At 44.0% G+C, this 70,036-nt stretch overlaps 5 protein-coding genes across 8 annotated transcripts in view; 2 read left to right on the top strand and 3 right to left on the bottom strand.

Moving 5' to 3' along the window:
- The window catches only part of LOC146380938 (microfibril-associated glycoprotein 4-like), an 11,240-nt gene extending 6,558 nt beyond the window's left edge, over positions 1 to 4,682 (bottom strand). Inside the window, exons 1-2 of one of the 2 annotated variants that reach the window (XM_084938573.1) lie at positions 4,662 to 4,682; positions 707 to 862 (exon numbers count right to left, since the gene is read on the bottom strand). In XM_084938573.1, the coding sequence (XP_084794699.1) occupies positions 707 to 862; positions 4,662 to 4,682 (177 nt within the window). Of the gene's footprint in view, positions 1 to 706; positions 863 to 3,651; positions 3,688 to 4,661 lie in introns of those variants that run through there. The other variant, XM_084938572.1, reaches the window with a different exon arrangement.
- Positions 4,683 to 11,957: 7,275 nt separating this feature from the next.
- Positions 11,958 to 20,041, bottom strand: LOC146380937 (neoverrucotoxin subunit alpha-like). Its single transcript, XM_084938565.1, has 3 exons — positions 19,840 to 20,041; positions 12,198 to 12,743; positions 11,958 to 11,980 (listed from the first exon to the last, which is right to left on the bottom strand). Exons 1-3 carry the CDS (start codon positions 20,039 to 20,041, stop codon positions 11,958 to 11,960), a joined length of 771 nt encoding a protein of 256 aa, XP_084794691.1.
- On the top strand, positions 19,877 to 42,353 carry LOC146380936 (poly [ADP-ribose] polymerase tankyrase-2-like). Of its 3 annotated transcripts, XM_084936866.1 has the most exons (31): positions 19,877 to 20,091; positions 20,301 to 20,410; positions 20,840 to 21,247; positions 22,345 to 22,460; positions 22,562 to 22,670; positions 23,814 to 23,909; positions 24,762 to 24,798; positions 25,110 to 25,185; positions 25,662 to 25,756; positions 25,918 to 25,984; positions 26,084 to 26,161; positions 27,042 to 27,150; positions 27,239 to 27,360; positions 27,478 to 27,569; positions 27,670 to 27,748; positions 27,860 to 28,031; positions 28,862 to 28,941; positions 29,213 to 29,358; positions 29,470 to 29,635; positions 29,760 to 29,979; positions 30,500 to 30,609; positions 32,825 to 33,013; positions 33,109 to 33,469; positions 34,113 to 34,189; positions 35,387 to 35,507; positions 35,941 to 36,038; positions 36,304 to 36,378; positions 36,729 to 36,834; positions 37,737 to 37,923; positions 38,016 to 38,172; positions 39,138 to 42,353. In XM_084936866.1, exons 3-31 carry the CDS (start codon positions 20,908 to 20,910, stop codon positions 39,198 to 39,200), a joined length of 3,744 nt encoding a protein of 1,247 aa, XP_084792992.1. In that variant the 5' UTR covers positions 19,877 to 20,091; positions 20,301 to 20,410; positions 20,840 to 20,907; the 3' UTR covers positions 39,201 to 42,353. The 3 variants fall into 3 exon arrangements, with proteins under 3 accessions (XP_084792992.1, XP_084792991.1, XP_084792988.1); XM_084936865.1 differs by lacking the exon at positions 20,301 to 20,410 and having other exon boundaries at positions 20,886 to 21,247; XM_084936862.1 differs by lacking the exon at positions 20,301 to 20,410.
- A 14,259-nt stretch (positions 42,354 to 56,612) lies between these two features.
- On the bottom strand, positions 56,613 to 58,901 carry LOC146380935 (uncharacterized). Its single transcript, XM_084936867.1, has 3 exons — positions 58,806 to 58,901; positions 58,669 to 58,721; positions 56,613 to 57,600 (listed from the first exon to the last, which is right to left on the bottom strand). The coding sequence occupies exons 1-3, from the start codon at positions 58,850 to 58,852 to the stop codon at positions 56,849 to 56,851; spliced, it is 852 nt and encodes a 283-aa protein (XP_084792993.1). The 5' UTR covers positions 58,853 to 58,901; the 3' UTR covers positions 56,613 to 56,848.
- A 3,889-nt stretch (positions 58,902 to 62,790) lies between these two features.
- On the top strand, positions 62,791 to 64,274 carry LOC146380934 (uncharacterized). Its single transcript, XM_084938571.1, has 3 exons — positions 62,791 to 63,104; positions 63,194 to 64,067; positions 64,141 to 64,274. Exon 2 carries the CDS (start codon positions 63,251 to 63,253, stop codon positions 64,022 to 64,024), a length of 774 nt encoding a protein of 257 aa, XP_084794697.1. The 5' UTR covers positions 62,791 to 63,104; positions 63,194 to 63,250; the 3' UTR covers positions 64,025 to 64,067; positions 64,141 to 64,274.
- The last annotated feature ends 5,762 nt before the right edge of the window (positions 64,275 to 70,036 follow it).

The raw sequence follows: 70,036 nt of genomic DNA, 5'->3' as shown, positions 1-70,036 counted from the left end.
CCAAACCAACTTCCTTCCAGCCAAAGACTAGAACACATGATTAAGCATATCTTGCCTTTGGCTTCACCTGCACAACGGTGGTGCCAAGGTAGGTATCCCCGACAGAATTTGGTTCCCCTGCATTGGGAGCACGCAGTGAGCTGTCCAAATCAAAATCAACAACAAACAAACAGCATCCCACAGTTGTTATGTTTTTAAACTCATTTTTTGAAAAACGTGTTGATAGCAATGTTGAATATTCTCACACAGTAAAAAAACAAAAAAACAAAAAAACTACACCTAAAATAATTACACCGTAAAGATTTTACGTTGTTCTGTTACTTAAAAGAGGTAGTAGTTTATTTTATTGCTACCTGTAATTTATTGCAGTTTACTTTTATTTGTTTCATTGTTTACATTGTTTGAGGTGTGAAATAATCTGCAATGAAGTTTGAAAACTAAATATGGTGGGTGTGCGTGGTTGGAGGATGTGTTTGTGCCGGTGGGGGGGGGGAACAAAGAGGGGCCTAACAAAAAAAGTTTGGGAACCACTGGTCTGGAGAATGAAATGTAATGATTTTGGTGCATTTTTGGCAGGAAGAACCAAATGAATCAATGAAAACACAAAGGAAATGCATCTTCTGCATCTTGGGATGAGTCATGATGGTCTGAAAATGACAACATTAAAAAAATCAGCTTATCATTAGAGTAAATAACTCCAGTCTACCAGGACAGCAGACGTGGCTCCAATGGGATAAATGGTGTACACTCCACTGGTTCGACTGGTGTCTTGGGTATAGACATCGCTGCAGTCCAGTGGAAGGATGAAAGGTTCACAGCTGGTCAGCAGAGGAAGCAGGAGAAGGATGAAGGCTGACAGCAGCTGGAACAGAGGAGGTGTTCTTATTTTACTTCAGTCAAAGCTTCATGTAGAGCTGTAACGTTTGTGACTGTCAGACTGTGATGGTGCCACACAGACACAAACTATAGAGGTTCTGCATGTGACATCATGCACATGTCGCTCAACTGCTGTCCGCCATATTGAACATGATCAGCGGTAGTGATCACTCCTGAACTGACGTTAGGGTTCTAACATAAGAAAGCTTACATGAGTCACAGTTAGTTACTGTCAGCAGATCAGACATGCTGGACCGCTGACAAGAGCTGGGGCTAAAAAATTTCAATTTTCAATTCAATTCAGTTTTATTTATACAGCACCAAACCACAACAACAGTCGCCTCAAAGTACGAGCGAGATGCTAGTCAGGAAAGTGTTTTTGTCATGAAACGGCTGTCTGCAGCCAGGCGAGGACCCAAATGCAAACTCACGGGAAACAAAACTTAAGCTCAAAATGACGCTTCATTTACAGAACGGCAAAATAAAAACTAAACTGGGAAATATTAAAGCTAATGCACAAGGAAACACAGCACACAACTATGAGAGAGGACGCAACACAGAACTGAGTGAGACGCGGACATAAATACACCGAAGGATAATGAGGGGGTGGGAGCATACGGGGAACACTGATAATCGTGAGACGGGGCAGGAGCAAATACAGCATGACGTACACCGACAGGAGACTATCAAAGTAAAACAGGAAGTACACCTAGACGCGGACTAGAGGGGGAGAGAACATGGGGAGAACACGGACATAATGGGCTGGGAAGGCATGGAATAAAATACAAGCAGGGGGAAACAAGGCATAAGAACTCAGATACACAGAGGGAGACACGGGGAAAAGACACGAGGGGAAATCTAATAAACGACATCTAAACAGAATAACCTAGGAACCTTTAGAATAAACAGTGGACCTAAAACGTAAAACCAAATGACAAAAATACAAGAGAACACAAAACACTGGTTAGATGTCCCGGGACCATGACAGCTTTGCTTCCTCGGAGAGTGTATATACACTAATTTGTTTACTCATAGTTTATCTCATCTACATAATGTTTCATTAAGTTTTGGGACTATTACATGTCCAAAATGGCTGACAAGTTGTAAGCGGTCACATGTCTGCAAAACCTCTATAGGACTGATATATATTCAGTCAGAAATTTAAAGATTTCACTTACCTTCATCATTGCAATTCTGTTGAATTGATGTGATGAAAATCTGATGACTCTGAGCTGTATTTATAAGCAGAAATCAATAATTACTGATACAATACAAAAATGTGGTTTAAAGTAGTTCATTAGCGCATGGAGACAGATCTCCATAACAAAGCCTCAAATGAAGGCTGCAAAACAGAACACACATCTTACTCAGGAGCTCTACTCAGTGGTATGTTGCTAAATTTGTAGTCAGTCCAGACTCATTCTGGTCTCTTTGTTTTACTTCATTTCTAAAGTTTTTTCTGTCCACTGTGGACCTCCATTTGCTGAGCTGACTGCATGGATCAGCTGTCGCAACAGGATTGTTTTGGTTGTAATCACTGAAGCAGATTGTGGACACTGCAGGTGAAGGAAGCTGTTAAGTTGAAAAAGTCCAAGGTTGGTTAGCCTGTGGGACTTCAGAGTTAGCTAACAGCTAATGGCACGCCAAGTGGAATGTAGCTCTGTCAGTGGTGGAAGCAAAACCAAAAGGAGTTTGGTGAAGCCATGGAAAAAGAATTTCAGTCTGCCTAAAATCAATTCTGGCAAACTGTCAGGTGACTCAGGAGAGCAAAGCGGGGCTCTACTCACAGTGTTTAGTGGGGGTGGGGTGCTCGTGACTTCAACTGAGGTTATAGTCAGGGTGGTGGAAGGAATACTTCCAGGACCTCTTCAATCCCACGCACATGCTTTTTGTAGAGGAAGAGTCTGGGGATGAATCATCACTGAGGATGTTAAACACATCCTTGATTGTCACACTTGTTTCCTCTGGGTATTGGACTCCACCAGGTCTGCCATTTGTCACTGACTCAGTTCATAGGTTTTAATGGACAGAATACTTCTAGACGTAGCCAAGTGGCCAAAGGCTTTGAGGAATGCTGGACCACCTCTTCACCAGGCCTCTGCTTTTTGCTGATAATGTGGTTGGCTTCATCAAAGGTTGGCCTCCAGCTTGCACTGGACTGGTTTGCAGCTGAGTGTGAAGCAATGGAAATGAGAATTAGCACTTAAAAGTCTGAGGCCATGGCCCTAAGCCAGAAAAGGGTGGAGTGCCCACTTCAGATCCGGGAGAATTTGCCGCCCCAGGTGGAGGAGTTTAAGTATCTCAAGGTTTTGTTCACGAGTTAGGGGAGAAGGGAGTGGAAGATTTACTAATGCACTAAGGCTGCATCTGCAGTTATGCATCTGTTGTACCGCTCTGTACGTCCCTGTAATGAAGCGACAACAGACCAGACAACATATTTATGCTTTTCACATCAACAACAACCACACGGGAATCCAGGACCCAGCACACCTTTAACCCAGCGAGGCATGATTGGGGATGCCCTGCAGGTGTGTTCGCCACCCCTGCAGCGGCACCACCAACCACGCCTCGCCACAGTCCCCTTTCTCAGCTGTAGTTACAAGTGACCCAAAACTTGATCGTTTATACAAGCGGTGGAAATTAGCTTGCTCTGAAGGGTGGCAGGTTTCTACCTTAGAGACAGTCAGTCATTCACAAAGGGCTCTTAGTAGTAGCCGCTGCTCCTCAACATCGAAAGGAGTCAGTTCAAGGAGTTCAGGCATCTGATTAGAATGCCTCCTGGAATAGTGTGACTACTAATTCTGATCTCATCCCCTCCATCCCCGACCACCTTATAGAGGGCACGGCCTGTTAATCTTTGCTGGCTTTCCCACCAGCTAAATTCCTCTCCTTTGGTTGACTATGTCACTTGGTATTAGCTCTCTCTGTGTATGTCTTTATCCTGTCTTCCTTCTCTCACCCCAACCGGTCGCAAATATACTCTAATGTGATTATTTTATTTTTAAGGTTCTTTCTCCAGCGGTGGCTGGTGTTGGTTCCAGCCGCTCTTAAAATTAAGGATGTATAACCTGCAGTGGCCATCATTGCTGTGGTCTATTCTCAGATCTGCTGTTATGCTCATATTACCTGCATGATCTTGCCTGTAAACTTGGTCATAGAGTTTTGTTACAGGTTTCCCTGAATTATTCTGCTACAGGGTGTTGTTCACAGTGGTTGCCTACAACATTTGCTTCCAGCAAATCACCTTTGATAACTGACTGACCCGTTTTCGTACACCTCTCTTGAACAGATGAGTGGGACTCTTCCCAGGCATATTCCTGGGTCTTGGGCTGCTATAAGAAATGCGGGTCTGCCATTCCCTTTACGGAGTGACTTGTATGCCAGAGCTATTATAGGTAAAACTATTGGTGCACAGTACTATTTGTTAGGACCACAGCTACTAGTAAGTGCATCTCAACCCGTCTTTTTTAAGTTATTCATTTTTAGGACAACATTTAGTCAGTGCTACAATATCCTTCTGTTATAGATTCACAGTGCTCAGCATAAATAAGTACACCCCCTTCAAGAAGCACGAATTTAATCAGTAGCTCAATGAACAAAAGAACAATTTCCAAAATTTTCACAAGGCTGAGTTTTATTGAACACTTGTTTAACTCCATATCATGAAATTAAGGTTAATAATATAACTTAGATCACAAAATCTTCAGTTTTACTAAAATTGGTTGAAGCAAAAATGAATACACCCTGCAACAAAAACGACTACATCTAGTATTTTGTATGACCACCATGATTTTCAAGGACAGCATCAAACCTTCTAGGCATGGAATGAACAAGTTACGACATATTGCAACATCTATCTTTTTCCATTCTTCAAGAACAACCTCTTTTAGAGCCTGGATGCTGGATGGAGAGTGATGCTCAACTTGCCGCTTCAGAATTCCCCACAGGTGTTCGATTGGGTTCAGATCAGGAGACATACTTGGCCATTCAATCACCTTCACCCTGTTCTTTCTCAGAAATGCAACAGTAGCTTTAGATGTGTGTTTTGGATCATTGTCGTGTTGGAAAAGTGCGTGACGACCAAGTGCACGGAGTGATGGCAGCATCTTCTCCTTCAGTATAGAGCAGTACATTGTTGAGTTCATGATACCATCAATGAAATGCAGCTCCCCAGCACCAGCAGCACTCATGCAGCCCCACATAAGGACACTGCCACCACCACGTTTCACTGTAGGCACCATGCATTTCTCGTTGAAATCCTCACCTTTACGACGCCATACAGTTTTGAAACCATTAGTTCCAAAAACAGTGATCTTTGTCTCATCACTCCAGAGTATAGAGTCCCAGTAGTCTTCATCTTTTTCAGCATGGGCCCTAGCAAATTCTAGGCGTGCTTTTTTGTGCATGGGCTTTAGGAGAGGCTTCCTTCATGGACGATACCCATGCATGCCATTCCTCTGCAGTGTGCGCTGTATGGTGTCACGGAAAACAGTCACTCCAGTTTGGCTTTCTATTGCTTTAGCTAACTGCAGTGAACTTCCATGGTGATTTTCTTCAACCCTTCTCATCAGGAGACGCTCCTGTTGAGATGTTAACTTCCGTGGATGGCATGGACGTCTCTGTAAGATGGTTGCGCTTCCATCTTTCTTACATTTTGCTGGACACGTCTTAAATGAATCACTGGACTCACCTGTGGTTGAATGCCTGTTAATTCAAATTTTGTAGTCTTAAGTATGGCTTTTCTCCTAAGACTATAAGTAGGGTGTCCTCATTTCTGCAACATGGGCTTGAATGAGTTTGTTAGGAAAATCATTTTTTGTGTGTGCAAATTAACAAATCTTGTTTGCAATCAATTGCCCACATTTGTGAGAGTATTTTGTAGTATAGCATCTCATAGAAAATGTTGATTCTGAAAGGAAACTAAAGGTTTTCTGACAAATGTAGTGGGGTGTACTCATTTATGCTGAGCACTGTATATGGCATCTTTCAAGAAACACAAGAATACTTTACACATGAGTACAAATAAAAAAAACACAAAAATAAAGGCTAGAGGTTGAAGGTTTGGTTCAAGAGGTGAGTTTTGGGAAGTTTCTTGAAGGACTACAGTGATGGAACATTGGGAAGCTCATTTAGGAGAGACTTGCAGAGGAAGCTCTGTCACCAAAGGTATGAAGTTAAGGTGTGAAGGACAGACAGCAGACCCATGGCTGTGGACTGTATGGGTCCAGCAGGTCAGACGAGTACTGAGGGCGCAGAGCATTGAGAGATTTTTGTGAGAAGTAAGAGGAATGATCTTTTAAGTAATGCGTGACTTGACGAGGAGCCAGTGGATAATTATGAGGGTGTGGGTGATGTGTTTTCACAGCTTAGTGCCTATTCAAAATCTGGTGACTTAGCTCTAGACATACTGGAACCTGTCATGTGCTTTGGTGGAAATCCTCAACATTGCAGTAATCCAACCGGGTGGTGACAAAGACATAATCCATGAAGTAGCCAGCTTTATTTATTTATTTATTTTTACAATTATTATAGATGCTTTAAGGCTGTAAAACCCCTCACTACACACTTTATACACTTTTTTTCAGACAGGTATAAACATTTTCACACTTTTCTCTTTTGTTTAAACACTCTCAAAGTTCAAACCTTTGTAGAAAAATAAGTCCAGTATTATAGAATGAAACCAAAATCCAAACCCTGTTTTCCGGTCCAGAACACGGAGTAGAGCAGCTGCAAGAGGATTCAACATTAATGAATCACTGGTACAGAAGTAGAGGAAGCAAGAAGAATGATCTGAGCAAAGTTTGACTTATCTGACTGTTTTGTTTCGCTTAATGTGCCTCATAATGCGGTGTGCCTTGTGGTTCGAAAAATACAGTAACTTCTACCTTCCTTTAGCATGTCCAGATGTCCAGCAACAATGTGCTGTTTAAAAAAAACCCAAAGAACATGCATGACATGTATGCAACAGGCATACATGTGGCCCTGAATATAATGACCGCTTTGGACACTAATTTGGTTTTTATGAAATTTCTTGCATGAAATAATCGTTTAGTGACTCCTGTGTGTTCTTGCAGGACTACATACTCTGAGGATCAGTGAGGCATCCTCAGAGTGATTTGGTGCTGTGTAAATAAAATTGAAACTGAATTGTAATTGTTGACTGTTTAAATGCTGGAATGATCGACACACACCTCTGAAAAGTGTGTGTTTGTTCTTTCTACAATAACTGTTAAATGTAAGCATAGTTATGACTAAAGGAATTCTTTATCAGTCTGTACTCTTCATGTTAAAGGAAAATCCAGAAAAGCGACAAACATTTTCTGGAGTCAAAGAAAAACTTGTTATTGGGATAATAACCGAAATCTTCTCAGACAAAACGCTGATTTAAACAATTTGTCAAACGCTCTTCAAACAGTTTAAAATGAAAAGAGTAAAAAGAGAAGCGGTGTTTTCAGCTGCTGCTTCATAACAGTGAGAGTTCAGATAAATTAACAAATTCAAGGGAAAGCATCTCCAGCTGATTTTCTAGTTTGCTCTTACATTGGCAGATTTCTTCTGAGCTCCACACCAGGCTTCCAGCTGCAGCACAGACTCAAACTGGGACAGGAAGGCAGAGGTTACATTTACTGGAAGAGCTTCAGAAAAAAGTGACTCCAGTACCTTCACTGTTCAAGGCTAGCAGGTCCAAGGGTCTGTTTACATTCTGCCACAGTGAGATAGCATGACTACAGAAACAAGTGCTGTACTCACGTACTGTGGGTTGTGATTTTAACCAATGTAGGAATGTTATGGCCAAGTACCATCAATACGTGAAATTTCCACTAAGGGACAATAACCTCTCTGTTTATGGTCAGACTATTTACTACTTGGTGTGCTAATACTGTTTAGTACCTCTAGTAGTTTTTATGTGTTGCTTACTTACTGTCCTCCTCTGTTACGGACTCCTGTTGGAAAACGTACTGCTGAAGTCTAAGGAGACTGAAAGGAAATAAACTCGAGCCTTTGAAAATTACCCATCATTTGAATTTTAAAGTCTTAACTTACGGCAAATACTTGATTGCTGAGCTTATCCGAGTCGAATATTAAAATCTGTTAAACCTTCCACCAAACCTCATGGATTTGAAACCTTAATTTAAGAGGTGGTCAGAGGGATTACGATTAACATGTGACAACAGCGCCTAGGAGTCAACCATGAAAGATTACACAGGTTAGAGAATACGCGACTGAGGCAGATTGGCTCCAAGAGTAACATACGTTTAATGGCATTTGTTATAAAAGTTGACTGTGGCAGTGAGGCAGTAAGCCAGACAAAAAAAGGCTCCAACTAGTGATTTTACTCCCTGACCCGTCTATGTGAGGGCTGTGTTTCTCTAGCCAGGGGTAGCCCAAAGTGAGAGGTGGATCAGAAGAGGAGAAAGTGAACAGAGTGAAGGCTTCGCGGTGGTGCTGTTAAGGATACTGTATTGTTCTTCCTTTGTGATTTTTTTTTTTTTTATGTTTTAGTTGTTTTTCTGTGGTTTTTAGGTTTTTTTTGTTTCAGGGTTTTTTTCTAATAGTAAAAATGTAAATTCTAAATTCTATCTAATAGACTCCAGTTCGTGCATGTAAATGGAGAGCCCTCTTCACACACTGAGGTTAATTATGGAGTTCCACAGGGTTCAGTGCAGGGACCAATTCTGTTTACATTATACATGCTTCCCTTAGGCAGCATCATTAGAAGACATAGCATACATTTACACTGCTATGCAGATGACACCCAGCTCTATCTGTCCATGAAGCCAGATAACACACACCAATGAGTTAAACTGCAGGAATGTCTTAAAGACATAAAGACCTGGATGGCCGCTAACTTTCTGCTTCTTAATTCAGATCAAACTGAGGTTATTGTACTCGGCCCTGAAAAGCTTAGAAATATGGTCTCTAAGCAGATTCTTACTCTGGATGGCATTACCTTGGCCTCCAGTAACACTGTGAGGAACCTTGGAGTCATTTTTGACCAGGACGTGTCCTTCAATGCACATATTAAACAAATATGTAAGACTGCTTTCTTCCATCTGAAAAACTAGTTCATGCATTTATTACTTCCAGGCTGGACGACTGTAATTCATTATTATCAGGAAGTCCTAAAAACTCCCTGAAAAGTTCAGTGGACTGGAGCAAACGAGCTCTATGCACTGATTATGAAAGGGTGGAGTCTGCACATTCTAATGTAAAGTTGTAGTTTCTTAATCTTGGCTTCCTTCACAAAAGACTATCAAAAGAAAACAGGAAGTAACAATGAAAGGGAAAGCCTATATGGAGACAGAAACTTTTGGGGGAACACAGGGGAGGCAGGTCAAACTTAAACTCAATGAATTAAATAGGAACTATAACTTACCACAACAGAAAGCAGATCACAGATGGCAGCAAAACTAAGAAAATGTATAAATTAAACTGAGAATATAATCATAAAGGAACCAACCAGGAAATATCTGTTATATTAAGTAATACTCAAAATAACTCGAAACACCAGTGTCATTGTGGCAGTGCTGTGGTCCCTGAACATGAAGGCAGCTCTCTGTTTACCTGGCTGTATCACCCTGGTAACTAATGCTGCACCCATAACTGGGTCCAGAGCAAGTATCTGAGTTTGACTTCAAGTATTTATTTTTGTGCTTGTGGTGATCAGACCATAAGATTAGCTAGCTCTGTTTTCTATTTTCTCTATCACCTATTCTAATGTCTCTGATTAGGGTAGTTGGAGCTTGATCCTGAAGCAGAAAGCCAGAGTTAACACAAAGAAAGCCTGGCTGTGTTGAACTTACTGTATCAGACAGACAGGGTGTGTGTGACCAAATCTCTTCCTCGTTGCACTTTTCCTGTTTGAAATAAATTTGACTGAGTTGCACAACAGTGAACATGCTGGTATCAAGGTTACATCATGTCAGTTTGATCTGATTTCTTTTCACAGAACAGTTTGAACTGTTTATATTTTGCAGCTTCATTGATCCAAACCAGCTTTCTTTCCTTAGGCAGCTTTATCTAGTGTGAACTCATAGTCAGCTTGTAAAGCTTTTCCAGCTGTGTGCTCTGTTAGTGTAAGCCCTGTGTGTCTGAGTGCTCTCATTTGCTCTTTCTCTGTCTGGTTTATTTAATATTCTGGGATTTTTTTTTTCGTGGTTTTGTCTTTTGTATTTCTAACTCCTTGGTTATCCTTTAATACTTTTGTGATTTTCCAGCCCTTAGATTTTGTCTGTGTGCCTCCCTTGTGTTCATTGTCTAGTGTTCCTGGTTTCTATGTTCCAGAGTGTCCCACATTCAGTGTTTTGAGGTTTTCTTCCTCTTTGTCTCGTCAGGTCTAATAAGGTTCAGCTGCGTCTCCTTCCTGTTGTGAATTTCCACCGTTCCTCTCTGTGTATTTATTGTGTGTGCTTCCCATCATTGATCTTCTGTTCATCTGTGTTCTCATGTCTCAGCTTCCTCGTTCCCGACTTACAGGTTTTGCATTGTTTTTTACGTTCCTTTTGGATAGCTTCTCCCAGTTCAGGTTTTGTTAGTGTTTTTCAGTTCCCCTTCGCTTGTTGTGTTGTAGACTTTTCGTACAGCCATAAATAAAGGCTCGCCTTCAGTTAAAACCTTCCCCTGTATCTGTGTCTGCGTTTGGGTCCTCATTCTCTCATCTCCACACGATCTGCCTTCGCAAATCGTGACAGTGTCGTTCCATTGATTGGTTTGTTTTGTTCCTGGTGTCCTTCTCTTTGTTGTGTACGCTTTATAAATAAAGTTTTATTCCTATAATGATGCTTTATGTTGTTATAAAGTGCAGATGTGGACACTGTTGTGTGTTTCAGTGAATCTCTTTAAAGCCGTGCTTTGAGCTGCTTTTCATTTACCACCTTTTGTAGTTTCACTGTTTGCTCAGCAGAGGGCGTTGCTCAGCACAGATCACAGTGTTTGCTGCTGGTTTTTCTCTGATCGTGTGGAACTCCAGCTTTGTACATTCAAGCTGACAGATCGTACATACAGCCTGTGGAAATGCTGGGAGGTTTATTATGAACAGAACTGAAGGTTTCTGTATTTTTCTTTTATTTTTAGAAACACAAAGACACAAACTGCTGCTGCCACGTCCACACAGAACTCATGAAACATTTTCATTCACTGTATTATGAACATGCAGCATGACTGTAGACAATATAGTAGACACACAGACTTGGATAGATACAGCCACACAATTTAAAGGAAGATTTTTTTTAACCTCAATTCAATTTTATTTATATGGCACCAAATCACAACAACAGGGGCTTCAAGGTGCTTTATATTGTAAGGTAGACCCTACAATAACACATGCCGAGAAAAACCCAACAATCACGAGCAAGCACTTTGGTGACAGTGGGAAGGAAAAACTCCCTTTTAACAAGAAGAAACCTCCGACAGAACCAGGCTCAGGGAGGGGCGGGGCCATCTGCTGTGATTGGTTGGGGTGAGAGAAGGAAGACAGGATACAGACATGCTGTGGAAGAATTCACTGTGAACTGAACATCTTTTTGTTTTTAATTGTCACTGATAGATGTCACTCTGAGCTACAATTAGTTATTTTTCCCTCATTTTATGACTTAAAAATTGATTAGTTAAATCAAACAATCAGCAGATAAAAATGTCTAAAATCTTAGTTTATAAAAGTATATTATTTATTTTCTCTATACTGTATAGTAATAAAGAGGCAAACTCATTTTCCATATATTTTTTATTGATGTTTGAGGACACATGGATAGCTAAATGTATAAATAGTATATGATTCCTGCTTTTTACTTTTTTTAATTTATGGTTAACTAACAAGTTTCCTCCTAAAATCACAACTTATGCAGAACAAATTGTTATCAGTCATCAACCTTAAAGTCAAAACTCTAAATAACAATCAATAAAGAGCATATAATATGAACACATCAAATATGTGAAGTCAGAGTCATCTGTAACAATCAGACTAAATTAAAATTCTTCAAATATAAAAGTGAATAATTCCTAAGCAGCTGTTCAGCTGATCAAATACAACACATTGGATAAAATATCAGACACATAATTTTTACATCACTTGGATTCTAATCTCACATCAGCTGGAAGAAAATGCCTGCAAAATTCAACGAAACGTGAACACATTAAAAGCTTTTCAACATTAAATCACAGGAAGAGCAAAAAGAAAGAAACGTTAATACAAACCAGTTATGCTGTGGAAGGCAATTTTTAATTGTCATATTAGAACATCAGCTTAACTGAAGTTGGAAACCTCACTATTATCATAAAAGGTAAAATAAAAAAATAAGCAGACATGAGTCCTGCAGTATTACTGAATTCTGGCTGATTATGGAGGAAGAATGCTGGATAAACAGGCTCAGAGAATTTAGTTCTGAAGGTGTGAATGTGACTCAGTTTGTCAGATGAGACACAATAAAAGGACAGAGTGCCTGCAACCCAGTCCAGAAACACTCCCAGTCTGGGACAGCCAGTAGGAGGAACAGGGTAATATTTGGACTCATTATTATGTTTTGCACAGAAACTTAGAGGGTTTTCACCTGAACCTTGATCTGGATGGTGAGTAAAACACCACAAAATAGTGTTATTTCCAAGCCTGCATGCATCATTGTTTCCTTTCCTCTCAAGTTGTTTGTAGCAAACATCTACATCCACGCAAGCTTGAAGAAAAGCTTTGCATTCCACCTCCCAGTAACAGCGGCCAGTCAGTTCCTCTCTGCACAGAATCTGAGGAACCTCACTGAATCTCTCAGGAAGGTCAGGATATGGCTGTTTCTCTCCTCTTGTCACCTCCTTGTCTCCTTCAGACAGAAGGAGTTCACAGTGTGCTGTGTTTGGATCCAGGCTGAGACCACAGGCATCTGATGGACAAAAAGAGATTCACATTCATGATAATGTGACAGATTTTTTAATTAGTCTGTCCACTGCAGATCTACAGTCTGTTTTTAACAAATTTCAGTAAACCAGGTCTTTAAGACATTCCTGCAGTTTAACTAATTGATGTGTGTTCTCTGCTTTAGGCTACGTGCTTGAGAATTATACCACAGAGTCAAGTACTTCTGGTTTGAGGCCTTAGTTTTCACAGGAGCTACAGTATCCAGAGTTAAACACAGTGAAGAAGTAAAATAGGAAACAAAAAACAAGATGGTCGACCTCTGTTGGAGTAGCGTTCAGATAGCTGCTCTGCTCTGTGTTGGTACAGGGCATTGAAGATGATACAGCACTTCCAGAAAGACATCTACTGTCATGAAATCTACACCCCACTGATGTGTAATCCATTATTTTAAGTTTAAATTTAATTTTATTAGCAAAACAAGAAGAACGATCCTACTACTGTCTGTGTGTCTCCTGGGTTTCATCAGTGGAAAACTTTGGTAAAGACTTAAATGGTAAATGGCCTGTATTTGTATAGCGCTTTACTTAGTCCCTGAGGACCCCAAAGTGCTTTACACATCCAGTCATCCACCCATTCACACACACATTCACACACTGGTGATGGCAGCTACGTTGTAGCCACAGCCGCCCTGGGGCGCACTGACAGAGGCGAGGCTGCTGGACACTGGCGCCACCGGACCCTCTGACCACCACCAGTAGGCAACGGGTGAAGTTAAAGGAGCGGCTTGAGAAAATGAAAACAACAGAGTTCATATATCACAGCCCATGCAGTGGTTTACTGTACATAAGGCAAAAATAGAGTCTGTACAGTGCTAATAAGCTTCAAAGTTATTATATGGTTTGAGCACCTTTATTCTTCAGCACTGTCCAAACTCTTTAGGAAAAGTTGTCCAGGCTTCTTGAAGGACATTCAGAGCTGTTTGTATGTTTCTGCCTTTAGATGATCCCATAGTGCTTCAGTAATGCTGAGGGCTGGGCTCTGTGGAGGCTGATCCATGACTGCACGGCATTCGCAATCATGCCTGCAGAGTTAAAACATGGGGAATTGGGGTTTGTTGGGAGTTTTTGTGGTGTGATGTGCAGCTGAGAGACGAGAGCTGCAGCCAAAATAAATAAAGATGACCCAAAATTATGATCTCTGGACCCACCATGTCTCATTCACACCACAGTCTTCTTGGCAGTCACCCTTCTACTCAGAGCAGTTCTGATGAGGCTCTAGTGAGCAGTAGATCATGTCTTCCTTCTCTCACCCCAACCGGTCGCAGCAGATGGCTCCACCCCTCCCTGAGCCTGGTTCTGTCGGAGGTTTCTTCCTGTTAAAAGGGAGTTTTTCCCACTTTCACCAAAGTGCCTGCTCATAAAGCGTTTGTCTGATTGTTGGGATTTTCTCTGTATTATTTGTATAATCTTTATGTGATATTCTAAGGTCATTACCTTACAATATAAAGAGCCTTAAAGCAACTGTTGTTTTGATTTGGCACAGTGTAAATGAAATAAAATCTAACTTCTTTTAGAAAGGTTTGAGTTACGCCAGTGGACAAGCAGTACGCTCACCTACCAGAAGAACCAAAGAGTAGCAGTTAGCAGTGGCTAGCATAAAATCAGCTAAAGCAACAAGAAATTGCCCTTCTGTCACTGTGAGAAAGCTGAGCTAGGTTAAGTGCTAAGCACTCCCCCGCCATATGTCTGATATAGAGAGCACTCGCAAAACAGTACAGCCTTCCTGACTTCATAACTCCCTACAACACCGGACACAGCTATCGAGCTGGTGGGTAACAGACGTCTCCGAAAAAGTCAGAGCACTTTTGCAAATATGCGATGTCTTGATAAACCGAGCAGATATTTGACATTTGCACAGCTACATTCTCACCTGAAAATATCTAAAAAGTTTATTTTGTGACGCAGAAAGAGTAAAAAGAGTAATATTAAAACTAAGTAGCTGCCACCATTGTTGGAATTGGCTGGACTGTGATATGAATTCTGGGATATGGTAGGCCACGAAGGACACACCCGACCCATCCTTCAAATTCGGGGAAAAGGAGGACGCATTTGTCGGCCGCATTCGGAGGAGTCTACGAATTTGGACAGCCTTTGTTGCGTCGCTGTGACGTAATCAGCCTATGAATTTGGACACCCCCATAACAAGTTCTTTTGCGGAGCAACTTTACAACTTTTCTTCAATGGATATCATCAGACTCTTGCAGATTGAAAGTTGTTTGAACAAGAAGTTGTTTGGATTTACAAAAAATCCAAGACTGCTCCAGTCTGGTTAACCACTACCCCTCTCAAGTATACTTGTTAAACCTGTCCCTGACTCTGATGCAGATTTGAAATTAATCAGAGTTGGTGGACATTTGCATCACAGTGATTATCGAGGTGCACAGTGTTAACTTCCTATCGTGCTGGTTGGTAATCATCCTGTCACTAAACTGCTCATCAAAGAGTTTGACAAAGAATCGCAGTCAAAAAAGTGTTTGAACTAACCAACCCTGAGAAATGATTTCATATACAAAACTCAAAGAAGTCATTATCAGTGAAGCAAAGCAGCAAGAAGTAAAAGCAGACTTAAAGATAAATCTGAACATTAATCAAATGATCAATCAGGAACATTTATTATAAAAACAGTAAATATTTAAAGTTAGAATCAGCTCCAAGATTCAAATGAAACAAAAGCGCTTCGAATGTTTCAATGAATGCTTATTGATTATCAAATGCAACAAGTTGGAATGAAAACATTAGAAAATGATTTTTAGATCCACTTGGACTCTTATCTCACATCAGCTGGAAGAAAATAATACAAAGAAAAATCATCACAAGATTAAAGCTTAAATGATTAAATTGTGAACAAATTAAAGTGTTTTTATTAGGATCAGTGAAGGCATGAATGACAAAAAGAGACAAAAGAAAAGTTTTACACACATCTGAATGTTATAGTTTCTCTTCATGTGTAAGATCATCCGCTCTGCTGCGGTACCTGTCTGTGTTTGTGATTGGTCAGATGTCATGTGAACACGCCCCCTAGCCTGATAAACCCTGGGATCACTTACAGTATTGATAGATACCTTCATGTCAGCACTTTGAGTACTGATATTAGGGGAAGTTAAACCAGATAACAGAAAGATATCCTGGATATGTTGACCTCACTTTGTAGGTCAGGCTTACAGACGCAGTGACATGTAGGAGTTTTTATTTAAGTAGAATCCTGAGTAAACAGGCTCAGAGAATTTGGTTTTGAAGGTGTGAATGTGTCTCAGTTTGTGAGCTGACACTTCATAGTAGGACAAAGTCCCTGCAGGCCAGTCCAGAAACACTCCCAGTCGGGAGCAGCCAGGAGTTGGACTGGTATTTAACTTGGTCTCCTTACTTTGCTGCCCTGCATAGTAAGTTGGTTCTGGGTCCCATTTGAAGCCAACGCACCAGGAGATGTTGTTCCACCCAAAAGCAGATGGATAACCGTCCCCTTTCCACTGTATTCCTCTGTAGCAAACAGCAGCAGCAGCGTGCGCTCCTTTGTTTGTGGCCCACTCTATCTCCCAGTAACGTTATGTAAAGTATCGAATCTCTCAGGATGGTCAGGATACGACTGCTTCTCTCCTCTTGTTGCCTTCTTGTTTCCTTCAGACAGGATGAGGTTGAAGTGCGCTGTGTTTGGATCCAGGGTGAGCTCACAGGCATCTGATGGAGAGAACGAGACCTGATCAAGTTCATAATTGATGATAATGTTCTAGACTCCTTCTTAATCTGTCCACTGCAGATCTACAGTCTGTTTTTAACACATGTCAGATCTCTGTGCTCAAACCTCAGCTTGTCTTTTTAAACTCTGATCAAATGAAGAACAACTATGAAGGGAAGACCTGGGTTCTCTCCTGTTAGTTGTTATGATCTTTGTACAAACTGCAGATTCTGTATTTGACAGTGTGCTGTTATCTTAGACAGAAACACTGGATGTCTGTGTTTAACTGCTGGTAATGACTGTAAGTACCATTAATAATAGATCGTACTCAATGCTCTATTCAACTTTAAATACACAAATATACAAACTGAATTCTTGAAGTTTTAGAGCACCCAGATTCCTCCAGATTTTTATTGACACTCATGTTTTCAAGCACACGTTCTTGCTCTTTGTTTCTAAGGTAGTTCTGCTTTAGCTTGGGCTTGGTCGTTTTTTCTTTGTTTATTTTTCTGCTGCTGGATGAACCTCAGAATAACCAGGTGGAGAACGCCATGGAGGGCATTTCAAATCTTCCAGGATGTCTCTTACTCTGTTTAACTCACCAACCCAGGATCCAGCAAAACAGCTTCAGTCTATCATGCTTCCTCCTACATGTTTCACAGTTGGTGCCACACACTGAGCTATGTACAAAAATCCTGTGTGATGAACCAAAGATTCAGATTTTGATTCATCAGTCCATGACAGCATCTTCCAGTCTTCAGTAGTCCTTTGGTTTCAAGACCCAGGCAGGCCTTTTCTTTCTTTTTCTGATTTGTTAGCAGTCTTGTTATCAGTGGCTTTCTTGCTGCATCTCATCCCATCAAACCTGCAACTCTAAGTCTTCTCTTTACACTTGAAACTGAGACTTACAATGATCACTATTAAACTGTGCTTGAAGCTGTGGTCCTGTGAGCTGCTCTCTCAGAAACGTATCTCCTGATTCTCTTGTGGCTCGTGTTGCGGTTCTGCCAGACCGCTCCTTGCCAAAGTTCTCCAGTTTCTGGCGGCCTTTTTATGGTGTAGGAGACTGTACTCTCTGACATGTTGACAGTTTCTTCACACTTTCTCTGTAGGATGGTCTAAAGCTTTAAAGCTTCTGATGGTTTTCCTCTATTGTTTTGTAAATTTCACTTTTCTTAACATGTTATAGCCGTAGATGTCAACCTCAAAGCACTTTATATTGTCAGGTAGACCCTACAATAATACAGAGCAAAACCCAACAATCATATGACCCCCTATGAGCAAGAACCTTGGTAACAGTGGGAAGGAAAAACTCCCTTTTAACAGGAAGAAACCAGGGTCACAGAGACACAGCCATCTGCAGTGATTGGTTGGTGGTGAAGCGAGGAAGACAGGACAAAAGATATACTGTGGAAGAGAGCCAGGGATTAATAATAACTAATGATTCAGAGAACTGTATAAACACCCAGTGCATCATGGGAATCCCCCAGCAGTCTACGTCTATTGCAGCATAACTAAGGGAGGATCCAGGGTCACCTGGTCCAGCCCTAACTATATGCTTTAGCAAAAAGGAAAGTTTGAAGCCTAATCTTAAAAGTAGAGATAGTGTCTGTCTCCTGAATCCAAACTGGAAGCTGGTTCCACACAAACACAAAGCTGCTCCTGAAGAGTTCCCTCAGGATCCTGTGATGATGATGATGATGGATGGGAATGAAAAACATTGCTTGTGAACACTCACATATTTGGCAGGTGACCTTTGTGTAACAATTTAATATTTTTACATGTTTAAAGCTGGAAATGAATCACTTTTATGTTATTGTACCAACAAAACAGAAGCCTGTCCAAAATAAAACAGAAAACTGAAGCACCTGAATGCAGCATGAGGCCTCTGTGGTGTGTTGCATTCAAGTTCCTCAGGTTGCAGATAATCAGCTCACACGCGCGCGCGCGCGCAGACTGCCGCACAACACGAACTCCGTGTGCAGAGGCTGGGGACGCTCGATTTAAACCCCTGCGTTGCACGAGTGAGCGGGGTTTCCCCCCCCAGAGGACAGTTTATTTCAAGAAAACTTTGATTGAAATTAGATTCGAGAACTGGAGCAGCTTTAAAACTGATCTGATTTTCTCCTGAAGAACAAAGGTGTGGTAAACCTGCAGGACAAAGTTTCTTAGCCTATCGATTACTCGATTTTGCCCTCTGTGAGGATAAAATCATACAGTGAGACAATGAAACTATAAGAGGTTTTTTAAAAAATAAAAAAAACTCTTTGAAAGCCCAAACTGTAAAACTCAAATTACTCTGATGTCCTGATTGGTGGGACAGATTGTCTGTGGGTGGGGCTAGAACCAAACACGAAATCAAGGACCTGAGATGAACTGAAGTTAGTTTGTAGTGTTGTGCGTTGCTGCAAATGTTTACCTGATACCAAAGAAATACCAGGCCAGTATTGCCCATTCCAACAACTTGAGCTCAGTCATCATCATTTTTTTTACTTTCCACAGTTTTCTGTTGTTTTAAATGTGCTACAGGCTAGAAATCAAATCAACGTGACAGTGAACACAAGAAAGGCTCAGGTATTTTCCAGAGTGGATATTTGAAGCTGGACTTAGAGGATAGAAAGTACTGCAATATTAGTCTGACACCAGTCCCCGTGCTGGTATCATTTGGGTCGAGTTGTCCACCTCTAGTCATTTTTATCAGGGAGTCAAAGCTAACGCTGCATGGAGCACAGGACTGCAACATACATTAAGACCTTGTTCTGAGCACATCAGCCCTTAGTAAATACCTCAGGAAGCAGAAACCCTGAAAAAGAAGAGCAGCAAGGAGATGATCGACCATCATGGAAGGGCCCTGCATGGTACGTGCCACCAGCAGGTAGAGGAAGTGGCTGACTTACAGAAATCCTACCAGAGCTGGACTGAAAGGCAATCATGACTAATCTAAGCACAAGATCCATAGAGGCTGGGGTCTACCACACCAGGTGAGACCCCAGGCTGTGTAAAGATGCCCCTGAGACAATCAGCACATAACAGCAAGATGCTAGCAGGCAGGACAGACATGGAACTCCATGATATATGTTTCTGTTTAAACAAACCTTCTGTTGAGGTTTTGTTTTAATCTTAAACTTTTATTTACATTTAACCTTTTTGTATCGTCCATATTGTCTGATTTGGTTCCTAACTTCTTGTTTATTGTAACCTTTGTGTACAGCGCTTTGTGACTGCCTGTATGAAAAGCACTCAATCAATATAACCTTCATTCCACCTTAAACAAACACATAACATGTTCAGTATTACATACATATATCACGTTCTGATCCTTTAAGTGCTGGAAAAGATCATTATTATTATTATTATTATTATTATTATTATTATTGGTGCATTGAGACAGTAGCTCCGCTCGCTCGGCGGAGCCTGGTAGAAATTTAAGCTCTCCTTTGTTCTGGTTGGGGGGGGTCTGCTGTCGGTGCTTGAGCTGCGGGGTTCACGGCGTTTGTAGCGGCTCTGCTTCTCTCTACATCCACACACCGCGCTCCCGGAGGCGGAGGAGGATGGAGGAGCCTTCCTGTAAACCGCCGAGGGGAGCTTCATCCTGCCGTGAGCAGCTCTCACATCCCGGAACATCAACGTGAGCGCGCAGGGTGAGTGCACGGAGATCTTTTTAAAATGTGGTTGTTAGAAGCGTCTTCATGAAAATCCCCGCGTGGATGGATGTGGAGGGTCGGTCCCGCTCGGTTCTGTCTCCGCCTCTGAGCATCTCTCGGTTTCACCGACGCTCGTGCTTCTTTCCTTTCTTAAAAATCAGGATTATTCCAACCTTTCGGGTCACGTGACCCACTTTGTTCTTCAGGTCCGTTTGTACACGCAGAAATCCCTCCACGCGCCTTTGATGCTTTCAGCGGCTGATATTACGCAACCCCCGTGTCATTGTTCTCCTGCTGTCGTAGCGTCAGTGAGCAGGTGAGGACTTCTCAGAAGATTTTTGACATGAAAAATGTTTAATGCACTATCCGCCCCACGTGATCATCAGTGGGTAGTGAAAAACATTAGTGCATTGTGGATGCTCCTAAAAGCCTGTTTAATATTAATGTGAGAAAACGCGCCATAAATGATCTTCCAGCTTTTCCCTTTTTTCAGTCATAGTTTGGAAAAGTGTGTTTTTGCACATTCAGATGTTCAGACTGATTCCAGGCGAATGTTTGTGCAGAAAGTCTGAGTCAGTGTGCAACACTTCAACTGACCTATGGAAGCAAAACAAGTCCAGAGGAAGTTTGGTTTTACAGGATCTGTCGTCTGTGACTTTAAAGTAAAACCGGTGAAGTCGTGACAGAAAAAGATTTCTCAGCTTCTTGGTTGTGTTTATTAATTCTAACTCCATCTGCTGCACAGACGCTGAAGCAGTTCTTCATGGTTCCCTGGGTTTGGGGCCTTTCAGGTACCAGGACTCGTCGTGCTGCATGGCCTCGGTGGCTGCGAGGTTCTGGGGTTCGTCCGTTTGCTGCTCGCAATCCAAACTCTCAGGAACTGGCAGCTTGAAACTGGGAAGAGGCCGCTCTCCTCCGCCCATGTCGTCTGGCCGGAGATGTTCAGGAGTGTCGGGTCTCGGGGGCGGAGCCATGTCTCCGGGACCCGTGGTGGTGGAGGTGGCAGAGCCGGGTACCGGTGAGGGCCGCAGGGAGCTGTTCGAGGCCTGTCGGAGCGGAGACCTGGAGCGGGTCCGGAAACTGGTGACGGCCGAGAACGTGAACAGCAGAGACACGGCGGGCCGGAAATCCACACCGCTGCACTTCGCTGCAGGTGAGACGCTCAGGCTTGATTAACCTGTCAGATAACAGCATGTCTGCCATCTTCTTTTTACAGTGTTATGGTCTTTTCCACATTTCAAAATTTTAAAAAACATAATATTAATAATAATTATCTCATTATATACTGATGACGTCCTCGTGTTTCTGCCAGACGCTAACACGGCTTCACATTCATAAATAGCATGAATGGTTTAAAGCAGCGGTCTCCAACCTTTTTTGCGCCACGGACCGGTTTATGCCCGACAATATTTTCACGGACCGGCCTTTAAGGTGTCGCGGATAAATACAACAAAATAAAACTAGTACCGGTACCGAAAAAAAGAAGATTTATTCATAACACACGTGAAAAGACCCAGGAAAACCGAGTTCACGATAAAAACGATAACAAAATAACGCTGAAAACCGATAAAAACCCTGAAAACTATACATTTCACACCTGAGCCTCAACTCTCGCGGCCCGGTACCAAACGACTCACGGAACGGTACCGGTCCGAGGCCCGGGGGTTGGGGACCGCTGGTTTAAAGCACATGTAATGTTATTGTATGTATAATTGGTTTAAAACAATATAAACAGCTGTTAGCACACAGAGAGCACAAACCCAGGCAGCTCAGTCTCTTTGTGATCTTCATCATTTCTGTATATTCATGTTGTTTTCTTTGTTCTTTTGAAATGTACTTTAAGAAGTTTGTACTGCAATAAAAAGAAGTGCAAGTTTTATGCTGTTGTTATTTTCCTCAGACTTGGGTGGATGGAAGCCGGATCTGTGTGGATGGTTATCATGACCTCTGCAGAGCTGCAGAGTTTCATCAGCGTTCATTTAAAACTTGGAGCGGTTGTGTTTTTCTTTGTCAAACTGACTGCAGTGATGTTTCAGCTCACAAAACTCTCCGTGCGTCTCTTCTCCCCTGTGATGATGATGATGATGATGATGAAGCTGCCTCCTCCCTGTACAGCCCCGTTAGCTCGTTGCCGCCTCGCTCTGAATAATTTATGGTTGTAGAATGAGAGGAGTCACAGAGGTGTTCAAGGGCTCAGGCAGCAGAGGAATAATGAGCCTCGTTCATTCGTGTCGCTCTCTGCGTCTCCAGGCTTTGGCCGTAAAGACGTGGTGGACTTCCTCCTCCAGAACGGCGCCAACGTCCATGCCAGGGATGATGGCGGTCTGATATCGCTCCATAACGCCTGCTCCTTCGGCCACGCCGAGGTATATCCACATGTTCCGTATCCAGAGCTGGAAAGTGGAGACTTTTCCCCTGAAACTTCAGAAACTCTGCAGCCTTGTGTGGTTTTTTTTTTTGTGCGTAGGTTGTGAGTCTGCTGCTTCACCACGGGGCGGACGCCAACGCCAGAGACAACTGGAACTACACCCCGCTCCACGAGGCAGCCATCAAGGGCAAGATCGATGTGTGCATAGGTACAAAAGCACCCAGATGTTCAAACACCTGCAGGACACAGAGTTACTGCACGCACGCACACACACACACACACACACACACACACACACACACACACACACACACACACACACACACACACTGACACACAAAAGGTTTCATTTGAATTCAAACCAAATTTGACTTCAGGCAAACAAAATGTTGCTGAAATGATGTTTTGTGTTAGAGATAATTCGGGAAATATGTTATAATGAATGAATTATCAGCAGCTTTGATACTTTTTATGTGACTCGCTCTGGTAACTGAAGCTAACCTGTGATGCAGTTTGGTTTGTTCGCGTGTGTTGTGAGTTGCTTGTGTTGTTTCTGTGTTTGTCTTCCTCCTTGTCTTGTGTACATGTCAGTTCCTCTTGTGTTCCCGTGTCTGATGTTATGTTTGCTGTGAGTCGTCTTGTCGTGGTGTTTTTGGTTACTTCCTGCTTTGGTTCACCTTCCTTTGCATCATCGTCATCGTTTGCTCCGCCCTCTTTGTTTCCTCCTGCTGTCAGGTGCTCTCACCTGTGTCCCGTTCCCCTCCTGGTTTGTTTGCTGTCCTGACTTTGCTCTCCGTGACGTTTTGTTCTTACTTTTGTATTTCTGTTTGCTCCCTGATCCCTAATAAAGTTTTGCATTTTGTTCATTTCTGTCGTCTTCAGTGTCTGCGTTTGGCTCCTGCCGCTCCTGTCCTGGAAAACTATTTGTGGCCATATACTGTATATAAAAGATGGACATAGCCACAGTAAATAAGCTTTGACTTCTGAGTTTTTGAAACCAAACATATTGAATATAATGAGGCAGATGCACCCTGCACCAGCTTTACTGTACTAGAGGCCGAGACCATGAAGTCACCAGGAAGCTGTCACTGAGCTCAGAGAGCAGCAGGACACACACATCACACAGTTCCTGCAGTGTCAGTAGATCATGTTGCCCAATCAGAGCCTTCTAAAATCTTTAAAAAATTCTAATTTATTAAAATAAAAACTGAGGAGCTCTTTTGTTGTTTATTGCTCTACGTAAGATTTGAGTCACCTGCCTCACTGAAGAGCACCTGAGTCACTGCGTCCTGTTAAACTCACTTTAATTTGTATTCTGGACGCATTAATTAATTAAAGTGTGTGTGTGTAGTGTTGTTGCAGCATGGTGCTGAGCCGACCATCAGGAACACCGACGGTCGGACCGCTCTAGATCTGGCTGATGCATCCGCCAAAGCGGTCCTGACAGGTGAGCTGGACCTCACGGGGACATTTGCAGGTGTTAGAGCTCACCTGTTTGTGACGAAGTTTGGACGAGGCGGTCACGCCCCCGTCTCGATAAATTCGGTTTATTCAGCTGTGACCATGAACGTGTATCAATAATCACACTTCCAGCACATCATGTCCTTTCCTCTGATTTTAGTCCGTCTCACTCTTCTGTAAACACACATGAAACAGTAAATCTGTCTTTTATGGTTTTTATATGGTTTCATGCAGTTATGTGGTTTTGTTTCCTGGTTTTTGTCATATTCCTAAAAATGTTGTTTTTGGTGTTGATAGATTTTTGCTTTTGACACTTTTTAATCTTTGTTTAAAGTTTGGTTATTTGTCTGACATATGATCTCACTGTGTTGGATGATGAAATGAAACATCTCCGTCAGCCCATCACTTAGCCCACAGTGATGCGCTGACTGTAATCCCTGAGGGAGAAACCCTCACACTGCTCCGTTTACTCAGTTTCTGCAGATCTTTGCTACGATTACGATGAGCTGACATCAAACTCACTTTACGATAAATAAGATAAATCAGGCAAAGATTCTCTAGTCGAGACTCAGCACAGAAACAAAGACAATAATCAGAATAGTTTCGTTTGGTATTTATGGCAAATACACTCAGAAAAAGGTAAACATAGCTGCTAAACATTAGCATGTTAGCAAATTGTTAATTTCATTGAGCTTTGTTTTACTTTTTTTTTCGCATTAGCCTTTACTTTGGTTGTGGTTCATATTAAGACTGAAAGAAAAAGAGGTCAAAGGTCAAGTTTAGAGAAACATTTTATCAGCTTCTGATTTTTTTTTTTTCTGTTTTCTTTTGTTTGCAGGTGAATACAGAAAAGATGAGCTTCTGGAAAGTGCCAGGTACAGTACTCTGTAATTCATAAATGTTTAGATGTTACAGCTGAACCGAACAAGTGTCATTTTTAAAATTAAAAATCCCCAAATTTCTCTTTTCTAGCTGCTTAAATGTGAAGTTTTGCTTTTCATCAGGATTTTTGATTCATTTCTCAGAAACATAGGAAGTGAGAGTCTGTCAGCGCTTGCTCTCGTTTCAGTAGATTCTGACATTCATGAGAAAACACATCAGCAGATTTTTCTGTAATAGACGCCTTGAATATAACTCATTAAACTCCAGCTGTGGTTGGTTGAACGTGATGCCGATGTCTCCACAGGAGCGGGAACGAACAGAAGCTGATGGCTCTGCTGACGCCGCTCAACGTCAACTGTCACGCCAGTGATGGACGAAAGGTAACGAGGAGGGTCTGAATTTATATCAGACTGAGCTGAACACTTTTTTCTAAGAAGTGTGTGATGCCTAATCAGTTTAATCACATTTTGGGGCACATGGGAACCACAGGTGCCCCCCATTTAGCTCCGCCCCTGATAACTGGTTAAAGTAAACTGAGAGTTATTGAGTTAAATATAAATAACAGATACATGGTTTAAATATTGTTAACCAGCACAAATAATGCAGAAATGAATGAAATGGTTAAAATAACAGTAAAATATCTAAAAAATAAATGGAGACAGAACCTAAAAATCGTGGATCCAGCTCCTTGTGTTTATTGGATTAGTGGTGGGTCATTGGTGAGTGTGGCTCACATGAATAGACTCATGTAGAGAAACTCTCCGTGCCGGTCATGACTCTGACAGCAGGGTGGAGGCTTGTGTCGGTGTGTCCCTGTGTTGTAACACACCACTGGGTGTTGTTGTTGTTGTTTCAGTCAACGCCGCTACACCTCGCCGCTGGTTACAACCGCGTGAAGACGGTGCAGCTGTTACTGCAGCACGGCGCTGACGTACACGCCAAGGATAAGGGGTAAGTGCTTGTGTTGAGCTTCTTTGCCCTTTCCTTTGTCTGTAAGGCTCAACAGAGGCCTGCAGTCTGTGGATGGTTTTCTTTAACACGCAGTGCTCCACCTCGGCTGTGACGTGTTAAACGCAGCAGCAGTTTTGACCGCTCGCTGTTGTTTGTTTCAGGGACCTGGTTCCTCTTCATAACGCCTGTTCGTACGGCCACTACGAGGTCACCGAGCTGCTGGTGAAGGTATCTGTCACTTTATCAGGCTCGAGCAGAGCGGGCACTGTGCACATGGTGGGGGTGGGGGGTCATACCCATACTAATCCGTCCCGTCTCCGTGTGCAGCACGGCGCCTGCGTGAACGCCATGGACCTGTGGCAGTTCACGCCTCTGCATGAAGCTGCTTCCAAGAACCGCGTTGAGGTAAAACACACACAAAACTCACTACAGCCAATCACAGCGCACCCTGGAGCTCAACACCTGCAGGACACCATTCATCAACAGAATTTTCAGGATGGAAAAACTGAAGATTTGCATTTTAATTAAAATGCAAAGTTTTTTCCTTAATGCAGCTCTTACACTCAGAGCATCCTCGAGGTTGCGGTTTTTTTATTTGGTCACTAGATGGCGCTGCAGTGTGTCGGATATTTGCGCCTTCATTAAACATGTTTTCTCCCTGTTGTTCCCGACGAAATCTCACTGTGATGCCAGTTAAGCTTCTGAAATGACACCGTGTACGCTCTTTCTCCTTAAAACAGCTGCTTCATCCAAATAACCAATAAATATGAAGAAGATTATTGCGGGCCACACACAGACCGCTTTGATCTTAAGTGCTGGTGAAAAACTGCACATTTAATCCCCGAGAAATCTCAATGTAAGAAAAAGAAGTGCTGCTGAGGAGATCTGTCAGCTCCACTCTTTGGACTTAATCTAAAGAAATAAATGTGTAAAAGTCAAAATAGAAACATATATTTCTACTGCAGATTTAATTGTCTATTACTTTATAACTCTGCGTTTACTTTATACTATGGCTCTGTCTTTATCAGCAGGACAAGCTGTGAAATCTGTGAAAATCAAGTTAAAGTCCATAATCTGTGTCGTCTTTTAGCTTTTCCAAAAATGTCCAGTAGGCCAGATTGGAGTCTTTGCCGGGCTGATTCTGGCCCTCGGGCCTTATGTTTGACACAGTAACTCTGAACAGTCACACAGAGCACAGCATCATGGGCACTGGAACTACTTTCTGCTGTAGAAATAGTCCCTCCTCCCCCGTTCTTACTCAGGTGGCCCTCGTGTGTTTGCACAGGTGTGCTCTCTGCTGCTGAGCTACGGCGCCGACCCCACCTTCCTGAACTGTCACAATAAAAGCTCCATCGACCTCGCTCCAACCGCACAGCTGAAGGAGCGGCTCGCCTGTACGTCCTGTTTCCCTGTTTGTAAGAAAATAAGTCAAACAGTCATTAGCAGATTAGCGTGCACATCGAGGATTTTCTGTTTTCTCAGATGAGTTCAGAGGTCACAGCCTGCTGCAGGCGGCGAGGGACGCAGACATGGTTCAAGTGAAGAAGCATCTGAGCGTGGAGACCATCAGCTTCAAACACCCGCACACTCAGGAGACGGCGCTGGTGAGGCGCCGTGTTCAGTCCTGTGCAGTCGCCCCGAGTTACTCACGCAGATTTTAATGGATTGACAATTTTCAGTTTTAAAAACAAGCGTGTGTGTGTGTGTGTGTGCGCTCTCAGCATTGTGCGTCTGCCTCTCCGTACCCAAAGAGGAAGCAAGTATGTGAAGTTCTGCTGAGGAAGGGCGCCAACGTCAACGAGAAGACTAAAGAGTGAGTCCCGAGGTGTCAGAGCGCTTTACTTCCTGTTTCAGTGATGTTTGTGATGTCACACAGTTCCTGATCTTTTTGTGATGTCACTGTTTCCCCTCAGCCTGCAGACCCCGCTCCACGTGGCGTCAGAGAAAGCTCACAACGATGTCATTGAGGTTCTGGTGAAACATGAAGCGAAGGTGAGTGAACGGCAGCTGAAATGTGTGGTTAGTCCCAAGCACGTTCATTAGAAAGTGTCGCTGCAGCATCAGAAACACCTGAGACGAATCCCGCCTGTCGTTTCCGTCCAGGTGAACGCGGTGGATCATCTTGGCCAAACGGCGCTGCATCGAGCCGCTCGCTGCGGCCACCTGCAGACCTGCAGGCTGCTGCTGACCGCCGGCTGCGACCCGCTGCTCACGTCGCTGCAGGGATTGTCACCGTCACAGCTGGGCAACGAGAGCGTGCAGGAGATACTGCAAGGTGACGGAAATCATCACGCCTGCTTTCAATAGTCAGTTTTTTAACTCGAAGAAGGAAAGCAGGTATTAGAAACACTGCTGCACCAAACACATGTGGATGTTTGGAATACAGTCATGTTTTTCCATTTATTTAACCTTTAACTTAATTTAATTTAAGAACTCGTAAATTTGGGAGAAACCGGCTGTGATCAACTGATTTATCAAGACGACAAAATCAGTAGAAGAATGATCAATAATTATTAGACACATGGTGCACCTTTGCTGCGTCCTATTTTTAAAATCCATCCATTCGCTTACGCTTATCCTTTATCAGGGTCGCGGGGGGCACTGGAGCCTATCCCAGCTGTCATAGGGCGAGAGGAGGGGTACACTCTGGACAGGTCGCCAGTCTGTCGCAGGGCCAACACACAGGGACAGACAACCATTCGCACTCACATTCACCCGCACATTCACACTTAGTGGCAATTTGGATTATCCAATTAACCTGTCCCCACAAGCTGCATGTCTTGGACGGTGGGAGGAAGCCGGAGTACCCGGAGGGAACCCACGCAAACACGGGTTAGGGTTAGGACCTTCTTGCTGTGCGGCAACAGTGCTAACCACCGTGCCACCATGCTGCCATTTTTAAAATCCATAAACTGAAATGAAAGGTGGGTGTAGCTTAAGTGCCTTAAACCTGCCTTCATTCTAATTACCAGCAGAGGGCGACGTCTCTTGTTCTAAAACCAAGTCATGAGAAAATGAGCCGCCTGCTCACTTGTTTTGCCACTTTCACGTCACTAGTTTTAAACCTTTGTTGCTCATCTGTGTTTCATTTGTTTGTCTCTGCAGAAGGATTTCTGATCGGGAACTCTGAAGTCGACCGACAGCTGCTAGAAGCGTCCAAATCTGGAGATGTGGACGTCGTCAAGGTTAGCCATGTTAGAGGACCAGTCTGATTTCTAAAGCCAGGAACACATTCACGCCATCAAAATGTTCAGTGACTCCAGTTCACTAGCAAAAGCTAGGAGCTACAGCTGCATGACTCACTGCTGGAACCCCTGCTGGACAGTAGAGGAACTGCAGGTTCTGTTGGTCCAGATGTTGCTTCATTGTTGAACTTAAAGTTACTGAACAAATTAACTCTTTCCCTTTTTCTCTGCTTTCTTTGTCTCTGCACACCATGTTCATCGGCATCTGCAGAGGCTCTGCACAGCACAGAACGTGAACTGCAGGGACGTGGAGGGTCGGCAGTCCACGCCGCTGCATTTTGCTGCCGGCTACAACCGTCTGGCAGTCGTCCAGTTCCTGCTGCAGCACGGAGCCGACGTCCACGCCAAGGATAAAGGGTGAGGAGGAGGACTGCGTGTCTTCAGACTCGAGCAGAAGAAATGTGTCAGACTTCATCTCTGTGTGGTGGAAAAATGTGCGCTGAAGTCATGGTTCTGTCTCTGCTGCAGCGGTTTGGTTCCTCTCCATAACGCCTGTTCCTACGGTCATTATGAAGTCGCAGAGCTGCTCGTTCTTCACGGCGCCGTGGTCAACGTGGCTGACCTCTGGAAGTTCACACCGCTGCACGAAGCTGCCGCCAAAGGCAAATACGATATCTGCAAACTCCTGCTGCAGGTACACACAGACACACACACGTGTTTTAAATGAATAAATACTTTAAGGATAGAAGCAGCAGCATCACACAGCTCACTGAACATCAGAGTCGAACTGCCAGTTTCTGGTTATTTCCTGGCTCCAGCATGGCGCCGACCCAACCCGGAAAAACCGGGACGGTAACACCCCTCTGGATCTGGTGAAGGATGCCGACACGGACATCCAGGACCTCCTGCGGGGTGACGCCGCCCTGCTGGATGCCGCCAAGAAAGGCTGCCTGGCTCGAGTGAAGAAACTCTGTACTCGAGACAACGTCAACTGTCGAGACCAACACGGGAGGCACTCCACGCCGCTGCACTTGGCTGGTACATAAATACACACACCTGAAACACCAGCGCCTACATTATTCATGCAGGTGTAGTCTTAAAGGACAGTCCGTGTTACCTCCACTGTGCAGCGCCCCCTGGTGTGGAGCTGTTTATGTGGATAGTTTTGTTACATTTTTAACAAGTTAGTAACAAATTAAAGGATCCAAAACATTTTAGCAGCTTATCAGCTGCACATATATATTAGAAGTTTGCATGCAGTAGAGACGCCCCCTGCTGGCCAAAGAATGCAGGTTTAAGTGGTTTCACTTTAAGATACTGTTTATATATATATAAACAGTTTACAGTCATGACAAAGTGACGCCTGAATGCTCGATGGCAAAGAGGACTTGTTTTTGTGATATCTAGTTTCACATATTTGATTCCACATTTAATTTATATTTTACATCCTGCTAAAGTTAAAATATTCTATTAAATGTTAAATTATTCTCTTGCATTATTAATTTCTCCAACATGCTGTCATACATATGTATACGCATGTTTTTCTTTGTGTGTATAGCGGGCTATAATAACTTGGAGGTGGCAGAGTACCTTTTGCAGCACGGAGCTGAGGTCAACTCTCAGGACAAAGGTGGACTGATCCCTCTGCACAACGCTGCCTCGTACGGGGTGAGTCGGGGATAACATTCACACACATCGTTAGCTCTGAACCTAAAACTGACTCCTAAAACCACGTCTGAACTCGGCCAGAGGGGCCGATGGCGCGATATGGCAGCCTCGCTTCTGTCAGTCTGCCCCAGGGCAGCTGTGGCTACAACTGTAGCTGCCTCCACCAGTGTGTGAATGTGAGAGTGAATGAATAGTGGCATTGTAAAGCGCTTTGGGTGCCTTCAAAAGCGCTATATAAATCCAATCCATTGTTGTTATTATTATTATTATTATTATGAACTCGAAACCAGCTGAAGCTTTGCCCTGTGATGAGGAACAAAAGTCCTCACTTTCCACAAATGTCTTTGCTAGATACAAGAAAAAGATTGGTCCTCACAAAGATAGACAGACAGGTACACACACACACACACACACACACACACACACACACACACACACACACACACACACACACCTAATCCAGCTTAGGACTCTAACCTTAAACACAGTCTTTATGCTAACATGTAATTATCTCCCCGAGGAGGAAAAAAAGAGAGAAAGTACCCAGAAAGTGCCGGTGTAAACAGATTTCTCTCCACAACATCAGAAACGCAAAGACAGACACACACCTGACAAAGCAAACAAAAAGTGTGCGTCTGAGAGATGTTTCAGTGTGATTGCTGAAAGGTTTCTTTAGTTGAAATCACAGGAGGAGAGCCTGAAACAGGCTGATAAACTACACCATTGTAGTTTTTTAACTGACCACATGGTGGTGCCATTGTGTCTAATTTCTGTGAAGGTTCTCAGTCATCCAGGTCATCGTAGTCAAAGGAGCTTGCAAAGAAAAGCGTCTGGACTTCTTTAAGTTACTTGAAGACGTTTCACCTCTCATCCGAGAAGCTTCTTCAGTTCTAAGGTCAAATGGTGGAGAGTCCCAGATTTAAACCTAGTGGGAGTAGGAAGGGCGCGAATTCCTGAGATCAGATGGCCCAGGATGTGAGTGGGCGTTAAGGCGTCTGGGAAGGGATCTCAAAACTGGATTATATATTTCTTAAAGTCAGCAAAGAGGCACAGAAAAGAAGATCAGACACCAGCGAGGGAGGATAAGAAGGACAGACGCAACAACATTGTCATCCCCTATGTAGCCGGTGTATCAGAGAAACTCAGGAGAGTTTTCTACAAGCATGACATCCCGGTGCATTTCAGACCCAGCAACACACTCAGACAAAAACTGGTTCACCCGAAAGACAAAACGCCAAAACACAGACTTAACAATGTGGTGTATGCTGTACAGTGCAGCGAGGAATGCCCAGACCTCTACATCGGAGAGACCAAACAGCCGCTTCATAAGCGCATGGCACAACACAGAAGAGCCACCTCCACAGGTCAAGACTCAGCAGTTCATCTGCATCTTAAGGATAAAGGTCACTCTTTCAAGGATGCCAGTGTTCACATTTTGGACAGAGAGGACAGATGGTTTGAAAGAGGAGTGAAAGAAGCCATTTATGTCCACTGTGAGCGACCATCTTTGAACAGAGGCGGTGGTTTACGACACCAACTCTCTGCCATCTATAATCCAGTTTTGAGTTCCCTTCCCAGACGCCTTAACGCCCACTCACATCCTGGGCCATCTGATCTCAGGAATTCGCATGATAAGGTGGGGCCAGGTTTCACAATGAGCTCACCCAAAACTCTGGCTGATTGGGACCCACACCCAGTTTCACACCTTGGCTCAGGCGATTAGAGGATCATCAGGGGGTCCTTTTGTCCCTCTGTGGGGGGATACTCCCACTAGGTTTAAATCTGGGACTCTCCACCATTTGACCTTAGAACTGAAGAAGCTTCTCGGATGAGAGGTGAAATGTCTTCAAGCAACTCAAAGAAGTCCAGACGCTTTTCTTTGCAAGCTCCTTTGACCATTGTGTCTAATGTGGCCTTATTGTGCTCTATTGTGTGTGGCAGTAATAAAGGCTTTAACTGAGCTTTTGTTTTTTCCCCTGTGGCGTCCCCTTTTGGTTTAAGTGCACCAAAACCCACAGACTGGTGAGCTGGAGACGGAGTGTGAACAAACACACTTCAGTGAGGAGGAGGGGAATGACACAGTTAGCGTGTGTGTGTGTGTGTGTGTGTGTGTCTTCACATCTCACAAACACGATTATCAGAGGACATAAATCAGTTTTTATTTCCTTTCACAATAAAAGCCTGCTGAGTGTGAACATTGTACCATCTCTTCTAGCACGTGGATGTGGCGGCTCTCCTTATCAAGTACGATGCCTGTGTTAACGGCACTGATAAGTGGGCATTCACGCCACTGCACGAGGCCGCTCAGAAGGGACGCACGCAGCTTTGTGCTCTCCTATTGGCTCACGGCGCTGACCCGACCCTGCGGAACCAGGAAGGACAGTCGCCTCTGGACCTGGTCACAGTCAGTCTCACACTGAGTTAAAGGGACAGTCCACCATAAAACAGCATGTGGTTATAAAACATATTGATAAGCTCCTCCTCCTCTTCCTCCTGCAGGCTGATGATGTCCGGGCCTTGCTAACAGCGGCGATGCCTCCCTCCGCTCTCCCTGGCTGTTACAAACCTCAGGTCATCAGCGTAGCAGTGTCTGCCTCCGGTGCTCCACCTGTCACCGCCATCCCACCACTCCTCTCCTCCAACCCTTCCTCGTCATACGCCTGCCCCACACCTTCTCTCCTCCTGTCTTCTTCCCCTTCCACCTCTTCCTCCTCCACATCTGCAGCAGCAACCAGTAACACAGCCGCTGTTGCAAGCCTCTTGTCTTTGCCGCCGCCATCATCGTCCTCACCATTTCCTGAGATGTCGGCCCTGCTGTTGGCTGCGGAGGGATCCCCAGGCACAGAGAAAAAAGATGAAGGTCAGTGATTAAAAAAAACCTGATGTGAAATCAACAGCTAACCTGCGCTGAAGGTCTGACAAGTGAGGCCTGAGCTGAAGAGCCTTAAACTGGCCAGCAGGGGGCGACTCCTGAAGTCCAGGAGATAAAAAGCTTCCTCTTGCTTTCTTTTTACTACTTTATTATTTTATTATGACTGAATAAAACATGATCTTCATTTTGGAAGTTTTGGTCCTGTTAGAGTCAGAGTTTAAGGTGAGGCTAACTTTTCAGCCACTACAGGGAGCATGACATATGGTTTCAGAAAGCTAAGGTGCTAAGGGCAAAAATGCTCAGTTCTACATCAATCCCAGGATCACTGTAGTATCAGTTAAATATCTTCTGTGAGGTTTGAACTACGACGAGCCAAACGCATCACCAAAGAAGACGCCACCAATCCGATCAAGCTGTGACAACCAGGACGTATCCTGCCCGAGTGTTAGCTGCAGGGATAGTTGGGTTTCTGTCACAGACGGTGTGAACCGTCCAGTTTGGTAACAGGCCAAGCGATGTTCTACTTAATTGCTTTTTTCCTTTTCCCACTGCGGTCAGTTGTATCCCTGTGGAGCCTCTGGATGAACGCCGTCTTGTTTTGGTTTCTGAACTGATTGTGTTTGTTGTTCAGGGACTGAGCTCAGCATCTGTCAGTTCTTGGAGAACCTGGGGTTGGAGCATCTTCTGGAGATCTTCGACAGGGAGCAGGTGAGAACTTCGACACCGGCAAACTACTGGCAGGTTTCCCGTGTGTAAGGAAACAGTGACGGCAGGTACAAGAGCATTAGCTGCACTGACTTTCATTGAAGAATTTCTTTAGTTAAATATGAGGAAACTTTCCATCCATTGAAAGGACTGATGAACAACAATTATTCCTGCTGTTACTGTGGAGAGACTTGAAGATCACAGATATCCAGTGATATCAACAGGAAGTGCTAACACATGATTCAGCTGCTGTTAACACCTTTAATTTGGCTAAAATTGTAAAAAAAAAAAAAAAAAAAATCAGAGCTTTGTTTTCTTTGTCTTCTTGGCTCATAAACTACTTGTTGGCATTAACATGTTCCCATTTCAGCACACAGGGCTGATTTTCACTTTAAAAGATTTACTTTAAAAACTGGGACATGAAAGTGGAAGTGAGTTAAATTACAGCTCATTTTCCTGACAAATGGGAGCTCACTCCAGGAGTGGAGATGGTGAAAACTGACTACCATCCTCTGCAGATGGGACTAAAATCACTGACCAGCACAGGTAACATTGAAATCACCACCTCTCACACGGTCACAATGTGCTGCTGTGCTTAATGGATGAACACGTCCACTTCAGTCTCGCCTGTCCAAAGGACGTTGTCCCAGGAGTCTTTGGGTTTGTTCAGGTGCAGCTGTGCAAACCAAAGCTGTGCCGCCATGTTGTTTCAGAGAGAGGAGGCTTTCTGCTGCAGCCCTCCCAAACAGCCAATGAACTCTGACCTTTAACATGCTAACTGAGACCTGTAGAGTCTGCCTAAACTTTTATCTTTTATATTCACGTGTTGATCATCAGTTTATCAAAAGCCTCTGATTAGCAGCACCTGGCAGTTGCGCATAATGTTTCACATGAATGCTGATAAAACTCCTAAATGAATGAAAAGTAAAACCGCTCTGCAGCAGCTGTGAGAAGCTGTAATGACCTTTGCTTGGTTACTTTGGGTGACAGCTGTCGCGCTTCATAAACGATCTGTTTCAGAGTCGTTTAGTTTCAGTGCAAATAAAAGAATCAAGCAAAGGCCTGCAGATGGTTTCTGACTCAGTTTTAAGCTTCTGGTTCGTTTTTCTTTGGACCCAAGAAATAGGTTGTGTCACTGAATGTCCTTACAAAGGCAGTAAACGTGTGTGTGTGTGTGTGTGTGTGTGTGTGTGTGTGTAGATCACTCTAGACGTTCTGGTGGAGATGGGTCATCACGAGCTGAAGGAGATCGGCATCAACGCCTACGGACACAGACACAAGATCATCAAAGGAGTGGAGAGGCTCATCAGTGGGCCGCAGAGTGAGGACACACACACACACACACACATTTAAACTGGAGTTATTCTGCTCATTGTGCGCTCTAGATTTGTATCATTGGACTCTATCAGAGCAGCTTTGTATGATTCCCAACACTAAATAATCTGTATTTCTCTGATCTGAGCATAATTTCTTAGCTCCTCCCCCTTTAAGGCCCCTTGTTTTGATTGACAGGACCCCCTCCTCTTACTGATGAGGTTCACGAGAGCCAGGGGTTAGGTCTCCTCCACCTAATGACTGAAACACATTCCAATCATTTCATGAGCTTTAATGAATGAAGAGAAAACACATGTTATACCAGCAGGTGGACCGAGGCAGGTAACCACGATGACTTCGACTGTTTGGGTCGGGGTTGGCTTGCTTTAAGCTTTTTTACATCGTATCTGAGAGACTCCTGATTTGTGTGTTTGTGACAGGTCTGAATCCATATCTGACGCTGAACACAGCCAACAGTGGGACGATCTTAATCGACCTCTCGGCCGACGACAAGGAGTTCCAGTCGGTGGAGGAGGAGGTACTGACTCATACCTGGTGATGAGACCTGCAGGTTAACTCTGAAACTCTTGATTTATTTCATCGCTGTGAAAGAGCCAGCTGTGAGCGATGCTTACTGCAGGACACACAAACGTGTCGTGTGCACAGAATAAAGTACACGTACAGTGAAAGTGTGGAGAAGCTAAAGCAGGTGGCAGTGAACACTGAGAGGACGTTTGCTGAGATTAAAGGCCTAACAGCCTACCAGGCCGCGGTCCTAATGTGGTTTTGTTTGTGTTGGTCAGATGCAGAGCACCATCAGAGAGCACCGGGACGGCGGCCACGCTGGAGGAGTCTTCAACAGATACAACCTGGTCAAGGTAACTCGCTGCGAAGACTTGGAGGGCTGTGTCTTTGCTGCTGCTGGGTCATTTTCTGAGCTGTGGGCTGATTTGCTTTCATAGATGAAGAATCTGAAGCCGCCCTCTCTCACATGTAGCACATGACAGGAGATCATTTTCATCGTACGAGTTCTGTTTTGTTTGGTTTAGATGAGAATGCAGGTCTTACACACGGTCGCCATCACAGACTTGGTGCTAAGATGCAGGACGTTGTGACCCAGCTCCACGGGACGTTGTTATTCTCACATGAACATTTGTTGGGCACGATGGTGGTGGGGTCAGAGGTTAGAGGAGGTCACTGTGTTGACTCTCAGTTGATTGTGTTTCAGATCCAGAAGGTCTGCAACAAGAAGCTGTGGGAGAGGTACAGCCACCGCAGGAAGGAAGTGTCTGAGGAAAACCACAACCACTCCAATGAGCGCATGCTGTTTCACGGTCAGAACACCAAAGATCATGTTATCGGAACAAGCAGCAGAAGTGTTGTGATGGTAGCAGGAGAACAGTCAACAGATCTAACCTCTATAATATCAGGTGTACCAGTGTAGAGCAGTGGGGGAAGACTTGCATGATTTAAACTTGGCCACGTACATCGCTGGTTTTCAGCACAGCTGCCATTCTTAGATCCCTCCGTGGAAGTCCGGCTGTTTCCCCTTCTCCTCTAAACCTCCTCGGGTGTGTCGAAACACTGATGCTTCAACACGATTTTGATTTTCAGGAAGTGTCACAAGTGAAGAATGTGTTGGTGTGGCTCAAAAACTCAAAGCCAGCATGAGATGGCATCTGCTATATCTTCTGCTCTGATGTTTGCCTGTGAACGGTGGACTGTAGACGGACACCCAGCTCTCATCGCCAGTGACGATCCAACAAACACAAATTCAGGTCAAAGTCACAGAGTTGTCTGTGATCGGGGTGATCTCGCAGTGCGAGGCCTGGAGTTTATTTTCACGAGTCTGCCGCAGTCTGAGTGACGGTCCGTGCACGTCTGCATGCCTGCCTGCTTCATGTGACCACGTGGACTCATCTCCAACCACACATGCGCCCAACATGGCTGTGAAGCGGATTATAAAGAAGTACGACAGGACTGAAAACTCAGCCGTCAGGTCTGCAGCTGTTTGTGTCCTCGAGGCTTTAGAGGACATGAGACGTTCAGGGACAGATGTAAAAATGGCAGCTGTCCTGGGATCTGTGCAGATGTGCTCAGAGCTTTGTTGGTCACCTCTCACAGGTAGATAGTGAAGTAGAGACTTGTTTGGACAGGATCGTGAATCATACGAATCATGACATGAAACAGTAATGTTAACGTGGGCGTTGATCGTACTGCATCGATTCCCTCTCAGGCTCGCCGTTTGTCAACGCCATCATCCATAAAGGCTTCGATGAACGCCACGCGTACATCGGGGGAATGTTCGGCGCCGGGATTTACTTTGCAGAGAACTCGTCAAAGAGTAACCAGTACGTCTACGGCATCGGAGGAGGGACGGGCTGTCCGCTCCACAAAGACCGCTCCTGCTATGTCTGCCACAGGTACACCACCTGACCTCCACCCTCCACCCCCAAACACACCTGTGCTCAGACTGCAGTGGAGCACCACTCTCACGCTTCTTTGTTCCTCGCAGGCACCTGTTGTTCTGCAGGGTGACTCTGGGTAAATCCTTCCTGCAGGTCAGCGCCATGAAGATGGCTCATTCGCCGCCGGGTCACCACTCCGTCACCGGCAGGCCGAGCGTTAACGGCCTCGCTCTGGCCGAGTACGTCATCTACAGAGGAGAGCAGGTCAGAAACACCTCGTCATCCTTAGAACTTTATTTTTGGATAAAGTCTGTGGTTTGGAGTCTTAGAAACATCAAATATTTTGGGTTAATTAAGAGTTTTGAAGAAATAATCATGAATTTTATTAAAGGTTTAACACAAAAACTCGAGCGTGCTAAATACCGAACTCTGTGGAGCTTTGTTTAAATCTGCAGCACGGCCGTGTTGGCTTCAGCTTTCCTCTGAAGGGCGGACGCGTCTCCTACACAAACAGCCAGATGACAGATAGTCGTTGGATAAGTGGAGAGAGCGGCTCGTGCTCAGACAATTGGACATTTTCTAATGTCTTGTGCCAAAACCAATATCTTCTCAGAAGTGGCACTTCACAAAGCGGCATGAATACATGTCCACTCGAGCAATCAGCCACGTTACAAGTGTGTCGCATTACATGCAGAGGTCTGCTTTAGTGCTGAAAGCAGCAGCCTGAGAGGACGAGAAGGAAGTGGGGACGTTAAAGTGTCAGAGTGTCACATTTACTGTCGTCTTCCTGCAAACGCAAACAAGCAGAGAGGTGCCTGTGGGCTCGCGTTGAAACATCTCTCATTGTTTTGAGTTTAAATTCAGTTCCAGGCCGACCAGCAGCTCCTCACAACAAACTGAGTGAGTGAGAACGAACTGAGCTCAGAGCTAGTTTGGGGGGTTAACTCGGTGTTGTTTCAAGAGAAATCGGTTTTCATCAGCCTCGTGTGCATGAAAAGGTTTCAAAGCTTTCTGTGAATATAAATGGAGTTGGTGATGAACAGCTGCAGAGTTTCTGTGAGTGTGAAATCGTCATGAAACTTTTTATGAATAGCACGTTTCATATACACCAGCTCAAAGTGATTGTAGAAAAAATGGTAAATGAAAGAATCAGTTTTTAGTTCGGTGTAACTGGGGAAGGTTGAGTGTCTGTTACAGAGTGTCAGTGAACGCCTCTCTGCCGCCCACAGGCCTACCCCGAGTACCTGATCACCTACCAGATCATAAAGCCTGAAGCCTCCGCAGACGGATGAAGAAGATCGAGTCAGGGAAGGAAAACATGAAGAAACGCCAGAATCTTCACTAACTGCATGCACAGAGAAAACTTTATTTATACCATGTATAAAACATGTAGGTTTTTATCAGATGACTGTTTTTTTTGTGGTTTTATGCACTTTATTGACTTCCGTCCTGATGTGATGTGACTGTTGATTTCATCCCCTTGTCGTTAAAAACGTGTTGTTCACATATTTCAGGTCATTTTTCAAAAACCAAATCCATGTACTTGACCCACGCGACATGTTGTTGATGTTTGAACCCACATGATGGGAAGTTGCTGTAATTGGCAGATAAATGGGTTCATTGCTCCCCGTCTTTGAAAACGGCGACGTAACGGTGAACGGTTGCTCGCTGCAGACAGAACAGTCAAAACAACCCTACATGTTGCCTGGCAACCACCTGACGAGATGAAGAACTGGATTGGTTTCATGGAGATGTTACGTGTATATTTATTTTTTGTACAAGCATGTCAGTTTATTAATATTTATGAAGTGAAAATATCGTGTTGGTTTTTAAAGACCAGGTTTTCTCCGAATCAGCCTGAACGAGCCGCAGTCTCTGATTGGCTAGAGTTATCACACAATTCATGAAAACCTGAATCTGATTCATCAAACAAATATTATTTACCTGCCGCAGACGTACCTGAGCAGTCGTAGCCTGACTGCAGATCTCTGACTGATTTATTTAGTTCATATTCCAGCTCAGTGTTTTTATCCCAGGTCAGAAAAGCTTTTTATGATTCACAGTTTAAAAAAAAAAAAAAAACAGCCCTTAACAAATTTATTAGACAACCAGTCATAAAAACAAGGAAACACACATTTTTTAGAAACAACTTAATTAAAAACAACTTCACCTTTTTTTCAGCATTTTTGTGAAAACAGTAAATTAGAAAATTCAACAACAACAATAATTACATTTTAGCATTAAAAAAAATCAATGTTAAAGTTTTTACACTTACTGGTGAATTAACATTACAGAAAAATCTAAAATGATTTTGGTCATTTTGTTTAAATTTAGGGCCTCTGTGGCGTCAGATATAAATTTGTTAATCACTCTTCATGTTTATGTGATGCTGACCTCTGTCAGACAAACTGCTTCAGCTCCGGACTCTAAGCCCCGCCTCTCGAAAAGCTCAATTTTTTTCTGACTGGCCAAAATAAGGAAGCCTTCCGAGGGGCAGTGTTTGTACTTTAATATATTTAAAAAAAACAAAAAACAGGGACCACTTTGATGCAAGTTCATCAGATTCTTTGATATTTAATCCAGACATCAAACATAACTTAAAGCTATATTTGATAGAAAATAACAAAAAGTGATCATTTAGAAATATATTTCTTGTTTTAAAAACTGAGCTGATGTTGGACTGAAGAGTTTTGAGTTTAAGGGTTAGCGTCGCATGCCTTCAAACAAACAGCTGCCCAGATGGAAAGTTAAACTGTCAGATCTGTTTTATAGCTGAAATGCTAAGCTAACATGAAATTCTGTTTGAAGCTGAACAAAGCAACAAAACACACAACGTCACTAATTCTTATTCATTTATTTCCTTTCTAGAGTCCAGATTCATTAAGTTTTCATTTTTCTGAACTCGGATTGAAGCGACGGCTGTTAGCTTAACTAAGGTAATGTAGGTGAACTGGAGAGAGTGCTCACATCAGGAACTGTGTAAGTTTGCAAAAACAATCAGCTCTGAATTTTATTTTGATGCAGACTGATCGGCTCTCTTTTCTGTGAAACGAGAAATGTATCATAAATATGTGGAATCTCCTCCTGCGGGCAGCATGAGAGCGTTCAAATCACTGTTCTGATCAGGTCTGTAATCCACATGCAGCAGAACAAAGATAATGAAGCTTTAAACCTGTTCAGAACGTCCTCGTGGTGGCTGACTGCTTGCCCACTGTTAGCTTACAAACAGGAAGTGCTGATAGAAAGTTCAGTTTTCCTTAATGACCCAAATGAGTGAGAATGAGAAGATTTCTGGGCTAAAAGCTGGACTCACATTAACAAGCTTTCCAAAAAGGTTTCCCTGTTGGGGTTTTTTGCTTTGCACCTTTTAACACAGAGCTATGTTTCACACTGAGCTCATTCCAATAGTAGAGCAGGCAAACGCTCAGCAGACAGGTTTAATAACAGAAGTTTGCACCAAAACAGGAGGTAATTTTGTGGGCAAGAGGTGAAAAAGCCTCCCATAGAGCTGATGCTGGTTTAAAATCACTGAGCATGTAATGTGGGTTTTTTTTTACAATGACTGCCGGAGAGTGAAGTCTGGAGCGTGGTTAATCATGTTCATTTGGTTTCCTCAAACCTCAGCTGTGGGGGGTGGGGTGGGGGGGTCGCTTTCCATCCATGAGTTCAGTTTCATAACCTAAATCATCTTGAAACGTTTTCTTTTTAGTCCTGCAGAATCGAAACTTTCAACCCTGGAAATCAAAGAACAGTTGGATTTTTTCAGACTGTAAAACCTGCAGGGTGAATGAGCTCCGACTGTTCTCCTCTGTGTGTGAATGATGCATGTGGTGCTGTCTGACTGGATACGTGGAAGCTGCGCGTTGTGCCCGTTTCAGTGTTTCGGTGCAGACTGGGAGGAAACCAGCAGCTGACAGTGAACGCCTCATTGACTCTGGACCAAAATGGTGCTAATTAAAGGATTCATCAGGTTTTTGTGGCATTTTCGAAGCACATTTCTCACCCTGGCTGTTTCCTGTGTTTGCAGCGACTGTAAAACATATTTATCTGAAGTTAAAGCTGTTGGTGCTTTATGGTTTTTACCTGTTTCTCCAATCCTGTACTTCCAAGTCCACGACTGGATAAAGTCCCCAGATTTCACTGAGAGGGTGGAGCTCTCAGCTAAAGCCAGCACACTTGGTTGGAAAGGTGGATGTGCGATCATTTGGACTTTGATCGGTCGAGATGTGTGAAACGGATCAGCTGTGTCCTCGCCGCTCTCTGGGCTGGTTTCCTCTGTTTCTGCTCTGTGATTGGCTGAATGAGGACGACAGCTGGACAGTGAATCCTTAATGACCCTGTCTGTGGTTTTCCATGTTTCATGTAAATCTCTCTACACTAGCGTCATCATGTCAGCTCTTTTCTGTTATTACAATAAAATACTGCAGTGATGGACCGAGTACTAACTCTGCCTGAAGTTTACAGGTTTATTATTTAATAACTTTGTTGTTCAAATGTCATGTCTGTAGAAAGTGAAAATGACAAAAGTGCGCATGAATAAATAAATGAAAAGTTCAGAGTGTGAATAACACACTTTGATTTTGAAAACTGACATAAATGAATTCTGTAATGTTGATTTTACATCGAGTTTTTCTACTTGATGTAGATCGTGGCTCAAGAGTTGGCAGTTCATCTTGTAATCGGAAGGTTGCCGGTTTGAGCCCCGGTTTGGACAGTCTCAGTTGTTGTGTCCTTGGGCAAGACACTTCACCTGTTGCCTACTGGTGGTGGTCAGAGGGCCCGGTGGCGCCAGTGTCCGGCAGCCTCGCCTCTGTCAGTGCGCCCCAGGGTGGCTGTGGCTACAATGTTGCTGCCATCACCAGTGTGTGAATGTGTGGATGACAGGATGTATAAAGCGCTTTGGGGTCCTTAGGGACTAGTAAAGCGCTATATAAATACAGGCCATTTACCATTTTACTTTTCTTTATTGCAACCCGACGCCCGTCCACAGGATGTGGACCTGTGGCTGAGGCGAGGCAGCGACACTCACCCCGAATCCACCAAAACTAAATGTAAGGCAGAGAAAGTTGCAGATGTGGCCATACAGCTATCTGCAGGATTAGTGATCTGGTACGTTATTAATAGAAAGGAACCAAAAGAGGGAAAAACAGACACTGAGACTTTGTGTTTGCAGAGGCTCGGATCAGAGGTAACACCTCCGAGTCTGAAGTCCACAGATTGGTGGACTGATCCCTCTGGGTTGGGGACAGTCCATGGGTTAGTGGGTAAAAGAAGCTTCCTGAGATGGTTTGGGCTGATGAAGATTTCTCCTGCAACTCCTTCTAGGTGGGAGGAGATCCAAAACTGACCCAGCAGGCAGATTGATGGGTGTAGAAATGCAGAAATGATCAGTTCTCCAGCTGTAAAAAGGGGAAATGTGTGCAGAAACTCCGACGTGGAAAAGCGTTTGATTTGGTCATCGCTGCTGAGCGTTGACATACAGACATTTTCCTTCCTGACCTTCAGTCTGTCCCTCCAAACGTCACAGCCAAACTGTTCTGTCGGCTCGCTGGTTCCTGACAGTCATCCTCCGTCTGAATGTCAGAGCGAGGCATCGTTGTGAGTGGCAAACCTGTCAGTCGAGACGAGGGCAGCGCCGATCGTTGGAACGCGTGTCAGCTCGAGTCAGCGTCTCGTGGTCACGGCTGCTGGAGTCATCTGAACTGGATCTGCCCCGTGTGGCTCTGTGAGCAATCATCTCTGCTGTTCTGGTTGGCACATGTCATCACATTCATCTTTAAGACTTTCTGCCTTTCTTTTACCCTCTGCAGCACCATCTGCAGAACTCTTACATCGAGTTTGTGGTTCGTACTGATTCTCATTTCAAACATAGTAAATGTAAGAAAAACTTAGTTTATTTGTGCCCTACAACAACCAGCAGCCTGGAGCAGCGTGATGACGTCCATCTTTCACGTCTTATACATGTGAGGGACGCACACGTCACGAGTACAATGTTTTAAAGTTCCACGCAAATCCTTTAAATCATCACTCTGCTTTAAAAACAAAAGCTCGTTATTTCGTCTTTACAAGAAGCTTCGATTTCTTAAACTACTCTCAGCAGCTTCATGAGTAGAAATTGTGAAATTTCAGGTTGGGGGTAGATCGCGTTGAAATGAAACATTCAGACTGAAGTCTTGTGAAAACAGACTAATGTGACTCCCAGTTTCATGCAGATCTCCAGTTATCCTCAAACACCTCCCACACTGCCATGATCACAGCGTCAGAAAGTTTGTGACTAAAGCATCTAAATCTGCAGTCCTCTGTGATTTTCCTTTATCGAAGCAGCGAGCCACAGGCGAGGCCTCCGAGCTCGAAACAGCAGAGCCGCTTCTGACGATTCCTCAGTTTCTGCGAATGAATCCGGAAATATGATCCCAGACGGAGAGTTTTAGAGAGCGGGACAGAGGAGCCTGAGAGGAAGTGCAAAATAATCACGGGAAATTATTGCTCCAAAGCAAAAGCAAAATCACACCATGGGATGTTTTTGGTAAAATTCTTTTTTTCCTCATGAAGATGCTTTCGATGAGATTTTCAAAATAAAAGCTAAAGGAAGCTATGAGAATGCTTTAAAAATGTCAGTTTTAAAAATAAAACTCGCAAGGTAGTTTTAGGAAATCACCAGGAAAATGAAAAAAGTCAAGACTTTTTGAAAAAGTCTTGACTTTTTTCTTTACTGTGGACAAGAGATATTTTATTTTGTATTCTCATGGTGACAATTTATAATCAGGGCTATCATTGATCAATCATTCATCATTGTTGAACCAGTTGACAGAATAATCTCTGAATTATATCTATGGTAATCTGATCAAAATATTAATGTATGCATATTATCATCACTTTAATTAGTCTATTGTTGTTCTCTATTATTCTATCTGCTTAAGCTGTTGCAAATGGTATCCATATCATTGTATTCACACCTCTCGAAGCTGTGGGTCCAGTAGGGCCTTCTACATTCACTTACACACATATTCAGGCCTACACCAACATGCACATAGAGAGTCATGGAAAGTACGCACGTTCACTCCTGCACGTACTAAGAACAGGGAGGTCGTCTCAGGACAATCTCTCGGTTGGACACACAGTCTCACAAAACTGCACAACATATCACACACTTGTTTGTCTCGAAAGTAGTATTGGATGCCTATATAAGGAGAACTTTGGAACTGTTATCATTTCCAGTAAGATCTAGCTGTGACGTCATCAGGGTAATATAAGGATGGGGAGCGGTCTGCTCGTTGAAGATTGTAAGATTGTTGTTGCAAGTTTCTTCCCACACTCTGCGCAAGTGTGTAAATAAAGATCACTATTTTTGGCACCTACCTGGACTCAGTCTGCTTACTTCTCTTGCCCAAATCGAACGAGTTTTCAACAATTCTTGGTGCCGAAACCTGGTTGGGGAAGAGAGGAGCGTGCGGCTTGGAGGTGCCAAAGGGACGGAAGGCCAGCAGCTTATCTGAGTGACACGCCAGGCGAACTAGAAGGTGAGTGCCACCTGTTGATTTTTATCCAAAGGCGCTAAATTGGAAGTTAAAACTAAATTTAATAATATTCACTCAGTATGGGCTTCTGGTGTCTGTCCATAGTGATTTTGGGGTAATTAGTGCTAAAAGCAGGGAATATTGGACTGACTAAATTTATTGCTGTTTATTTTGGGGGGAATTTTGAGTTAAGAGGTTATGTGTTTAAGTCAATACGGTGTGTGTTTAAAGTGATGTGGGTTGACTGGGGAGGCCAGCCAGCCAACCAGTAGTTTAGGGTATTCGGTCTGATTGATCAGCAGAACGCGGTTCGGGCGTCGAAATAACCGCGGGCTAAGACCCGGGAGTGATGCTTATAATACACTTGAATAAATTGTCTTAGGACTGGGGCGCGGCCCCTAAGAGCGCAGTTGCTCAGCGGGTGGCGGCGACCCCTGATCGTGGACGCACGGTCAGGTTAAAAGCTCGGGTGGTTCCCGGGGGATTTCGAGCCCCCCTTAAAAACTAAAGTGGTCAAGGGGATCACTTTCCTTACTGCGCTGTTTGAGTGACAGGGTGCGACCCGGCTGTGACTATTTAACGTCGGGGACTTGTGAACTTTAAGTAAAGCCAAAAGCGTGAACTGGGATATTTCACGTGGCTGGTGGAGGTCCTTGTTGCCTGGCGGGGAGCAGTTATAAATTAAGTAGGGCTTAGGAATCTGACCGCTTTCGGCGGGGGCGTCCTCGAAGCGGGTTTAATTGATTAGCAAGGCGCGGCCCTGGGCTGAAAGATGCTTTTAAATTAGTCAAAAACTTAGGAATATCGGTAGAGAAATAAAGAAGATAAGTTGTTCTGGCATATGGTGTTTTCATACGTTTATATGGGCCCATGTGTAAATAATGTGTAAATAAGGTGTAAATTAGCGGTATAAACTGTCTGTTGAATTTCTCCTGTGTGGTTGCAGAGTGAAAAAAGGAAAACTCTTTTCTTTTCTCTCTCTGAGAGGAGGAGAGGGGGCTCTGTGGGGAGCTCTGTGTGTGTGTGTACTTGCTGGCTTTGTTCCATCTCCCTACTTCTCCATTTCTCTGCTTCTCAGTTTTCTTTTTGGGTAGGTGAAGGTGTGTTTCAGAAGTGTGGTGAAAGGATTTCAATATATTAAATAAACTAAATCTTGTAGTCTTGTGTTTGTGATTTCATAGTGTATATAAAGTCTTTTAAAGATCGGGTGAGTCTCTCGCTATAAGGAGGGAAACGGCGTGCATAGTAGATTGACTGGATTATTCTCATGTGTGAAAATTTTGTAGTTGTTAGGGAAGTGAATGTGAGAGTGAATTTTTGCTGGCTTTGGGTGCTTAAATTGTTGCAGTAGACGTTTGTGAAGTTTTGTCTTGAAAGGAGCATTAGAGAGTGTGTGTGTGTGTGTGTATGTGTGTCTGTGGGCGGTTTCTCCCCGGCTAGAGCCTAGCGGAGGTTAAGCTTGACCAGCTTGTGGGATTCTGACTGCCGAAAGGGGAACTACAGTGAGGCAACCCCAAAGGGAGGAGCCTAAGAGCGGCCATTTTGGTAAAGGTAAGTGAGGTCGAAAAGCAAAATGGCTGAAGAGGAAAAGGTGACCCCTGATGGGGGAAAGAGATACAAGCCACTGAAGGACCAAATACAGCAATTGAAGAAAGCAATTAAAATTACTGCTGAGGGGACTTCAAAGGAGATTGCCCGCCAGTGTCAAGATCTGGAAAGAGAAGTGAAGGAATTATGTGAAAATCAACAGAAGACATTGGAGGACAGAACTCCTCTTCACTCCATCTTCCAAGTTGAAGGTGAGAAATGTGAGAAGAGAATCAAAGAGCTTGAAGAGGAACACTTGGGACGTTTTCAAGGGAGAAAAGTGAAGGCAGAAAAGAAGCTCATGATTGGAAAACAAAATAAGTATTGCAAGCTTATGATTGTCTCCCAAGGCGTTTCTCACTGGATGCAAGAGGAAGTGAATGACACCAAACCAGTCTTAATAAAAGAAGCCGAGGCTGAGGGAATATTATATCCCAGCCTGAAGGAATTCTTGAGTGCCCCACCCCCTCCTTATATCTGTCCAGTGGTGACTTTGGAGGGTGGCACCCTGTGGGGGCCGGGAGGAAAAACAGGAACAGTTAAGGGAGGAATTGTGGAAGTACAGGAGAATCCTATACCATCGACATCTGCTCGGGGCATAGAGGAGGCAGACACAAGAGTGGCGCAGCCTCAATCAGTGGCAGCTGCATCAGAGGTGAGTCAGCCCCACCCAGCTGCTGGGACATCACAAGGAATTACTACACGGGGGGTGATCTTGATCCCTCCCTCTCTTTTCAGCCCAGATGGAGCTACAGAAGAAGCTCAACCTGTGGCTTCCATGAGTACCGGTCAGGTGACACCGCAACAGCCCACCCAGGGAAATGCATCCCAGGAGGTCTGGACTTCAGAGGAAGATTCACCTTCACTGCAGTTTCAGAGGCAGCCATTAAAGGCGAACCAAAAAACCAGTCAGAGGTCAAAGGTTGACAACCCTGAGGAAGAACAGTGGCAGGGCCATGTTGTTGGGAAAATATCTGACAACCGGGAGGCCGTGATAAAGTTGGAACAGACCTTGAAAAGACTGGAGGAAGAAGGCGTAGCAACACCACGGCTATTAGCACAAACGCTTGAGGCATTGGAAAAGGACTTGGCGACCTCTGTAAGACAATCAAGAAAATCTAGAGAAGTGTCGAACCTGGAAATGGGAGGACTCGCCCCAAAGTTTCAGGGTCTCCCAGGAGTGAAGACGCTTCGCTCTGGGAGGGTTCTGGAAGAAGTAAGAGACAAAAGACCGTCGATCTTTGAAAAGAATCGGAAGCAGAGCGTTGCATTGCAAACCGGAGAAGGGCAGTGTGACATAGAGGAGGAATTGCCCCTCACTATGCCTTTACTGACGGGTTCACAGGGCGAACCAGTCTACCATCCCTATAATATCAGAGATCTTGAGGCTCTGGTGAAGCAGCTGCCCCCGATCACAGAGGGAGGAGCGGCTTGGTTGAGAAGACTAGGAAGTCTTACAGAAGGAGAAGAACTTGCCCTGGGAGATTTTCGTGCTATCGGTGGGAGGACCTTCAGAGGTGGAGGCCTCGCAGACGTGGAAGAGATAGCAAGAACTGTATGCCAACCAAACGATGTCCCCTATGCAAGGGTGCGAAATGCTCTCTCTGATGCAGTGCGTGAGAAGTATCCGACCCATAATATTGGCACTACACCTAGGATTGTTTGGAGCCCAGAACATTCCCCTAGAGAGTTTATAGAGCACGCAAAAGAACAGTGGATTCTCCAAACTGGGGAGCATCCTGGGCAAGATGGGGAACCTCGGGCGTGGTTCCGATGTGCGGTGTTAGCAGGTCTGCCAGAACGAGTGAGAGCAGATCTACAGAAGAATCCAGACTTTGCGGTGGCGGATTCAGCAAAATGGGAGAGGCATATCATACATCGACTTGAGCTGGAAAGAGACGAGGTGAGCAAGAAAAAACAGGAGCTGGAGGAGGCGCAAGGGCAGTTAGTAAAATTGAAATTGGCTGAGGCGAGAGAAAAACTAAACGAAAAGAAAAAGGAAAACAAAGATGGAGTTAAGAAGATGCTGGTGGCGCAGCCACAGGGCAATCCGGAGCCTGATTGGCCAGATCTGGATCCGGTTCTGTACCCTGATGACCGATGGCCCGCCAATGGACCAAGGCAAGGAAGACCCGCGGGGAATTGGGGGGCTACTAGGTCGTTGAGGGGGCGTGGTGGATCTCAAAGAGGAGGCGGACCAAGGGGCCGTGGTCTGGGGGGACCTATGCTGGACCCGAATGTATGCAGAAGGTGTGGAGGACGAGGACATTGGGCTCGTGATTGTCCTACACCACGACAGCTAGAACTTGGTTATCCATCTCCACCCCAGGCACAGGGAGCTCTTCGAGGCAGAGTGGTCCAGACAAGGGGACATCAAGCTCCAAACCCAAGCATGGCGCCGGTGGCTCAGTATCCCCTGGCCTACTGGGGCGGAGAGGAGGAGCTGTACTGACGGGACCCACAGAGACAAGACGACATGGGAATGGCAGATCCGATGTTGTCAATGAGTGTGGAAGGGACTGAAATGACCTTCCTTGTGGACACTGGAGCTACTTACTCAACGCTGAGACAAAGACCAAGCAGTGTCACACTTTCCGAACACACGGTTAGTGTGGTGGGTTTCTCTGGGGTTCCAATGACTCTGCCAATAACCAATCCAGCCCGGACGGTGCTGGGAAATCAGACATTGAAGCACAGTTATGTGGTGTCTCCTCAGGTGCCAGTGAATTTGATGGGCAGGGACCTGCTCATTAAATTGGGAGCCACTGTCATGTGCTCAGCTGATGGATTAACAGTTACACTTCCAGGAGGAAAAGAGTTTCTGTGCCTGGGGACAATTTCAAAGAACCAGTATTTGCTGAAAGACTGTGAACAACCTACAGCTGACATTTACTGGGGTCGGTTGGTGGATGAAGGCATTTTGAGACTGTATCAGCTGTGGAAACCTTGGATTATGGCCTTGGCTGTCTATTCTTCTCCGCGAGATCCATGCCACGTGACCCTCTATTATGATAAGAACGAGGATGAAATCTATAGGGACCTGTTCCAGTCTGACCTTGAAGGTCAGACCTGGAATGTGTGTTCTCAGAACATCTATGTCGGTCCTGAAGGCGTCGCTGCAGGAGTAAATTTAACCGAAGAACAACGGCCTTGGTTCAAAATGGGACCTGATTCAGTGCCCCATATTACATTGGCGGTCCATGAGGGTCATCAGGCGAAGGAGCTGGGAACAATGGTCAAGAGAGCCCTCGATGAACCGGGCTGGCAAGCTACTCAGATTCCAGACGTTTGGTACTCGCCAAAATGCAAAATTTACCGTATCACTTGTCTATCAGAGGACACAGTGATATTGGAGCATGAACAAATCTCAAGAATCCATGGGAGAGAAAGAATAGACCATGCGGATGCAGTTGCCGCACTTGCGACTCTTCCTGGCACCTTATGGTCAGCTGGGTCTACAGATGTGGGCCTGGCAACTTGCTCGCCTGTTTTGTTCCAGCTGAAGTCTGAAACACCAATTTGGAAACCGCAGTATAGGCAAAAGAGAGCAGCTGAAGAGGGAATTGCAGAAACCATTGAAGGGCTATTGAAAGTAGGGGTGCTTGAGCCCTCTCAATCTTACTGGAACACTCCTATTTTGCCAGTAGAAAAACACGGGACAGGAAAGTACAGAATGGCACATGACTTAAGAGCCATTAATGCCATTTTACGTACTGACACGGTGCCTGTCCCAAATCCCTACACGGCATTGACGGCATTAACACCAGAACAGAAGTGGTTTACATGTATTGATCTAGCGAATGCATTTTTCTGTCTCCCATTACATGAGTCTCTGAGAGACATTTTTTCATTCACATACAGGGGGCAACAGTATAGATACACACGGTTGCCACAAGGGTTTGCACTCTCCCCGGGCATTTTCAACCAAGTGTTGAAAGAAGCTCTATCGCCATGCCACCTACCAGAGGGGTGTTCACTGGTGCAATATGTTGATGATTTGCTCATTGCGGCTCCGTCTGCTTCGGCCTGTACGGCAGCTTCACTTACCATACTGAAGAGACTCGCTGAGTGCGGTTTCAAAGTGAGTAAAGAAAAGTTGCAGTTGGTCCGACCAGAAGTAACATTTCTGGGCCGTGTCATTGCTCACAAATCAGTGGGATTGCTAAACACCCATCGCGATCAGATTTTGACACATCCAAAACCGCGTACGGTTAAGGAGTTGCTCTCATTCTTAGGTTTAACAGGATACAGCCGTCACTTCATTCCAAATTATGCAGGGAAAACAGCCCTTTTGAGGGATTTGGTGAAAACAGTGGGTGTCCGTAACCTGAAGGCTGAACTGCCATGGACATCGGCCACTGAGTCGGCGTTCATCGCATTAAAACAGGACTTGTCAAGATCGGCTGATCTTGCCATCCCTAATTATGATGAACCCTTCTATCTTGATGTTTCAGAAACACACGGGATAGTTAATGGGGTGTTGTTTCAGAAAAAAGGGGGAGGGAGAGATGTACTCATGTACGTCAGCGTCAGACTGGATCCATTAGAGACAAGGCACCCGGGATGCACACAGCATGCCATTGGGGTGTCAAAGATTATACAAAAGACAGCACATATAGTGAGGGACCATCCGTTGAAGGTGCTGACCACCCACAGTGTGGTGGCATATGTTAACTCACAAGCCTTCACCATGACACCATTGACACAACAGAGAGTGAGTAAAGTTTTAGACGCTCCCAACTTGACCTTCACGCATGAAGGAATCAATATGGCAGATTTAATGGGGTCAGGAGAGCCGCACGACTGTGCAAAGAGAGCTGAAGTCGACGAGAAGATAAGAGAAGACTTGAAAGCGGAACCTGTACGGGGAGCTGAAGATTGGTTCACAGATGGATGCTGCTACAGAGATGAGGAAGGATTGAAAGCAGGCTACGCGGTAGTTTGCAGAAAAGGGGCTGAGTTTGAAGTGAAGGAGGCTGAAAGACTTGAAGGGCAGCAGTCAGCCCAAAGAGCAGAAGTAATTGCTCTAAGTCGAGCTCTGAGACTTGCAAAAGGAAAAAGAGTCAACATTTACACGGACTCAGCTTATGCCTTTGGAGCAGCTCACGTGGAGCTGGCCCAATGGAGAAGAGCAGGATTCAGGACAGCAGATAATGCACCAATCTGCCACAAGAAGGAAATGGAGGAACTTGAGCAGGCCTTGGGAGATCCAGAGGAGGTGAGCATTATAAAATGCAAAGGTCACTCCTCAGGGACTGGCATGGTGGCCAGGGGAAATCAGGAAGCTGATCGAGCGGCCAAGGAGGCAGCAGGCTATAAAGCACTACGACAGATGGTGCAGATAACCGCGGAGGAAGAAGTAGGAGTCAACATGCTAGAGGAGGCCAGGAAGGCCCAAGAGGAGGCGGCCCCGGAAGAAAAGGGGGTCTGGAAGAGTCGAGGAGCCTGGGAAGAAGGAGGTCTCTGGCGAGGACCTGACGGACGACCAGTGTTGACGGCCAACCTGGCAAAACAGAAGATTGCCGAAGCGCATGGGCTTGGCCATGTAGGTGTGGCCCAGATGGGAAGACATCTGTGCCATTGGTGGCATCCCTTTTTGAAGGATATGATCAAGGAGAAAGCCAGGACGTGTCTGATCTGTGGGAGGCACAATCCAAAACCAGTAATTAAGCCAGAGGCAGGAAAATTTCCCATCCCAGAGAGACCAGGTGAAGAGATTGTGATCGACTTCACTGACATGATTGATCCAGGGCCAGGAGGAGTTCGATATCTACTGGTAAGTGTAGATGCTCTGACGGGATGGCCCGAAGCGTGGCCAACAAAGAGGGAGGATGCAAAAAGTGTGATTAAGTGTTTAATCAATCATTACATCCCCCGGCATGGTTTTCCTAAGAGAATTAGGTCAGACAATGGGACTCATTTCAAAAACAAAGATTTGGCAGAGGTAGAACAGAAGCTGGGGTTGCAACACAGATTTGGCACTGTATATCATCCCCAGTCGCAGGGGAAAGTAGAAAGAATGAATCTAAACCTGAAAAATAAAATCGCTAAAATTTCTGCTCAGACGGGGCTAAATTGGGTGGCAGCCCTGCCAATTGCATTGATGATAATAAGATGTTGTGTTAATCAATCCACAGGTTTCACACCATATGAGCTGTTGACAGGACGACAGTTTCCAGGTCCTTGGACAACAGTCCCGGCGGAAGAAAGTATAAAAAGTAACAGAAACCATAATGAATGTTGGAAAGAATTAAAAGCTCTTGTGTCTAGTTTCACACAACAGGTTGGAGAGGGGGTGAATGCGGAGGACAGGTCCGTACCCGACGCCAAGGCGGTGTGGCTGAAGGTCATTAAGCGAAAGTGGAGAGATCCAAGGTGGACGGGGCCATTCGAGGTGACGGCTCGAACTACCAGTGCGGTTCGGCTGAAGGGAAAGGGTGAGACCTGGTTCCATTGGTCTCAATGTGCCGTGGCCGATGAGAGCTTACTCGAGATAAGCTCCACCCCAAGTAACACAGGGGGGAACATAGAGGCAGAATAATCCTCTCCCCCTGTGCCGCGGTTCTCCCCAGTAGTCTACCTGGGGAGACGAAGAAAGAAGAGGAGCGTCACATGCCAAGTATTAATTCATTTCAGGCTCCTAATAGGCTAGGGCTCTAGTCTAAAGTATTTTATAGTTTAAAGGAGTCGTAATAGTTTTGTACGATAATCGCATACTTTTATACTCATAACGTTATACTCTTATTACGAAGTTTAAAGTAAAAGTAAAACGAGCCTGGGAACAGTGATCATGAAGTTGTGGGAAAATTGGAAAATAACGGGGATGTTGGGGATAATAAGTATTATAATGTGTTTGTTTGTTTATTGGCAGACAGGTGAATTGCCCAGACGCAGAGGTCTATCCGCTCCAGAGTCCAAACCGATCAAGTCGTCAAGGAAATTCAAGCGCGAGGTTGGCTCAGGTGGGAACGATGGGTGTCTCACAGCCAGTGGGGGAGTTGAGTTTGGGTATGTTAATGGGTCCACGACAGCCTTCACATTCGATTTGTGTGAGGTAATTAGATGCCCAGGAGACGGTAGCAGCTGGAGAACATATGATGTGTGGATTTGTTATCACCCTATGGTATGTTACCCTAAGTCGGTGTGGGGTCCATCAATGGAAGGAGACATTTACACTTATATAACAGATCAGTGGTGTTCTTGGCAGGATGTGGTTGCTTGGACAGGGGTAGGATGGCGGCCAACAGTGCCACAGGCCCTGCAAGGGATAGCCATTCAGAGAGATTATTCTGTTACACAGAACCCTGTCACTCTTTCCCTGGGACCATGGAGTGAACTCCCTGAAGCGGGGTATGACGGGGGTGCGTTTTATCTAGTCATAGGGGTAGATAAAGCAGGGACAGATCCAGTAGGGATAATTCGGGTGAACTTATTCAATCCAAGACCTAAACCGATAGGGAACGACACTGCAATGAATCTCATAGAGCAAATGGACCCCCTAGAGACAGCTACTTATAAGGATTCAGAAGAGACATGGCTTGTTGCCACAGATTACACTAGATTAAAACCCCAAGAGTTAATAGAGCGGGCCACAGGTTTTGGTGATAGGAATCTTTGGTTAGATTGGGTGGCTCAGAATGCTAAAGAGCAGGAAGTGGTTGATTGTGTTGCTTGTGCTACAGCTCGACCTCGTCTGTTCACTGAACCCGCTCCTCTGTATCCAGAGGATGAGTGGGGTTATAATTGTATGCTGAGATTAACTAGAGAGGCGGTGAACACAGGTAACTGCACCACTTTGTCAGGTTTATATCCGCCAATTGATAAACGTACACAACCAGGTTCATTCACACCTAAACGAGATAATTATACATGTTTTGAGTTCTCTACAGACAGCGTGAGATATACGTTAGGAAGGATTGATCCAAGCTGGTGTCAGAGGACGATCCCAGGTAGGACTACTAATAATGTAAGTGACCCAACCACAATCATAGGCACCTGGGCAAGGGGTGGGCTATATTATTATTGTGGGCAGTACACCCTTTTGGTGCAGGTTCCCCTGGGGAGTGTGGGAACATGTGCTCTGGTGCGCCTAGGTGCACCGTTGATGCTTATAGGAAGTAGAGTAGAAACAGTTTCACAGCAGGACACGGGTGTGTTGACAGCCAGACGTCGGAGAGATACAAGGGGTACGCACAAATATGACCCAAGATGGGACTCGCCAACCTGGATTGACTCAATAGGAGTTCCCAGGGGAGTTCCAGATGAGTATAAGTTAGTTAATCAGATAGCGGCCGGCTTTGAAAGTGTGTTTTTATGGATAACTCCAAATAAAAATGTTGATCGCATTAATTATGTGCATTATAATGTGCTGAGACTCTCTAATCTTACTAGGGACGCAGTGGAAGGCCTTGCGGAACAATTAGGTCCGACGTCTTTGATGGGAGTCCAAAATCGAATGGCTCTGGACATGTTGTTGGCTGAGAAGGGTGGAGTATGTGCAATGTTTGGTGACATGTGCTGCACCTTTATTCCCAACAATACTGCTCCGGACGGAACGGTCACTCGGGCGCTGGAGAATCTGAAAACGTTATCTAGAACCATGCATGAGCAATCAGGTGTGAACACGGGGCTGGGAGACTGGATCACGTCTGTCTTTGGGCAATGGAAGGGTGTGTTTATGTCTGCCATGTTTTCTCTTATAGTTTTTCTAGGTATATTGATGATCGGATGTTGTCTCATTCCTCTGGTAAGGCGAGTGTTGGTAAAACTGGTAAGCAGGGCCCTAGACTCTGGTTCAGCTGGTTCAGCTGGTCCGGGGTATATGATGCCGTTGCGAGAAGCCGCCTGGACAGAGGAGTGAAACAAATTCGGGTAAAGGTTGGCCGATGGCCAAAGAGGAGGAGTGTGGACAAGAGATATTTTATTTTGTATTCTCATGGTGACAATTTATAATCAGGGCTATCATTGATCAATCATTCATCATTGTTGAACCAGTTGACAGAATAATCTCTGAATTATATCTATGGTAATCTGATCAAAATATTAATGTATGCATATTATCATCACTTTAATTAGTCTATTGTTGTTCTCTATTATTCTATCTGCTTAAGCTGTTGCAAATGGTATCCATATCATTGTATTCACACCTCTCGAAGCTGTGGGTCCAGTAGGGCCTTCTACATTCACTTACACACATATTCAGGCCTACACCAACATGCACATAGAGAGTCATGGAAAGTACGCACGTTCACTCCTGCACGTACTAAGAACAGGGAGGTCGTCTCAGGACAATCTCTCGGTTGGACACACAGTCTCACAAAACTGCACAACATATCACACACTTGTTTGTCTCGAAAGTAGTATTGGATGCCTATATAAGGAGAACTTTGGAACTGTTATCATTTCCAGTAAGATCTAGCTGTGACGTCATCAGGGTAATATAAGGATGGGGAGCGGTCTGCTCGTTGAAGATTGTAAGATTGTTGTTGCAAGTTTCTTCCCACACTCTGCGCAAGTGTGTAAATAAAGATCACTATTTTTGGCACCTACCTGGACTCAGTCTGCTTACTTCTCTTGCCCAAATCGAACGAGTTTTCAACATTACCTTTTTCAAAAAAGTAAAGAAAAAGGTAAAGGGGTTTCACTGTTTCACTGTCTGCACTCGTGTTTTCAGCAACAACCTTCTTATGAATGTGAAAAACCCTGCAGTCACTTTGTGGGTGATCTCAGAGGTTCACATCAATCGGTCTAAGAGTCTGAGGCATTTTACAGGTCATATGAATTCTGGTTGAATGATAAGACATGAACGTGTTCTCAGTGTTAGTTTTAATGAATCCTCATTGAACCTTTGGACTCTCAGCTTCAGGCAGATCTGGAGACTCGCTGGGGTGAATGTGCTTGAAGGTATCGTCAGAGTATTTGGAGTGGGACAGGACTTCTGCTGCTCGCTGGTAGCTGTTTCTTGATTGGACAATGTAGGATGCAGGCAGGTACGGCAGCTCAGTCGTGCTCACCGGCACCTCATCAGTGTTCCAGACGCTGGCATCCGGGAGGTGACGAGGTGTCCAACCTCCCAGGTAGAACAGGGCAGAAGGCCGTAGCCGTTCATCCCATGCGAATGCTGGATTGAATGGGGATGATCTGTAGGAAGCAGAGTTCCCACCACTACCAGCAGCATATCTGACTCCACGAGGGGGCAATAAAGCCTCGTACACCGGACGGGACCTAAACACCATATGTGGGCGTCCACTGGTTCTCAAAGCTGACCGAGGGTTCACAGAGACGCTGGGAGGTTTCCTCACAGGTCCCAAAGAGCTGAACCAGGGGCCAGGAGACTGAACTTCAGGAGGACTGGACTCATCTGAGCTGGAATCGTAAGTCACAAACTTTTTTGGCTCGTACATGGGTACAGAATGCGGAGCTGGAAGGGAAGCTACCGGACTGCTTGGAGACTGGCTTCCAGCATGAGAACCACAATGTTCAGGGGCATCTTCGTACGTCAGGGACACCAAGGGAGAGTGAAAAGCTTCAGATTGAAGGTTTGATAATCCAGAAGACGGTCCACCACCTGGGTAGGGATACCTGTAATCTGAGAAACACAGAGTTCAAATTACTAAACAGTTTAAGCACAAGTTTAAAATGATCACTTTAAGGACTACTGAGAATTATTGCACCCCTGTCCTAACCACCGCGACACATCCAGGACCGTTCCAGAGAGCAGCACACGGCCGAGCACTGGTTCAATAAGCAGAGTGGAAAAGGGAAGCCAAAAGGAATCACCATGGTAACCAGTAAATGAAGAGGAAAGCCGTGAGCCGAGGAAGGCGGATGTGTTTCACGGTGGACGGTGAGTCTCAGTTAAAGCAGAGAGGGGAGAGTGGAATTTAAATCTGTCCCCTCGTTTACCCACTTTCATTTTTCCAAAATTAATATTGAAGCTGAAATCCAACAAATTTCACCTGAATCAGCTGCAGCGTTACAGGTACAGACGGGTGATTAAACGCATCCGATACACATCAAACCTGAAAGACGGTTTTGGAGCTGTGACAGGACGTAGACCAGGAAATATAAACGATTATTTTAGAGTGGAAAAGATGTCGAGGGTCGAACTCAACTCCTTTTTTAGAGCGTTGTGCATTTCCAAATATTGTCTGACAGAATTTAATGATTCTGCATTCAGAACTTTAAAGCCTGAACAATGAGATCATGTCCAGAAAAAAAAAAATAAATAAATAATAATAATAATAATAATAATAATAATAATAATAATAATAATAATTATTATTATTATTATTATTATTATTATTAATAAGCTGTAATTTGTTTAATATTTGCTACATCCAGCATTTTTTTTCAGAAACTGATGATGTAAAAGTCTGAAAACTAAAGTCATTTCCTGCTCAGAGGGAGTTGGAGGAAACACCTGCCAGGGAGCAGATTAGGACCAAAGAGTCTGTTACTATGGTAACTGACCAGTGTCCCATCGATCGGTGTTATCCAACTCAGTTTTCACTAAAATTGTAAAGTGCATTAGAAATAAGTCCATGTTTGATTTAGCAAAGAAAAACTGGAAGTAGAACCAAAGGAATCAGTTTCATTTAAAACAGAATAACCACAAAAATAGTGAAATATTAGGCCTTCAGAGACTGAGCCCTACCTGGTGCAGGGAAAGTACAACCAGTGCCTATCAGCAGACAGATCAAAGGAGCTCTGCAGGACAGTCAGACACGATTAAACGGAGGTTCAGCTGTGACTCACAGTATACATGACAATGAAAACAGATGATCAGCTGACCTCAAAGAGAGTCCCAACACCATGTTTGACTCAGAACAGCAGGTCATCTACAGCTCTGTCGGGTGAAGGCTGGCTGCTGACTGAAGCTGCTCTAATGTAGGAGCTCGGCACTCATCACGTTCATTACAGACACCTGGAGACCCGAGGTGGTGCTGGGACAGAACTTCATCCAAACTTCAGCTGCGTTTCTGCAAGAACACACGAGCTGTGAAAGTTTCTTTGTGATGCTCAAATGGCGTGAAATGAAACTGCATTTGAAAACAGATGGATGGAAGTACTCAGACTGGCTCTGATGCCACACAAAACCCCCCTAAACAATCAGAAAGTGTTTTTGTGATTTGAATCCATAGAGAGGAGAAAATCGTGAAGTACAGCAGCACAGCTCAGAGGCAAACATACTCGGGTCTTTACATCTGTATAAGGTAAAGACAAAATGTTGAGAGTGGGAGTGGTGGAAAATAATTATTAGTTTGGTGCCACGTTCACCTTTTGCATCCATGATGCGTTCAAGTCACATCATAGGTCACAAACCACAGACTGTATATTAAAGATGGCGAGGCGTAATCACCGTCATATATCTTGCATTGGTTTGTAAAGTTTCACTTTTAAAGCCTCCAACTATCTTTGTCATCAGCATCTTAGCTTCTTGGAAACCAGACGTGATACCTGCATGTGACTGAGGGACACTTCAGGGTGGCCTCATCCTAAATCATCTCATGTTTCAGGTTCCTAGCAAAATAACCATCAGACTCTAGACTAGCTCCCAGAGAAAGATTATTTTTGAACTGTCATTCATGCAAAGCTACCCTAGTAGCTTCAAATAAACAGAATATGTCCCCCTTCACCAGCTCCTCAGCCTCTTCTTTGCTCTTCTTCGGTTCTGAATGAGCTAATCTGGAAATTTAAAAGTGTGATGCTGGCATTACGCTCCGATAAGAAGGAATCTCATGCTCACTTTTAACCTTCAGTCTGCATTTGTCACTTTATCAGAAGCACAAAGCAGTATATGTGTTCTTACACTTGCTGTGAGCCTAATATTGTAGGAGGAGCTATTTGATTCACCTCATTCCCTTCAGCATCTGAGACAAAAGGTAGAAGAGCCATCTAAGATACGGTTCATAAACCTTTAACCTTCATCTTCTATCCTGTCTTCCTTCTCTCACCTCAACCGGTCGCAGCAGATGGCCCCGCCCCTCCCTGAACCTGGTTCTGCCGGAGGTTCCTTCCTGTTTTTCTTTCCCATTGTTGCCAAAGTGCTCTGTATGTATTATTGTAGGGTCTACCTTAAGCTCCTCGACTGTTGTTGTGATTTGGCGCTGCATAAATAAGACTGAATTGAATCTGCTGCTGCTGCTGCTGATATTGTTAGCATGTATGTAAGAGCTCTGGACTCCATCTGCACCCTTCAGGCCGGGCTGCATTTGGAAATTTGCATGAAAAGTAGAATAATAAAAGAACAACTCTGTGCAGCTTTAAGATTTATTCTTTATTATTACTTTGAGGGTTTTGAAGAATCCTTACAAAACATGAGAATATGTGTAGAAGATTATATTATGGTCTGAGCTCAGCTTGACTGGATAATTTCACACTCACTGTCCACGGTTACGTCTCCCACTCAATCCAACGGTCTTTCAAAGAGGAGATCAGAAATGTTCAAAATCTGAGCTGAACTGAATGCAGCATTAATCAGTGACTGACTGGGACCAGGTGAAGTTCATTCTGAAGAGGCAGAGCACAAATATAAGCACTTAGCACAGAGCTTCTGCTGATAGCATCTGTCAGACTGTTACTTCTGACCTGTTGTAGCTGAACTGTGGTGCAGTTTGAGATTTAAACATGGTGCTTGACGTGTTTCTCAGGTTAGTTTTGAGCTTTATTGTTTAGTGGTTTCGTTTGCGTACTTGTACTTATAGAGAACTTTTATCTTAACAGGGTTTCTTGGGTTTGCTTCCTGCTGTTCAGCAGAGCAGCTTGTTTCCCTACAGTTATTCAAGGCAAGTGTCTATGATAACTGGTCTGTAGCTGCAGCAGGAATATAGATTTTGAGGTCTTCTGAAACAGTTTTACTTGATAAAGCCTTTATTTCATTTCTTGACTTAGACTTTAAAACTTGGATTTTCTTTTTTTAAATTAAAAGAAACTGTCTGAAATCTGTTTCTAGTTTCAGATCAATTTGGTGATGACTGGACTTCTGATACTGGAGGGGTAGGGACTAGCAGCTTCGGAGGTGGAGGGGATGGTGCTGGAGGCTTTTATGGATCCTCATTTCTTGGTGGCGTTCCTTGGGTTACTGCTCCTGTAGGAGGAGCCCTTTCTCTCGATTCTCAGAGATGGCTGCCATCCGAGTCGTTCCCTGACTTCAGTGGCTTGTATACCTACAGCGTGCCACTGGGCATGGTCGCAGCACCTCCCATATTTCCTTCATCCTACATCGTCCAGTCTGGGAATGGCTACCAGCGGGGAAGAGAAGCCCTTTCTTTCTCTAAATACTCTGATGATATAGTAGTTCCTTTTCCTCTGACACAGTATCTAGGGTTTCCCTGAGACTGAGTTTCAAGAGCTGCGGATCTGAGGTAAGGGGCTACTTATAAGCATCTAGCACTTGAACAATCAAAACCTGTGTGGTAATTTTTTTTTTTTTTTGTTTCTGCAGGTGATGCTGACCCTCAGCTGTGCAAGAACTGATGTCTTCAAACATTAAACAAAAGAGAAATTGCGTTGACTGTCAATCATCTTGGTTTTAGATGTTGCAGTGTGCTGCTAACTCTACGGATAATGAACCAAGTCTTCTAAATACAATAATGTTCACTGAATAATGGGTATTATGGCCTGTAAATAAATGCAGCAGGATAACTGGGTGCCAAAATTTTACTGCTAGTGAGCTGAAAATACATTCCTGTGTCTAAGCCGCTCCCCAAGTAACACAAAAACATTGCTAGCATGAGTAAACCCATCATATGTTCCTACATCAGGTTTCTTACAACTGTGTATTGAACAGTAAGAAGAAAGTCGAATTAGTTTTGTTCACCATTTTTTCTGATTTGGTGAACATGAATTTCCTGAATAACCCATAACTATCTTGCTGGCTGACGAACCTTGCCAACACGCTATCTGCAACCACAACACTCAAGTTTGAACTGAGCTAACATTAGCTGGTTTTGTTGATGCTGTAAGGCTTCAGATGTGCAACCGTAAATGTCCTATGAATTTTTAGCACAACATTAACATAGCTGTAGGATTTAAATATACCGATATGAGGTATATTTTCAATGCAAACTTAGTGCTATATTGATCATTCATTTTTTACATAATTAACCTCTGTGCTCATGTTTCAATTCAACAGTCCAGTGTTTGGACTGTCACTTCATCTTTGTTGGTGTAACCCTCAGAACAACATGTTCAAAAAGCAAGTCTTGCAACTCCACAGCCATCTGAAATGCCTGGAAGGACTTAAAATGTTGGTTTTTGAAACATAATCTAAATTAAGTTTAAGTGTTCATTAAAACATAAGAATTGTATGTTCAGAATCATAGGTCATATCTATGGAAGCTTGTTTCCTGTACTGAGAAAAAACAAAAGTATAAGTCAGAAATGTTTTTTTAAAATACATTTTATGTTATCTTAGATTTTCAATTTATCCCAATATTTCAGCTTAATATTTCATTTTTAAGTCAAAGTTCCACAATACTAACCTGAAAATTTTGACATATTGACTGTTTGAAAAAAGAAAGAAAAGAAAAAGCAGGCAGTATATAAACAATATAAGATTAGGTTGACAACCTGTTCCCCTTGGATGGTTACGCTCATTTGCTCCTAACTGTTCAGTAGATAGGTAAAACACTTCCAAGTTGCAAGCTAAATGCAGGTTTTACCAGGTGTGGTTAATCACTGTAATTGCAACTGCACCAATATAAAGCGAACAGCAACCACACACCAGTTAAAGCACAAACCTGCAGCACCCCCCCCACCCCCCCCCATATGTTTTTCATCCCAACTTGCTGTAGATGAATCGTGCTGGTTTTTGAGTTAGACATGGGGCTCAAGCTTGTTTTGAAGTGAGTAGTGAAATTTAATGCGGTCTGATTTAGTAGTTTATCTACAGAGACTTGTTTGTTTTTTACAGGGTTTCCTGCATTTCCATCCATCCATCCATTCGCTTCCGCTTATCCTTTTCAGGGTCGCGGGGGGCGCTGGAGCCTATCCCAGCTGTCATAGGGCGAGAGGCGGGGTACACCCTGGTTTCCTGCATTTGTTTCCTGCTTTTCAGCAGTGGATCTTGTTTCCCTGTAACAATGAAAGGTAAGCTATTCCTTCAACTTCAGAATGCCTAGAAACTTAAATTAACTTGGTTTTACAAGCTTACATTTAGTTGAAATCTTTTAATTCAGGGCAAACTAGTCCAGCTGTAACTGCCAGTGCTAGAAGTGCTGGCACTAACCCTGGACATGATGGCTCTACTGGCGGAGAGGCTGGTTCTGGCCCTGGACCTAATGGTTCTACTGGAGAAGAGGCTGGTTCTGGCTCTGGACCTAATGGGTCTACTGGAGGAGAACTTGATTCTGGCCCTGAAAGTTAGCTGTTGCAACTCTGCAGGAGGCTGGTCCTTTGGCTCTGGCAGCTTCAATGGAGGTGGTGTTGGTCCTGGATCTGCTGGCTCCACTGCCGGAGGGGTTGGCCCTGGTAACTCTGCAGGAAGTTGGTCCTTTAGCCCTGGGGGCACCAGTGGAGGAGGGATTAGCAGCTCTGCAGGACATTGGTCTTTTATCCCTGGGAGCTCCACTGGGGTAGCAGTTGGCCCAGGAGGCTGGTCCTTTGGCCCTGGGAGCTCCAGTGGAGGATGGGTTGACCCTAGCAGCTCTCCAGGAGGCTGGTCCTTTGCTCCTGTTGGCCCCATTGGAGAGGTTCGCCCAACATGGTCTAATGGTTATTCATTCCTTGGTGGCGTTCCTTATCAAAATTATCCTGTAGTAAGTTCTTCTTTCCTTAACCACCCATGGAACTGGATGCCACCACGTCCCTTCCCTGACTTCAATGCCTGGTCTACTTATGAGGTGCCACTAGGTATGGTTGCGCTGCCCCCTCAGGTGCCCTCAATGCCTTCGTCCCATCTTGTCCAGACTGGAACTGGCTACCAGCGAGGAAGAGAAGTACTTTCTCACTCCAAATATTCTAATAATGTCTGGGGCCACCATCCTCTGAGTCCTGTACTGCCACAGTAGCCATGAAGTGCGAGTGGATTTCAAGGGATAAAAGTCTAATGAGGTAACTTTCATGCAGTGAAGCATTAATGACTAAAAGTCCTTTAATTGACTGTTATTTCTTCTTAATCTTGCAGGTGAAACTGAAGAGCATGTATCTGCTTTCAAGAAGCCTTTTGGATATGGAATAGAGACTTTAATAAAGCTGAGTGTTCTGTGCATTTGATTGTAATTCGATGTTTAAATGATTTGTTTCACTTCTATCAAGTAACTGATCCCAAAGGCTACAGCCTGAGCTGCTTGGTGTGCTCCAACAGTGCTAGATTCTGGCTCCAGTTGCAAAGAAAAGGTATCCCATGGATTTTCTTGCTCCTTTATTATACGGTGTTGAAAGTAGGCATCAAAATTCTGCTGGAAAGTGCTTGATCATCTGACTCTTGCATTGACTTGAAGTTGTAGGGTTTTCAACTTTCAATATTAAGCACTTTGGGGCAGCTGTGATTTGGTGGTATTAAAAATAGAACTGATCGTTAACCCAGGCCTTTACCAATCTGGTATGGGGAATCTCATTCATTTTTTTTATACATTTAAACAAATGCAGTTTCTGATCTTGTGTACCCTTGGCAATTCCACCATCTTGAACTCTACAAATTATACTAACTCTTGGGTCAAACTTCAGCTGATGTGGAAAGTGTGTATAGTATGGTGTTTTGTTTTTGGGTTTTTTTTGTTTTCTTGCATTAAAAATGCAGGAAAGCATGAGGCTTGGAATACAGAGACTTCCCCTATCATATGGAAGATATAGTAATGATAGGCATAGTCTGGCTCGTCTGTTATTCCAAATGAATTTGGTGCATATTATTTTTTGCCTTTGTGAAGAAGTCATGTGGAGGACTAAGAGGAATGTTTACGCGCCCAATCAGAGAGACTGGCGGCATAGTCCATCAATTGATTCAACAACAGAGTTGATTGTTGGAGCATGGTTTGCAAGTGCCAAATCATCTATTTTTGGAGTGGATTTTTTTTTTTTTTTTTTTTTTTTATATTTCTCTCTCACTCTCTCACACACACACACACACACACACACACACACACACACACACACACACACACACACACACACTAGACGGGTAAGACTGTCTCTGGCAACTTCAACGGTTGTTTTAATGGGTGATTTAATTCTCTGAGAATGTTTAGAGGATGGCCGATTTGGATTGATTAATTTTATACCCAGAGATGTCGTAGGGTAAATTGTTTTGAGTAGCTGGGGAACTGAGCTCTTTAATTTGGACAACATTAAAATGTCATCTGCTCTCTACAGCTTCATTCCCCTTACTGCTCAGTTCTTACCTGTACTCCACAAAAATATAAATATATATGATCTGAAAAATACATTGAATCCGTTTGTTAAAAATACCATTTGTGTCCCGTTTGGATCTTGAGCCATCAGAATTGTTGTCTTAAGGCCAAGAAAGATGCCAAGCGGATTTATTTTACCAAGTGGATCATCATGGCCTTGCCATATTGGTCCATTTGATTGACCTTTATTATAATTATGAATTTATTTTATTTTCGGTTGCTACAAACGGGACAAATGTGACTGGGGGATAGGACAGGGAGAAAGAATGAAAGAAAGAGAGGGAGAGAAAGAAAACCAAAGGGGAGAAGAGACGGTGAGAAGGGGGGGAAGAAAGGAAAAAACAAACAAACAAACAAAACACCTGGATCACCTGTATGGAGAAAAAAAAACAGAAGAGAAAGCAAACAACAAAGAGCAACATAATAAAAACAGCACCATCACAATAAACTAGCTAGCAGTAGATAACAGTAGATACTAAATAAGAAACGATATTGTGCAGCACGCAAGATAGACAGCGTACAATGTGCTTTGAGACAGCAGCCAAGAAAGGTGTAGTCCGTGTCTGTGAACACCCGTGTGTACACCTGTGTGCACACCTGTGTGGATCAGCATGCTTGTATTCCAAAGGTTTCTCCATGTAACGATCTGCTAGGGAGTGTGGGGAGCCATAGCCCCGTCCACCAGGGTATGAAGCAGGTATGGAGGAGATCCAGGCCCCAGATATCCAGAGGCCCCAGAGTACAAGGACCCGAGGAGGACCACCAAAGGGGGGGAACCATGCCACCCTCCTGGGAAGAGCTGAGTAGAGCCCCAAACGAAAGGTCACCCCGCAGCTACGGAGCAGAGGCCAGAGGGGGTTGCAATTCAATTCAATTCAATTCAATTTTATTTATATAGCGCCAAATCACAACAAAAGTCACCTCAAGGCGCTTCATAGATACAGAGAAAAACCCAACAATCATATGACCCCCTATGAGCAAGCACTTTGGCAACAGTGGGAAGGAAAAACTCCCTTTCAACAGGAAGAAACCTCCGGCAGAACCAGGCTCAGGGAGGGGCGGCCATCTGCTGCGACCGGTTGGGGTGAGAGAAGGAAGACAGGATAAAAGACATGCTGTGGAAGAGAGACAGAGGTTAATAACAGATATGATTCAATGCAGAGAGGTCTATTAATACATAGTGAGTGAGAAAGGTGACTGGAAAGGAAAAACTCAATGCATCATGGGAATCCCCCGGCAGCCTACGTCTATTGCAGCATAACTAAGGGAGGATTCAGGGTCACCTGGTCCAGCCCTAACTATATGCTTTAGCAAAAAGGAAAGTTTTAAGCCTAATCTTAAAAGTAGATATAGTTTCTGTCTCCCGAATCCAAACTGGAAGCTGGTTCCACAGAAGAGGGGCCTGAAAACTGAAGGCTGAAGGCTCTGCCTCCCATTCTACTTTTAAATACTCTAGGAACAACAAGTAGGCCTGCAGTGTGAGAGCGAAGTGCTCTAATAGGGTGATATGGTACTACAAGGTCATTAAGATAAGATGGGGCCTGATTATTTAAGACCTTGTATGTGAGGAGCAGGATTTTGAATTCAATTCTGGACTTAACAGGAAGCCAATGAAGGGAAGCCAAAACAGGAGAAATATGCTCTCTCCTTCTAGTCCCTGTCAGTACTCTTGCTGCAGCATTTTGGATTAGCTGAAGGCTTTTCAGTGAGTTTTTTGGACATCCTGATAATAATGAATTACAGTCGTCCAGCCTGGAAGTAATAAATGCATGAACTAGTTTTTCAGCGTCACTCTGAGACAGGATATTTCTAATTTTAGAGATGTTGCGCAAATGGAAGAAAGCAGTCTTACATATTTGTTTAATATGTGCGTTGAAGGACATGTCCTGGTCAAAAATGACTCCAAGGTTCCTCACAGCGTTACTGGAGGCCAAGGTAATGCCATCCAGAGTAAGAATCTGGTTAGATACCATATTTCTAAGATTTTCAGGGCCGAGTACAATAACCTCAGTTTTATCTGAATTAAGAAGCAGAAAGTTAGCGGCCATCCAGGTCTTTATGTCTTTAAGACATTCCTGCAGTTTAACTAATTGGTGTGTGTTATCTGGCTTCATGGACAGATAGAGCTGGGTGTCATCTGCATAGCAGTGAAAATGTATGCTATGTCTTCTAATGATGCTGCCTAAGGGAAGCATGTATAATGTAAACAGAATTGGTCCTAGCACTGAACCCTGTGGAACTCCATAATTAACCTCAGTGTGTGAAGAGGACTCTCCATTTACATGCACAAATTGGAGTCTATTAGATAGATATGATACAAACCACTGCAGTGCAGTACCTGTAATACCTACAGCATGTTCTAATCGCTCTAATAGGATATTATGGTCAACAGTATCGAACGCTGCACTGAGGTCTAGCAGGACAAGCACAGAGATGAGTCCACTGTCAGAGGCCATAAGAAGATCATTTGTAACCTTCACTAAAGCTGTTTCTGTGCTGTGATGAGCTCTGAAACCTGACTGAAACTCTTCAAATAAACCATTCCTCTGCAGATGATCTGTTAGCTGTTTGACAACTACTCTTTCAAGGATTTTTGATATGAAAGGAAGGTTGGAGATTGGCCTATAATTAGCTAAGACTGCTGGGTCTAGAGATGGCTTTTTGAGTAAAGGTTTAACTACAGCCAGCTTGAAGGCCTGTGGTACATAGCCGATTATTAGAGATAGGTTGATCATATTTAAGATCGAAGAATTAATTAATGGCAGGACTTCTTTGAGCAGTTTTGTAGGAATGGGGTCTAAAAGACACGTTGATGGTTTGGAGGAAGTAATTATTGAAGTTAACTCAGAAAGATCAATTGGAGAAAAAGAGTCTAACTTAACATCAATGGTACTAAGAGTAGCTGTAGATAATATTACATCTGTGGGATGATTACTGGTAATTTTTTCTCTAATGATAAAAATTTTATTTGTGAAGAAGTTCATGAAGTCATTACTAGTTAACGTTAAAGGGATGGTTGGCTCAACAGAGCTCTGACTGTTTGTCAGCCTGGCTACAGTGCTGAAGAGAAACCTGGGGTTGTTCTTATTTTCTTCAATCAGTGATGAATAGTAAGATGTTCTGGCTTTGCGGAGGGCTTTCTTATAAAGCAGCAAATTATTTCTCCAGGCTAAATGATGATCCTCTAAATTTGTGACACGCCATTTCCTCTCCAGATTACGAGTCATCTGCTTTAGGGTACGTGTTTGAGAATTATACCACGGAGTCAGGTACTTCTGATTAGAGACCTTAGTTTTCACTGGAGCTACAGTATCCAGAGTCGTACGTAGTGAGGAGGTGAAATTATTAACAAGATAATTGACCTCTGTTGGGGTAGCGTTCAGATAGCTGCTCTGCTCTGTGTTGGTACAGGGCATTGAAGATGATAACAGTGGGTGGATTATATTCTTAAACTTAGTTACAGCGCTTTCAGAAAGACATCTACTGTGATAAAATCTACTCTCCACCGCTGTGTAATCAATTATTGTAAATGTAAATGTTATCAGGAAATGATCAGACAGGAGAGGGTTTTCAGGAAACACTGTTAAATGTTCAGTTTCTATGCCATATGTTAAAACAAGATCTAGAGTGTGATTAAAGTGGTGGGTGGGTTCTTTTACATTTTGAGAGAAGCCAATTGAGTCTAATAACAGACTAAATGCCATGTTGAGGCTGTCATTTTTAGCATCTACATGGATGTTAAAATCACCCACAATAATTATTTTATTTGAGCTCAGAACTAAATTAGATATAAAGTCTGAGAAATCAGACAGAAACTCTGTGTAAGGCCCAGGTGGACGATAGATGATAACAAGTAAGACTGGTTTCTGAGTTTCACAGCTGGGGTGGACAATGTTAAGCATCAGGCTTTCAAATGAATTAAAAGTCTGTCTTGGTCTTTCATTAATTAATAGGCTGGTGTGAAAAATTGCTGCCACACCGCCCCCTCGGCCTGTGCTTCGAGGTTTCTGGTAGTTAGAATGACTCGGGGGTGTTGATTCATTTAAACTAACATAATCATCCTGCTGCAACCAGGTTTCTGTAAGGAAGAGTAAATCAATTTGTTGATCAATTATTAAGTCATGTACTAACAGAGACTTAGAGGAGAGAGACCTAATATTTAATAATCCACATTTCACTGTTTTACTCTTTGGTTCAGATGTGGATACTGTACTGTTCTTTCTTTGTAATTGTTTATGTTTAAGTTGTTTGTTGCTGGTTTTTAGTTTGTTTTTTGTCTTTTTGGAAGCTGACACAGTCTCTATGGAGATGGGTTTTTGGGGGGGTAGCAGGAGGAGAGAAGCTGCAGAGAGGCGTGTAAGACTGCAACTCTGCTTCCTGGTCCCAACTCTGGATAGTCATATTTTGGGGGGTTTAATAAATTTGTTCATATTTCTAGAAATGAGAGCTGCTCCATCCAAAGTGGGATGGATGCCATCTCTCCTAACAAGACCAGGTTTCCTCCAGAAGGTTTGCCAATTATCTATGAAGCCCACATCGTTTCTGGGACACCACTCAGACAGCCAGCAATTTAAGGAGAACATGTGGCTAAACATGTCACTCCTGGTCTGATTGGGGAGGGGACCAGAGAAAACTACAGAGTCCGACATTGTTTTAGCAAAGTTGCACATCGAT

The sequence above is a fragment of the Perissodus microlepis genome, chromosome 8 (genome assembly GCF_051167445.1).
Source record: "Perissodus microlepis isolate ML-2025 ecotype Zambia chromosome 8, ASM5116744v1, whole genome shotgun sequence".
Lineage (NCBI taxonomy): Eukaryota > Metazoa > Chordata > Actinopteri > Cichliformes > Cichlidae > Perissodus > Perissodus microlepis.
Note: the sequence above shows the minus strand (reverse complement) of the source record. Positions and strands in the feature narration are given on the sequence as shown.

Coding starts and splice junctions, on each gene's coding strand:
- LOC146380937 (XM_084938565.1), bottom strand. CDS start 20,041: ATGAAGCTCCCCTCGGCGGTTTACAGGAAGGCTCCTCCATCCTCCTCC. Junction 12,744..19,839: donor GCCGAGCGAGCGGAGCTACT/GTCTCAATGCAC, acceptor TTTGTCCATCAG/ATGCCTGTGGTCTCAGCCTG. Junction 11,981..12,197: donor CCATAATCAGCCAGAATTCA/GTAATACTGCAG, acceptor TGAATTTTGCAG/GCATTTTCTTCCAGCTGATG.
- LOC146380936 (XM_084936865.1), top strand. CDS start 20,908: ATGGCCTCGGTGGCTGCGAGGTTCTGGGGTTCGTCCGTTTGCTGCTCG. Junction 29,359..29,469: donor GTCCACGCCAAGGATAAAGG/GTGAGGAGGAGG, acceptor TCTCTGCTGCAG/CGGTTTGGTTCCTCTCCATA. Junction 33,470..34,112: donor CACAGAGAAAAAAGATGAAG/GTCAGTGATTAA, acceptor TTTGTTGTTCAG/GGACTGAGCTCAGCATCTGT.
- LOC146380935 (XM_084936867.1), bottom strand. CDS start 58,852: ATGACCTGCTGTTCTGAGTCAAACATGGTGTTGGGACTCTCTTTGAG. Junction 58,722..58,805: donor GTGTTGGGACTCTCTTTGAG/GTCAGCTGATCA, acceptor ACTGTCCTGCAG/AGCTCCTTTGATCTGTCTGC. Junction 57,601..58,668: donor TTGTACTTTCCCTGCACCAG/GTAGGGCTCAGT, acceptor TGTGTTTCTCAG/ATTACAGGTATCCCTACCCA.
- LOC146380934 (XM_084938571.1), top strand. CDS start 63,251: ATGATGGCTCTACTGGCGGAGAGGCTGGTTCTGGCCCTGGACCTAATG.